Source organism: Mesoplodon bidens, assembly GCF_964165515.1.
Source record: "Mesoplodon bidens genome assembly, chromosome: 1".
Classification (NCBI taxonomy): Eukaryota; Metazoa; Chordata; class Mammalia; order Artiodactyla; family Ziphiidae; genus Mesoplodon; species Mesoplodon bidens.
In genome coordinates this window covers 135,642,544-135,714,632 of record NC_138176.1, presented here as the reverse complement: position 1 = coordinate 135,714,632, position 72,089 = coordinate 135,642,544, and the positions used below count along the sequence as shown (strand labels likewise).

Below are 72,089 nucleotides of genomic sequence, written 5' to 3'. Positions count from 1 at the left end.
TGTCCCTGTCCAGTTTTCCCAGCACCACTTATTGAAGAGGCTGTCCTTTCTCCACTGTACATTCCTGCCTCCTTTATCAAAGATAAGTTGGCCATATGTGCGTGGGTTTATCTCTGGGCTTTCTATCCTGATCCACTGATCTATCTTTCTGTTTTTATGCCAGTACCAGACTGTCTTAATTACTGTAGCTTTGTAGTATAGTCTGAAGTCAGGGAGCCTGATTCCTCCAGCTCCGTTTTTCGTTCTCAAGATTGCTTTAGCTATTCGGGGCCTTTTGTTTTTCCAAACAAATTTTGAAATTTTTTGTTCTAGTTCTGTGAAAAATGCCATTGGTAGTTTGATAGGGATTGCATTGAATCTGTAGATTGCTTTCGGTAGTAGAGTCATTTTCACAATATTGATTCTTCCAATCCAGGAGCATGGTATATCTCTCCATCTATTTGTATCATCTTTAATTTCTTTCATCAGTGTCTTATAGTTTTCTGCATACAGGTCTTTTGTCTCCTTAGGTAGGTTTATTCCTAGATATTTTATTCTTTTTGTTGCAATGGTAAATGGGAGTGTTTTCTTGATTTCATTTTCAGATTTTTCATCATTAGTGTATAGGAATGCCAGAGATTTCTGTACATTAATTTTATATCCTGCTACTTTACCAAATTCATTGATTAGCTCTAGTAGTTTTTCGGTAGCATCTTTAGGATTCTCTATGTATAGTATCATGTCATCTGCAAACAGTGACAGCTTTACTTCTTCTTTTCCAATTTGGATTCCTTTTATTTCCTTTTCTTCTCTGATTGCTGTGGCTAAAACTTCCAAAACTATGTTGAATAAGAGTGGTGAGAGTGGGCAGCCTTGTCTTGTTCCTGATCTTAGTGGAAATGGTTTCAGTTTTTCACCATTGAGGACAATGTTGGCTGTGGGTTTGTCATATATGGCCTTTATTATGTTGAGGAAAGATCCCTCTATACCTACTTTCTGCAGGGTTTTTATCATAAATGGGTGTTGAATTTTGTCGAAAGCTTTCTCTGCATCTATTGAGATGATCATATGGTTTTTCTCCTTCAACTTGTTAATATGGTGTATTACATTGATTGATTTGCGTATATTGAAGAATCCTTGCATTCCTGGGATAAACCCCACTTGATCATGGTGTATGATCCTTTTAATGTGCTGTTGGATTCTGTTTGCTAGTATTTTGTTGAGGATTTTTGCATCTATGTTCATCAGTGATATTGGCCTGTAGTTTTCTTTCTTTGTGACATCCTTGCCTGGTTTTGGTATCAAGGTGATGTCGGCCTCGTAGAATGAGTTTGGGAGTGTTCCTCCCTCTGCTATATTTTGGAAGAGTTTGAGAAGGATAGGTGTTAGCTCTTCTCTAAATGTTTGATAGAATTCACCTGTGAAGCCATCTGGTCCTGGGCTTTTGTTTGATGGAAGATTTTTAATCACAGTTTCAATTTCAGTGCTTGTGATTGGTCTATTCATATTTTCTATTTCTTCCTGAGTCAGTCTTGGCAGGTTGTGCATTTCTAAGAATGTGTCCATTTCTTCCAGGTTGTCCATTTTATTGGAATAGAGTTGCTTATAGTAATCTCTCATAATCTTTTGTATTTCTGCAGTGTCAGTTGTTACTTCTCCTTTTTCATTTCTAATTCTATTGATTTGAGTCTTCTCCCTTTTTTTCTTGATGAGTCTGGCTAATGGTTTGTCAATTTTGTTTATCTTCTCAAAGAACCAGCTTTTAGTTTGGTTGATCTTTGCTATCGTTTCCTTCATTTCTTTTTCATTTATTTCTGATCTGATCTTTATGATTTCTTTCCTTCTGCTAGCTTTGGGGTATTTTTGTTCTTCTTTCTCTAATTGCTTTAGGTGCAGGGTCAGGTTGTTTACTCGAAATGCTTCCTGTTTCTTAAGGTGGGATTGTATTGCTATAAACTTCCCCCTTAGAACTGCTTTTGCTGCGTCCCATAGGTTTTGGGTCGTCGTGTCTCCATTGTCATTTGTTTCTAGGTATTTTTTAATTTCCTCTTTGATTTCTTCAGTGATCACTTCGTTATTGAGTAGTGTATTGTTTAGCCTCCATGTGTTTGTATTTTTTACACATCTTTTCCTGTAATTGATGTCTAGTCTCATAGCATTGTGGTCGGAGAAGATACTTGATACAATTTCAATTTTCTTAAAATTACCGAGGCTTGATTTGTGACCCAAGATATGATCTATCCTGGAGAATGTTCCATGAGCACTTGAGAAAAATGTGTATTCTGTTGTTTTTGGATGGAATGTCCTATAAATATCAACTAAGTCCATCTCGTTTAATGTATCATTTAAAGCTTGTGTTTCCTTATTTATTTTCATTTTGGATGATCTGTCCATTGGTGAAAGTGGAGTGTTAAAGTCCCCTACTATGAGTGTGTTACTGTCGATTTCCCCTTTTATGGCTGTTAGTATTTGCCTTATGTATTGAGGTGCTCCTATGTTGGGTGCATAAATATTTACAATTGTTATATCTTCTTCTTGGATCGATCCCTTTATCGTTATGTAGTGTCCTTCCTTGTCTCTTCTAATAGTCTTTATTTTAAAGTCTATTTTGTCTGATATAAGAATTGCTACTCCAGCTTTCTTTTGATTTCCATTTGCATGGAATATCTTTTTCCATCCCTTTACTTTCAATCTGTATGTGTCTCTAGGTCTGAAGTGGGTCTCTTGTAGACAGCATATATATGGGTCTTGTTTTTGTATCCATTCAGCCACTCTGTGTCTTTTGGTGGGAGCATTTAGTCCATTTACATTTAAGGTAATTATTGATATGTATGTTCCTATTCCCATTTCCTTAATTGCTTTGGGTTCGTTATTGTAGGTATATTCCTTCTGTTGTGTTTCTTGCCTAGAGAAGTTCCTTTAGCATTTGTTGTAAAGCTGGTTTGGTGGTGCTGAACTCTCTCAGCTTTTGCTTGTCTGTAAAGGTTTTAATTTCTCCATCAAATCTGAATGAGATCCTTGCTGGGTAGAGTAATCTAGGTTGCAGGTTTCTCTCCTTCATCACTTTAATTATGTCCTGCCACTCCCTTCTGGCTTGTAGGGTTTCTGCTGAGAGATCAGCTGTTAACCTTATGGGGATTCCCTTGTGTGTTATTTGTTGTTTTTGCCTTGCTGCTTTTAATATGATTTCTTTGTGTTTAATTTTTGACAGTTTGATTAATATGTGTCTTGGTGTATTTCTCCTTGGATTTATTCTGTATGGGACTCTCTGTGCCTCCTGGACTTGATTAACTATTTCCTTTCCCAAATTAGGGAAGTTTTCAACTATAATCTCTTCAAATATTTTCTCAGTCCCTTTCTTTTTCTCTTCTTCTTCTGGAACCCCTATAATTCGAATGTTGGTGCGTTTAATGTTGTCCCAGAGATCTCTGAGACTCTCCTCTGTTCTTTTCATTCTTTTTTCTTTATTTTGCTCTGCATCAGTTATTTCCACTATTTTATCTTCCACCTCACTTATCCGTTCTTCTGCCTCAGTTATTCTGCTATTGATCCCATCTAGAGTATTTTTCATTTCATTTATTGTGTTTTTAATCGATGCTTGATTCATCTTTAGTTCTTCTAGGTCCTTGTTAACTGTTTCTTGCATGTTGTCTATTCTATTTCCAAGATTATGGATCATGGAAATAGAATCTTGGATCAGCTTTACTATCATTATTCTGAATTCTTTTTCAGGTAGACTGCCTATTACCTCTTCATTTGTTAGGTCTGGTAGGTGTTTATCTTGCTCCTTCACCTGCTGTGTGTTTTTCTGCCTTCTCATTTTGCTTATGTTACTGTGTTTGGGGTCTCCTTTTTGCCGGCTGCAGATTCGTAGTTCCCGTTGTTTTTGGTGTCTGACCCCAGTGGCTAAGGTTGTTTCAGTAGGTTGGGTAGGCTTCCTGGTGGGGGGGACTAATTCCTGTGCTCTGGTGGTTGAGGCTCGATCTTGTCTTTCTGGTGGACAGGTCCACGTCTGGTGGTGTGTTTTGGGGTGCCTATGGCCTTATTATGTTTTTAGGTACCCTCTCTGCTAATGGGTGGGGTTGTGTTCCTGCCTTGCTAGTTGCTTGGCATAGGGTGACCTGCACTGTAGCTTGCTGGTCGTTGACTGAAGCTGGGTGCTGGTGTTGGGATGGAGATCTCTGGGAGATTTTCGCTGCTTGATATTATGTGGAGCTGGGAGGTCTGTTGTGGACCCGTGTCCTGAAGTTGGCTCTCCCACTTCAGAGGCACAGCACTGGCTCCTGGCTGCAGCACCAAGAGCCTTTCATCCACCCGGCTCAGAGTAACAGGGAGAAAAAGTAGAAAGAAAGAATTAGTAGAAGAAAGAAAGAGAGAGGGAAAGAAAGGAAGAAGGGAAGAAAGGAAGGAAGGAAGGAAGGAAGAAAGAAAGGAGGGAGGGAGGGAGGGAGGAAGGATGGAAAGAAAGGAGGGAGGGAGGGAGAAAGGAAAGGAAGAAAGACAGGAGGGAGGGAGGAAGGAAAGAAAAAGAAAGTGGAAAGAAGAAGGGTGGGAGGGAGGAAAGAAAAAGAAAGAAGGAAAGGAGGAGCGGAGGGAGGGAGGGAGGAAGGGAGAGTAGGAAAAAAAGAAAGAGCAGGTAAAGTAAAATAGAATAAAGTATGAAATATAGTAGCGTTATTAAAATTAGAAAGTAATTATTGAAAAAAAAAAAAAAAAACCGGACCGATAGAACCCTGAGACATATGGTGGAAGCAAAGCTATACAGAGAGAATCTTACACAGAAGATTACACATACACATTCACAAAAAGAGAGCAGGGGGAAAAATCAAAAATCTTGCTCTCCAAGTCCACCTCCTCAATTTGGGATAATTCGTTGTAAAAAGAGGAAAAGGGCGAGAAGTCTGAAATCTTGCTCTCTAAGTCCACCTCCTTAATTTGGAATAATTCGTTGTAAAAAGAGGAAAAGGGGGGAAAGTCTTAAATCTTGTCCTCAAAGTCCACTTCCTCAATTTGGGATGATTCGCTGTCCATTCATGCACTCCACAGACGCAGGGCACATCAAATGGACCGTGGAGCTTTAATCCGCTGCCTCCGAGGCTGCACAGAGAGATTTCCCTGCCTCTGCTCTCACAGCTCCCGGGTCTCAGCCTTGGACCTGGCCCCGCCTCTGCGCGTAGGTCGCCGGAGGGCGTCCGTTCTTCGCTCAGACAGGACGGGTTTAAAGGAGCCGCTGATTCGGGGGCTCTGGCTCACTCAGGCAGAGGGGAGGGAGGGGCGCGCAGTGTGGGGCGGGCCTGCGGCGGCAGAGGCCGGCGTGACGTTGCAGCAGCCCGTGGCGCTCCGTGCGCTTTCCCGGGAAAGCCGTCCCCGGGTCTCGGGGACCCCAGCAGTGGCGGGGTGCACAGGCCCCCCGGAAGGCGGGGCGGACAGTGACCCGCGCTCGCACACAGGCCCCGCGGCGGCGGCGGCGGCGGCGGCGGCGGCGGGCCGCGGCGGGCGCGGCGGCGGCGGCGGCGGCGGCCCACGCCCGTCTCCGAGGTCCGTGCCTTACCCGCGGCTCGTGCCTGTCACCGGCGCTTCCCCAAGCAGCCCTCTTAATGCCCTCTCCTCGCGCACCAGGAAACAAAAGGGAAAAAAGTCTCTTGCCTCTTCAGCAGCTCCAGACCCTTTCCCCGGACTCCCTCCGGGCTAGCCGTGGTGCACTAACTCCTTCAGGCTCTCTTCCTGCCGCCAGCCCCAGTCCTCTCCCTGCGCTCCGACTGAAAGCCGATACCCGAGCCTCAGCTCCCAGCCCCGCCCGCCACGGCGGCCGAGCAGACAAGCCTCTCGGGCTGGTGTGTGCCTGAGGGCACCGGTCCTCTGTGCCAGAATCTCTCCGCTTTGCCCTCCGCACCCCTGTTGCTGTGCTCTCCTCCGCTACTCCGAAGCTTTCCCCCTCCGCCACCTGCAGTCTCCGCCCGCGAAGGGGCTTGTAGTGTGTAGAAACCTTCCCCCCTTCACGGCTCCCTCCCACTGGTGCAGGTCCCGTCCCTATCCTATTGTCTCTGTTTATTCTTTTTTTCTTTTGCCCTACCCAGGTATGTGGGGAGCTTCTTGCCTTTTGGGGGGTCTGAGGTCTTCTGTCAGCGTTCAGTAGGTGTTCTGTAGGAGTTGTTCCACGTGTAGATGAATTTCTGATGTATCTGTGGGGAGGAAGGTGATCTCCGCGTCTTACTCTTCCGCCATCTTCCTCCGGGGTCCTGAAGCATGTCCTTGCCTCCTATCACACTGGAATCCCATCAAGCCTTCAGGCTTCCTACCAGCTTACAGGATGGAATCTGCTGGCGTCTCCCCGCTTTTCCCCTCCATTAATGGCAGGGTCCCAATGTGTACTTGCGACCCATGCTTTTCTCAAACCAGTGCTTCTCCCGTTTAGCGCGCGCCAACCCCCCCTAGATGCAGTTTTGATGTATTTGTGGGGAGGAAGGTGATCTCCACGTCTTATTCCTCCACCATCTTGAAGGCACCTCTAATTTCTTTTAATGTGGAACAGTCCTTAGCTTTTCTTTGTCTTTCATAACTTTGAAAGTTTTTAAAGAATACAAGTCACTTATTAGAAAATGTTCTTCAGTTTGGGTTGCCTCATGATTAGATTCTGGTTTTACATTCCCACAAGTGATTTGTGTCCTTTTCATGGTGTCACAATATGTCTGTCTGCCTCTCATTGGTGATTTTAATTTTGATCACCCAGTCAAGGTGTTGTTTAGTTTCACCACTTGATATTATACTTTTACTCCTTGGCAACAGATAAACAATCCATGCAAAGTCACTTTGAGGCCATGTAAACATCTAGAAATTTTATATTTATGTTCTGTACATTTTTCAGTTTGGTCTTGGATTTCTCTTTGAATCAAAGTTGTTGTAAAGATAGCTTTAAAATGTCCAGGTGTTAGGGTAAATGTATAACTCCACAATTCTTATTATTTCCTTAAAGGAAAATATAACTCATATTATTAAGGAAACTATTGGTTATGACTATTTTGTTATGTGTTAAAATTCTCAATAGTTTCAATTTTCAAAAATCCTTTAAAATTGTTGATATAGGGACTTCCCTGGTGGTGCAGTGGTTAAGAATCCGCCTGCCAATGCAGGGGACACGGGTTCAAGCCCTGGTCTGAGAAGATCCCACATGCCACGGAGCAACTAAGCCCATGCACCACAACTACTGAGCCTGTGCTCTAGAGCCTGAAAGTCACAACTACAGAAGCCCACACACCTAGGGCCTGTGCTCTGCAGCAAGAGAAGCCACCGCAATGAGAAGCCCGCGCACCGCAACAAAGAGTAGCCCCAACTCACCGCAACTAGAGAAAGCCTGCGTGCAGCAACCAAGACCCAACGCAGCCAAAAATAAATAAATAAATTTAAAATTGTTAACATAGTTGAAAACTCAAAAGATAAAAAGAGCAGACACTGAGAAGTCTCCTCACCAGCTACTCAGTTCTCTGAAGTAACCAACATTGTAATTTTCTCTGTGTCCTTCTAGAGATAGTTTCTGCATATAAAGCAAAATCTTATATATCCCCACCACCACCACCCCATACAAGTTGACTTTTGTCTATACTTTCCACACTGTTCTGCATTTGGCTTTTTTCATTTAACTATATATCCTGGAGATCATTAATATCAGTACATTATATATTAGCTTCCTTATTCATTCCAATGGCTGCTTACGATTCCATTGTACACATATACTGTGATTTATTAAGTTAGTCCTCTATAGACACAGGTTGTTTCCATTCTTTTGCCTTTATATAAACTATGGTGCAGAATAACCATGTATATATATCAGTACATGTGCAAGTATGTCTATAATATAAATTCCTGAATGTGAAATTTGAGTCAAAAAGTTTGTAGTTTTGTATTATAACTTTGATAAATGTTTCCAGTGTATATACTTCATCAAGATTTCAAAGAGACTGTACCAATTTACAGGGAATACATTTTAGCACAGTTGTTTCTTTCTTTCTTTTTTTTTTTTTTAATATTTATGTATTTGACTGCACCAGGTCTTAGTGTCCTAGTTGAGAGAACTCAACTAAGTGTCTTAGTGTCTTAGTTGCGGCACGTGGGATCTTCGTTGAGGCATGCGGACTCTTAGTTGCGGCATGCTGGATCTAGTTTCCTGACCAGGGATGGAACCCAGGCCCCCTGCTTTGGGAGTGAGTGCAGAGTCTTAACCACTGGACCACCAGGGAAGTCCCTAGCACAGTTGTTTCTTTATCTTCTTTTTACTCTATATCATGGCTATAAGAAAGATAATTTGAAAGTAGTGTTAACCCAAGTAGATTCAAAAGGTGTGGCTTTTCCAAAAATGATACCTTCAGTATTGCAAAATATATTTCTTAGGGTTCAAAAAACTTACCTTATAGTTGAGGTTGGAATTTTAGTTTATTTCTTATACTTGTAAAGTACAAGTATTTCCTTGTTTCTCTCACTCTGAAGTCTTGCTAATGGCTTAATTTTTAACTTTATGATGTGCATATTTCCAGGTCTGCTATAAACAGCTGAGCAAAAGCTCAGGAAGGTAACAAATAGTTCATCTGTTTTACAGACATGAACCCTGGCAGAGGGAAAGAGGAAAAAGGGCTCTCAGCTGGATTCTCCTGCAGGCTTTTACTGTCCTTGAGGCATTTTCCCTGCCCAAATATGAAGGAAAATTGTTTTCCAGTCTTAAGTTGAATGCCAAAATTATTCTTGGAATTGCTCCCTTAATCTGTCAGTTTCATTTTTTCCCATGGAGGTGTGATCAGGGTGGCCAAAACTTCCCAGTCAGAATCTGAGTTAGAACTTGATTGTTCCCACAGACAACTGGTTTGGAAAAACTCCCTGCAAGGTGATTTCAATAAGTGACCAGAAATATCAGAGAGCTGGTACTAGGATCTGAAGTTCTAACCTTGCATGTGACTTCAGTCTTTCTACAGAGCTAGTGGCTAACAGAGATACAAAGGAATTAATCACCTCCAGGGGTTTCTTAGGAAAGAAAAGACTGAGGAATCAAATTCCAAAGCTCCTTAGTGTTGGTCTCTAGCTCATTTCCCAAGTTCTTCATTTTCATTCTTTTTCCCAGTCTGCTCTAGTCAAGAGTGTGGGCTTTGGTGGCAGATATACCTCAGCTCACATCCAAGCTTTGTCCTTTGCTGGCTTGAGACCACAGGTAAGCTAGTTAGCCTCCCAGAGACAAAGGGTCCTCACCGATAAAACTGGGATCATGCTACCTTCCTTGCAGTGTTGATGTGAGGATTAAAGGAAGTCAAGTGTATGGGCACAGTGCCTAGCTCAGTCCTGACAAATTAGCCTCAGTAAATATTAGTTTTTTTCCTAGTATCACCTTTCTACCCCTCTCACCAATGGATTAAAACTCATTCTTCTGCAGCTTATAGTCTTAACCAGTATTCAATTATTAGAAAAGAAACATTATTGGGAACTCCACTTCACTGTACAGTAGAAACTAACACAACATTGTAAAACAACTATATCCTAATAATAAAAAAAAAAAGAAAGAAAAGAAAAACGTTATGGTAAGACAATCTGAGTGAAAACTCCAGGCTTTACCTGGGCCTAACTTAGAATTTAGAAATTTTTTAGATATCCATTCTTTTCTAGGTGGTAAGTTTCAAACCCTCAGAAATGCATTTTGCATTATTGACGGCCACACTGTTAGAAAATCCACACCTTTGGGGACAACTCTGGCAGGTTTTGTAATCAAATCAAGCTATAGTTTATATGTAAACATTTCACAATCTTGTAAAGCAATTTAGATACAAATGGAATTTTTACAAAAATCAAATTCAAGTTTCTCTTTTCTTTCCTCTCCCCAGAGAATATAAAAGGCAGATCTTGAGAATAGGGAATGGTTTTATCATAGATGGAGACTTTGGAAATTCTTTGAAATAAATGGTTTCCAGATTTTATAAACACAAATATACAGTAGTGAATGATTTTACTCTGAACTCTTTATTTATAGATATCTAACAGAGACCAACTTATTTAACCACAGTGGCAAAGATCAGCTAGCTGTTTACTAAACCCGCTTCCTTCTCCACCTAGATACACACCTGAACTATATTTCCAAACCTCCCTTGCCCTTAGGTATGCCAAGTGGCATGTGGTCAAAAGTGATATGTAGCACCTCCAGGCCTGGCCCATTAAAACTTCCATGTGTTGCCTTTGAACCCTCCCAGGTGATGGGAAGGGAGAAGACTCCCAGGGCAACTTTGGGAGCCACATTTTGGAATGTGGAAGGAGCCACATATGGAAGGAGACTGAGTCCCTGAATCGATACTTGGAGGAAACCTGCCCAACCAGGAACATCTGCATTAGACTATTTTGTGAGTGAGAAACAAGTTCTTTGTGTCAAACTACTGAAATTTTGGGAGGTTTATCTCTTATAGCAGCTAGTATTACCAATACAGTCTGAAACACAAAATACCATCTCAAAGTCCTCAAATGTCTTTATACCAGTCCCTTTTTTACGTAGTGTTGAGCTAGAGACCAACATTAAGGAGCTTTGGAATTTGATTCCTTCCCTCTCTCCTTTCCTGCCTCCCTCCCTCCTTTCCTGCCTCCCTCCTTCCTTTCCTGCCTCCCTCCCTCCTTCCCATCCATCCCTCCCTTCCTTCCTCCCTTCCTTCCTTCCCTAGTACTAATTGAGCAACTAGTACATTCCTTCCAGGCACTATTCTAGGCACTGGGGATTTGGGTGAACAAAGCAGATAAACCTTTGCCCTTGAGAAGCTCACATTATAATGGATGAAACAGGCAATAAATAAGTAAGTAATATGGTTTCAAGTGTTGAAAATTGCTTAGAAGAAAACTAAGAAAGAATTAAAAAAAAAAAGTGAGAGTGACAAGGAGGATCGTTTAGACAAGGTGGTTAGGAAAGGGCTTTCTGAGGAGGTAGCATTTGACCAGAGACCTAAATAATACAAAGAAACCAGTCATACAAAGATCTAAAAGGACAAAGAACTCAATCATTTCTGTAAAAGCAGTGATCTGTAGGAGAAAAACAAACATAATAATACAAAAGGAAAAACTGAAATGACATAACTTAGTCAAAGATGAGTCAAAGAGAGGTGAAACTCAAACCCCAGATTTATGTATTCCTAACCTAACTTTGCCTTCGGCCAAGAAACTTAGCAGTGTCAGTAAACTCTTTCATTCTTGGCTGACTAGTTTCATATCTCCCAGGCTTCAATATGATGTTTTCCCATGTATTCAGGCAACTCAAAAAATACAGTAATATGTCAGGCTCCATCCTTAGATATTTATAAACACTGGGAACTCCAGCACGTTATTTAACTTCTCCAGTTCTTAATTCCCTCCTCTTTAAAAATGGAAATAGTCCTAGTAACTAAGTTACTTCATAGGTTTGTTCTGATGATAGATGAGGCTGTACACATAAAACGCTAGCACAACGTAAGTTCTAAAGAAATGTTTTTATTAATTTTAACTTAACCTGATGCATGTCTATCAAATACTTGAGTCCATATTCTTAAAACACCAAGATATTTCTGCTTTCTTTAGGGTCACACTCCAATTCAATCCTGATTTGAAGGGAAAGGATAGTCTTCCCCAGAGCCTTTGTCAGTGGAGGCAGCCAACAGTTGGCTCTGCAGGAGCCAAATTAAAAAAAAAAAAAAAGACAAATAGCCAGAATTTTTAAAAAAAAGTGTCGAACTCAATAAGTTTTTACAGAATGGACACACCCGTGTAGCCAAGTTGACGTGAAAAAACAGAACATGGCTAGCATTTTAGAAACCCTCTTCACATGTCCTGCCAGTCACTGCCTCCCTCCAAAGCTAACCACTAGCCTGATTTCTAGCACTAAACATATGTTTTGTCTTCTTGGAATTTCATATAAATAAAACCTTATGGTATATATTCTCTTTATTTGGCTACTTTTACTCAGCACTGTATTTGTGAAACTCATCCATGTTGTTGTGTGTATCAGTGGTTCTCATTGCCATAGAGTATTCCATTATAAGAACATACCGCAACTATCTGTTCTACTATTAATGAACATTTGCATTGTTTTCAGTTTGGGACCGTTACAGATAGTGGTGTAAAAGAAGGACCATCTTATCATGTTTGCAGATTCTATGAATCAGGAATTTGGAAAGGGCACTCTGAGGATGGCTTATCTCTGCTCCAGTGAGGTCTGGGGTCTCGGCTGTAAAGGCTCAATGGTTGGGGGTGAGTTGACAGTGGCGCCAGCACACATCTGGCACCGGGGCTAAGAGGACTCTAAGACTGAGTACAGTCAATTGGGTCACCTATGTGTGGACTCTCCTCGTAGTTTGGCTTCCACACAGCATGGTGGCCTCAGAGCAGCTGGACTTCTTACACAATGGCTCAGAATTCCAAGCATGACCGTCCCCAGGAACAAGGAGGAAGCTGCGTGGCTTTTTCTAATGTAGGGGAGGAAAAACTGTTTTGCCTCTACCCATCTTAGGTTCATTGGCTGGAACCCTGTAAATTAGGCTGACAAAAAACAGATTAACAGAGAAAAACAAAAGTTTATTATCATGTGCAGCGCACATACACATGAGAACACTCCGTGAAGAGCAACTTAAAGGGCAGTTGGAACTTGGGTTATATAGCATCTCAACAAAAGAACAATAAATTTTTAGAGAACTGACAAGAGAAATGAAAATGACTTCAGGTTTTTAGGACAGCACATTGTGGGAACGTAAATATATGGGGGAACGAACGGGAGATAAGGGCTGGACTGATAGGTCTGCCATTGTCTCTGGTGATTATTAACTTCTGTTCCTCCTGGTAGAGAGGAGAGAGAGGACATCATTACAAATTTATGTCCTGGGCTTCCCTGGTGACACAGTGGTTAAGAATCACCCTGCCAATGCAGGGGACACGGGTTCGAGCCCTGGTTCAGGAAGATTCTACATGCCACAGAACAACTAAGCCTGTGCACCACAACTACTGAGCCTGTGCTCTAGAGCCCGCGAGCCACAGCTACTGAAGCCCGCACACCTAGAGCCCACGCTCTGCAGCAAGAGAAGGCACCGCAATGAGAAGCCCGCGTACCACAACTAGAGAAAGCCCGCACTCAGCAACAAAGACTCAATTCAGCCAAAAATTAATAAATTTATAAAAAAACCAAAAACAAATTAGTGTCCTATGAAAGTAAAAGGCACAGAGCTTTTTTTATATTTTCTTTTTTCTCAATTACTTTCAGCTCAAAGAATCCTAATGTCCAGTGACACATTGTTAGGTGGCATATTCTTCTACCCTCCATTCACTTAACTTTAGAAGTCACATGGTATCACCTACACGCCACTCTATTGTTCCAGATGAGTCACAAACCTGCCTAGGTTCAGAGGGAGGAGGCAGAGACCCTACCTCTCCTAGGGAAGGGTCTCCAGGTCACATATAGGAAAGCATATGCAACAGGAGAGATTTTTACAGCCGTCTTTGGAAAATAAGATCTGCCTCAGCTGCTATGAGCATTCTGGGATTTTTTTGTAACCATATGTACATTTCTGTTGGGTATGTACCTTGGAGCTCAATTGCTGAGTCAAAGTGTATATGTATACTAAGCTTTAGTAGATAATGCTAGTTGTTTTTGGCTTGTGCCAATTTATACTCCCATAATGTATGAAAATTCCAGTTGCTCCATATCTTTGCTAACAATTGGCATTGTTTTTGTTTTTTTAAAAACAAATTTATTTACTTATTTTTATTTTTGGCTGTGTTGAGTATCTGTTACTGTGCACGGGCTTTCTCTAGTTGCAGAGAGCAGAGGCTACTCTTTGTTGTGGGACACGGGCTTCAGCAGTTGTGGCACGTGGGCTCAGTAGTTGTGTCTTGCGGGCTCTGGAGCACAGGCTCAGTAGTTGGGGCGCACGGGCTTAGTTGCTCCGCAGCATGTGGGATCTTCCCGGACCAGGGCTTGAACCTGTGTCCCCTGCATTGGCAGACGGATTCTCAACCACTGCACCATGAGGGAAGCCCAGTTAGCATTGTTTTTCTCAGTTTAGCCATTTGGCTGGGTATTCAGTAGAATTTGCATTGTGGTTTAAATTTGCATTTCTCTGATGACTAATGAAGTTGAGGCCCTTTTCATATGTTTATTGGCTATTTGAATATCTTCTTTTGTGAAATGCCTGTTTAGAGGGCCAGTATATATTTTAATGGAATAGAATAGAAAATATCAGAATATATCACACATAGCAAGAGTAGATATATTTTCCTGAAACATAGTTTTAGTTTCATATATTGTAGTAGATGCTGTAGTGTACTCCCCAGATTTTTCCATCTGTGATTACGCACACACTCCCCAGTTACCAGGAATGTTGCCTGCTGCTGACTAACTGCTTAGAATTGAGTCCTTCCCCAGAAATTTCCCTTGTTCTGAGGAAGCTGAGTCACCCAGGGTTAAAGTCCCTCCCCAAGGAAAGCCCACATCCAGTGACTCATCAATTTGGGAGGTAGGTACAGAGGTCCAGCCTTCCTAGATGTATTCTGGCTTGCCTGGGGATTTTGAAACTGAAAATCCTATGTCCTGGGAGACCTCTCAATACTGGACAAACTAGAATGGTTGGCCACCCTACTTTTGCCACAATTTGGGACACCACTGACAAGCCAACTTCAGAACTCTGTGTAATCAACTGAAGCTTCACTTAGGTTGCAGGAGCATCACAGTTCAATTTCTCCCTCTGCCCAGTCCTGTGTCCCTTGTTCTTTCACAGGTACTGCTTCTAGAGCACTCCCCAATAAACAAGCTGCATGCAATTCTCGATCCAAAATCTGCTTCCCAGGGAACCCAAAGTACTATATACATGTAGTGTTTCCTAATGATCAAATGCCTTTTCTTGCTGGCTCAAAAAGATAATGGAAGCCACTGATAGAGTAGATATTACTGTTTTGCCCACACAGTACTCCTCTTTTCCTTTTTTGACAGCATCCTGCTTCTTTGGGGGAAGTAGTACACCTCTCACTCAAGTCGGGGGTTCTTGTAGGCACATCCAATTTAAGTACCTCCATCCTCTGCCAACTCTCAACTACCATCACAGGAGTGGGTCTGTGACTTAATCCAGGCCAATCAGAATCCCTTCCCAGAATTTTTCTATTCAGCATTAGAGAAGTCTTTTCCTGGGTCAGCCTCTGCACTACAATACTGAACCAGAGGCTGTATAGACCACATAAAGAGAGAAGAGCAGGAAAAACATGGAGAAAGGGATTCCTGTGACATTACAGTTTGGTTCCAAGGCAGCCCTGAGACACATTTGCACCTCTACCCTTCCCTGATTCTCCTCCACTTTGGCTTGTGCCATTTGCAACCAAAAGCATCCTGATTAGTGCACAGGCTTTTAAGAAGGGCAGATTATGATAATTCATCAGGCAAATAATCAATAGCTGTACTGCTGCTTCTATCTAATGTTTTCTTCTGTCTTCTCTTTATCTGTCTTCCTTATTTTGTCTTCTTTTCTCTACTTAAATCAAACCCCTCCTTCAAGATTTGTTTGAATGCCCCCTGCCCAATGAAGTCAAACTTTCCTGACACTCCCAATTTACAGGAATGCAGCTCACAAACATTATTGAGCTCTTGCTACTCTTATACCTTAAGCACCGTTGTGCTAGCACTGAGGCCCAAAGACAGAACAGGGCATAGCTCAGGCCTCCAGGTGCTTTAGTATCATAGTGGGGGAAGCTGACTCATAAACAGATAGTTACCATATGAGGTGGCAATTGCAATGACAGTTATTAGAGAGACCCTAGGAGGGGAAGAACGTGGCAGCTAGCCTCCAGGATGGTCCCCAATGATCCCTGCCTCCTCTTATTCATACTCTGTATAGTCCTCTCCCACACTGTATCAGGGTTTATCTCTATAACCAATAGAATACCGTGGAAGTAATTGTGCATGACTTCCAAGGCTAGGTCAAAAGTTGAAAAACGTTTTTATAAAAGGTAGTAAATGTAGTAAATATTTTAAGCTTTACAAGCTATAGCGTTTCTATTGTAACTACTCACCTCTGTCACTGTAGCATGAAAGCAACCAATAAGTAAATGATGACTGCAGCTGTGATCCAATAAAACTTTATTTCCAAAAATGTAGCAGGGTGGCTTTATCCATCACTTGTAGTTTGCCAACTCCTGGTCTAGGTCATAAAACACATTGCAGCTTTTGACTTGCTCTCTTGGATCACTTGCTCTGGGGGAAGTCAATTGCCATGTCATAAGGACATTTGAGTAGGTGAGGAACCAGTGCATCTGCCAACAGCCAGTACCAAGTGGGCCACTCATATGAGTGGGCCATCTTCTAAGTGGATCCTCCAGCTCCATCAAGCCTTCAGATGAGGTTGCAGCCCCAGCTGACATTTGACCACAACTTCGTGAGAGACCCCAAGCCAGAAGCAACCAGGTAGAGCTCTCCCAAATTCCTGACATTGTCTGAACTAGTTCGTATTTATTGTTGTTTTAAGGCACTAAGTTTTGACTTCGTGCAGAAATAGAGAACTATTACCAAAGGTTTGTCCTCCTACTGACTCCTGAGATAACCATTAAGAAACATCAGGCTGGGCTTCCCTGGTGGCGCAGTGGTTAAGCATCTGCCTGCCAATGCAGGGGACATGGGTTCGAGTCCTGGTCCAGGAAGGTCCCACATGCTGCAGAGCAAATAAACCCGTGTGCCACAATTACTGAGCCTGAGCTCTAGAGCCCGCGAGCCACAACTACTGAGCCTGTGTGCCTAGAGCCCACGCTCCGCAACAACGAGAAGCCACTGCAATGAGAAGCCTGCGCACCACACAAAGAGTAGCCCCCGCTCGCCACAACTAGAGAAAGCCCGCGCTCAGCAACGAAGACCCAATGCAGCCAAAAAATAAGAATAAATTTATTAAAAAGAAAAAGAAAAAAAGAAACTAGGCTGTTGGCACAACATTGTAAATCAACTATACTTCATTGAAAAGAAAAGGAACAGGCTGGCTGTAGCCTTTAGTTAAGTCATTTATTTGAATTACAAATACATAAATACACACTCATGGTAAAAGATTCAAACATTACAGAAGTACAGAGACCAAACAAGTAAAGCCTTCTGTATCAACTCCCAACTGTGAATGAAGAATTTCACTTGTCATATCAGTAAACAAAGGATGTTGGGGCCATCAAGCCATCAGCCACTTCAGCCATCCTCCCACTGTGGACCCTGGAGAAAAGCAGGATCCAGGCCCTAGATAGTTCAGGTGCATATCAAAGGAATGATTTCAATGAGCCCAGACTCTTGCATCCTCCCATACATAGAAAAGCACCATATTCATTAACTTGAGTTGTCAGGTTTTCTCTAATTAACAGTAATCTTTTGATGTTCCAACTACCTGGGTTTTTTTGTTTGGTTGGTCAGTTGGTTTTTATTTTTTTGCAGAAACTCCTGTATATCCTGGCTCCTCCCTTACCTCTTCGGAACAGTCCCTCTGAGCTATCTGACGGGCTGTCTCCTGGGCTTAAGTCCTCAGCAAGTTTACCGAATAAAACATAATTCTCAACTTTTTGGTTGCGCATTTTTTTCATTTGACACTACCCTCCTCAGCCCCACATCCACTGCCCTTAGAGGAGGTATTGGCATTTTTGTGTATAATCTTTCAGCCTGTTTTCGGTAGCATGGGTGCCTAATGGCTTATCCCCTTCTTATTTCCTCAGCACCTTGTGCATTTCTCATTCTATTTTGTCTTAATGATTTGTTGTTTTCTTCAGGGACAGCTTCATGATTGTGTGACCAGTGCAATCACATGGGGCCCCGCAATTAGAAGGGCCTGAGCTTGATTTTATGCTCTGTTGTCACTAACTTGAAATTCTTAAAAATATTGTAACAAGGGGCCGCACATTTTCCTTTCGTATGTGCCTGGTTTTCAGATTTATCTTCCCCAAGATTACAAAGACAGGGGCCCAGGGCAGCAATATTGTTATGGACATCTTTGAATTCCTTACAGCACCTTGAGAATACCCACAGTAAATGTTTGTTAATATGAAGGGAAATTTTCTTATCTCTGAAGGGCTTTTTTTGCTTTTTGCTTTTTGTTTTGTTTTGTGCAGCCATACACAGATATCTTTAATGATGATCAACAAGCACAGAATAATCCAGAGTTCTTATTATTGTGGTGGAGTCCCATTTTCTCTCTGATTTTTGCATGCTACTCTGAACTTCATTTGTTCCAGGCAAAGAACAAAGAAGAATGCTGTTCTCTGTTTCTCATTTACAGAGATCTATAAACACATTCTCAAGAAGAAAGAACTTCAGCCCCTTGCAGCCTATAAGTTCCATGTTTCCACAATATCTGTACTCAAAGAAGGACTGTGAGTCAGGCATAATGAAGTTCATATTTGCAGGCAAGCAGACAACAGGAACGAGTGAATATGTAATGGAGCTTAGAACTATGATATTCAAATTTTTTCATCTGTCCATGCGTCAGTCAGTGATTCTTCTGGTCATTTCAGGTGTTGGATGTTCCTTGAATTTCAGTCATTGGGAAGATTTACCATAATTTCCTGAAAAAAAAAAGTTAGATTTCAGGTTATTCTGGTTAACTTTTTAGAACAGCTTATATAAAATCAAATTCTCTACTTTTCTGAATTTATATTTGGAGATTATTCAGGTCTTTCTCTAATCCGTGTCCCCTACATGTGAAAATAATTTTTTCTCCAATTTTTTTTTTCTTTTTGTGGTACGTGGGCCTCTCACTGTTGTGGCCTCTCCCGTTCCAGAGCACAGGCTCTGGACGCGCAGGCTCAGTGGCCATGGCTCACGGGCCCAGCTGCTCCACGGCATGTGGGATCTTCCTGGACCGGGGCACGAACCCATGTCCCCTGCATCAGCAGGTGGACTCTCAACCACTGCACCACCAGGGAAGCCCTCTAATTTTTATTACTTAAATATTTTATGCTTTTGAGAGTGTGGGTTTTTTTTTTTTTTGGCTGCATTGGGTCTTCATTGCTTCACGTGGGCTTTCTCTAGCTGTGGCGAGCAGGGGCTACTCTTCATTGCGGTGCACGGGCTTTACATTGTGGCGGCTTCTCTTGTTGAGGAGCACAGGTTCTAGGTGTGCGGGCTTCAGTAGTTGCAGCATGCAGGCCCTAGAGCACGTAGACTTCATTAGTTGTGGCGGGTGGGCTCAGTAGTTGTGGCACACGGGCTTAGTTGCTCCGAGGCATGTGGGATCTTCCTGGACCAGGGATCGGACCTGTGTCCTCTGCATTGACAGGCAGATTCTTAACCACCACGCCATCAGGGAAGTCCCAAGAGTATATCTTCTATATTATTTTATTTATTTTTTTGGCCACACAGTGTGGCCTGCAGGATCTTAGTTCCCTGACCAGGGATTGAACCCATGCCCCTGCAGTGGAAACACAGAGTCCTAACCACTGGATGGCAGGGAATTCCCCTATTTTATTTAATTTATTATTTTATTTTTAATAGATCTTTATTGTAGTATAATTACTTCACAATACCATGTTAGTTTCTGTTGCACAACAAAGTAAATCAGCCATATGCATACACATGTCTCCATATCCCCTCCCTATCCCACCCCTCTAGGTCATCACAGAGCACCAAGCCAATCTCCCTTTGCTATGCTGTTTCCCACCAGCCAACTATTTTACATTCAGTAGTGTATATATGTCGATGCTATTCTCATGTCGTCCTCCCACCCCATGTCATCAAGTCCATTCTCTATGCCTACCTCTTTATTCCTGTCCTGCAACTAGGTTCATCAGTACCTTTTTTTTTTTTAGCTTCCATATATATGTGGTAGCATACAGTATTTGTTCTTCTCTTTCTGACTTACTTCACTCTGTATGACAGACTCTAGGTCCATCCACCTCACTACAAATAACTCAATTTTGTTTCTTTTTATGGCTGAGTAATATTCCATTCTATATATGTGCCACATCTTCTTTATCCATTCAACTGTCGATGGACACTTAGGTTGCTTCTGTGTCCTGGCTATTGTAAATAGTGCCGCAATGAACATTGTGGTGCATGTCTCTTTTTGAATTATGGTTTTCTCAGGGTATATGCCCAGTAGTGGGATTGCTGGGTCATATAGTAGTACTATTTTTAGTTTTTTAAGGAACCTCCATACTGTTTTCCATAGTGGTTGTATCAATTTACATTCCCACCCACAATGTAGGAGGGTTCCCTTTTCACCACACCCTCTCTAGCATTTATTGTTTCTAGCTTTTTTGATAATGACAATTCTGACCAGTGTGAGGTGATATCTCATTGTAGTTTTGATTTGAATTTCTCTAATAATTAGTGATGTTGAGCATCTTTTCATGTGCCTCTTGGCCATGTGTATGTCTTCCTTGGTGAAATGACTATTTAGGTCTTCTGCGCATTTTTTAACTGGATTGTATGTTTTTTTGATATTGAGCTCCATTAGCTGTTTGTGTATTTTGAAGATTAATCCTTTGTCATTTCATTTGCAAATATTTTCTCCCATTCTGAGGGTTGTCTTTTTGTCTTGTTTATGGTTTCCTTTGCTGTGCAAAAGTTTTAAGTTTAATTAAGTCCCATTTGTTTATTTTTGTTTTTATTTCCAGTTACTCAAGATCAAAAAAGATCTTGCTGTGGTTTATGTCAAAGAGTATTTTTCCTATAAAAGTTTTATAGTGTTTGGTCTTACATTTAAGTCTTTAATCCATTTGGAGTTTATTTTTGTGTAAGGTGTTAGGGAGTGTTCTAATTTTCTTCTTTTACATGTAGCTGTCCAGTTTTCCCAGCACCACTTATGGAAGAGGGTGTCTTTTCTCCATTGTATGTTCCTGCCTCCTTTGTCATAAATTAGGTACCCATATATGTGTGGTTTATATCTGGGCATTCTAACCTGTACCATTGATCTACATTTCTGTTTTTGTGCCAGTACCATACTGTCTTGATTACTGTAGCTTTGTGGTATAGTTTGAAGTCAGGGAGCCTGATTCCTCCAGCTCCATTTTTCTTTCTCAAGATTGCTTTGGCTATTCGGAGTCTTTTGTGTTTCCATACGAATTGTAAGATTTTTTCTTCTAATTCTGTGAAGAATGTCATTGGTAGTTTGATAGGGCTTGCATTGAATCTGTAGATTGCTTTGGGTAGTATAGTCATTTTCACAATATTGATTCCTCCAGCCCAAGAACATGGTATATTTCTCCATCTGTTTATGTCATCTTTGATTTCTTTCATCAGTGTTTTATAGTTTTCTGAGTAAAAGTCTTTCACCTCCTTAGGCAGGTTTATTCTTAGGTATTTTATTCTTTTTGTTGCAGTGGTAAATGGGAGTGTTTCCTTAATTTCTGTTTCTGAATATTCGTTGTTAGTGTATAGGAATGCCAGAGATTTCCGTGCATTAATTTTGTATCCTGCAACCTTACCAAATTCATTGATTAGTTCTAGTAGTTTTCTGGTGGCATCTTTAGGATTTTCTACGTACAGTATCATGTCATCGGTAAATAGTGACAGTTTTACCTCTTCTTTCCCAATTTCTATTCCTTTTATTTCTTTTTCTTCTCTGACTGCTGTGGCTAGGACTTCCAAAACCATGCTGAATAAGAGTGGCAAGAGTGGACATCCTTGTCTTGTTCTTGATCCTAGTGTAAATGCTTTCAGTTTTTCACTACTGAGTATGATGCTTGCTGTGGGTTTGTCATATATGGCCTTTATTATGTTGAGGTAGTTTCCCTCTGTGCCCATTTTCTGGAGAGTTTTTATCATAAATGGGTGTTGAATTTTGTCAAAAGCTTTTTCTGCATCTATTGAGATGATCACATGGTTTTTATTCCTTAATTTGTTAATGTGGAGTATCACATTGACTGATTTACATATATTGAAGAATCCTTGCATCCCTGAGATAAATCCCACTTGATCATGGTGTATGATCCTTTTAATGTGCTGTTGGATTTTGTTTGCTAGTATTTTGTTGAGGATTTTTCCATCTATGTTCATCAGTGATATTGGTCTATAATTTTCTTTTTTTGTGATATCATTTTCTGGTTTTGGTATCAGGGTGATGGTGGCCTTGTAGAATGAATTTGAGAGTGTTTCTCCCTCAGCAATTTTTTGGAAGAGTTTGAGAAGGATTGGTGTTAGCTCTTCTCTAAATGTTTGATAGAACTCGCCTGTGAAGCCATCTGGTCCTGGACTTTTGTTTGTTGGAAAATTTTTAATTACAGTTTCAATTTCAGTGCTTGTGGTTGGTCTGTTTATATTTTCTAATTCTTCCTGGTTCAGTCTTGGAAAATTGTACCTTTCCAAGAATTTGTCTATTTCTTTGTGGTTGTCCATTTTATTGGCATATAGTTGTTTGTAGTAGTCTCTTATAATCCTTTGTATTTCTGCAGTGTCAGTTGTGATATCTCCTTTTTAATTTCTAATTTTATTGATTTGAACCCTCTCCCTTTTTTTCTTGATGCATCTGGCTAAGGGTATATTAATTTTGTTTATCTTCTCAAATAACCAGCTTTTAGTTTTACTGATCTCTGCTGTTGTTTTCTGCATTTCTATTTCATTTATTTCTGCTCTGATCTTTATGATTTCTTTCCTTCTACTGACTTTGGGTTTTCTTTGTTCTTCTTTCTCTACTTGTTTTAAGTGTAGCGTTAGATTGTTTATTTGAGATTTTTCTTTTTTTTTTTTTTTGCGGTACGCGGGCCTCTCACTGTTGTGGCCTCTCCCGTTGTGGAGCATGGGCTCCAGATGTGCAGGCTCAGTGGCCATGGCTCATGGGCCCAGCCGCTCCGCAGCATGTGGGATCTTCCCGGACCGGGGCACAAACCCGTGTCCCCTGCATCGGCAGGTGGACTCTCAACCACTGTGCCACCAGGGAAGCCCCTGAGATTTTTCTTGTTTCTTGAAGTGAGATTGAATTCCTATAAACTTCCCTCTTAGAACTGCTTTTGCCTCATCCCATGGGTTTTGGATCATCTCTGTTTTCATTGTCATTTGTTTCTATGTATTTTTTTATTTCTTCTTTGATTTCTTCAGTCATCTCTTGGTTATTTAGTAGTGCACTCTTTAGCCTCCATATATTTGTGTTTTTTACAGTTTTTTTCTGTAATTGATTTCCAATCTCATAGCTTTGTGGTTAGAAAAGATTCTTCATATGATATCAATTTTCTTAAATTTTCCAAGGCTTGATTTGTGACCCAAGATGTGATCTATCCTAAAGAATGTTCCATGTGCACTTGAGAAGAAAGTGTATTCTGCCACTTTTGGGTGGGATGTTCTATAATTATCAATCAGATCTATCTGCTCTATTGTGTCATTTAAAGCTTGTGTTTCTTTATTTGTTTTCTGTTTGGATGATCTGTCCATTGGTGTAAGTGGGGTGTTAAAGTCCCCTGCTATTATTGTGTTACTGTCGATTTCTCCTTTCATGGTTGTTAACATTTGCCTTATGTATTGAGGTGCTCCTGTGTTGGGTGCATAAACATTTATAATTGTTATATCTTCTTCTTGGATTGATCCTTTGATCATTATGTAGTGTCCCTCCTTATCTCTTGTAACAGTCTTTATTTTAAAGTTTATTTTATCTGATATGAGTATTGCTACTCCAGCTTTCTTTTGATTTCCCTTTGCATGGAATATCTTTTTCTATCCCTTCACTTTCAGTCTGTATGTGTCCCTAGGTCTGAAGTGGGTCTCTTGTAGACAGCATATATATGGGTCTTGTTTTTGTATCCATTCAGCCAGTGTGTGTCTTTTGGTTGGGGTATTTAATCCATTTACATTCAAGGTTATTATCGATATGTATGTTCCTATTACCATTTTCTTTTTTCTGTTTTTAAAAATAAATTAATTTATTTTTGGTGGCATTTGGTCTTCGTTGTTGGGTCTTCATTGCTGCACACAGGCTTTCTCTAGTTGTGGTGAGTGGGGGCTTCTCTTCGTTGTGGTGCACGGGCTTCTCATTGTTGTAGCTTCTCTTGTTTCAGAGCTCAGGCTCTAGGTATGTGGGCTTCAGTAGTTGCGGCACATGGGCTCAGTAGCTGTGGCTCACAGGCTTAGTTGCTCTGTGCCATGTGGGATCTTCCCAGACCAGGGCTTGAACCTGTGTCCCATGCATTGGCAGGTGGATTTTTAACCACCATGCCACCGGGGATGTCCCCATTTTCTTAATTGTTTTGGGTTTGTTTTTGTGTGTCTTTTTCTTCTCTTGTGTTTCCCACTTAGAGAATTTTCTTTAGCATTTGTTGTAAAGCTTGTTTGGTGGTGCTGAATTCTCTTAGGTTTTGTTTGTCTGAAAAGCTTTTGACTTCTCCACTGAATCTGAATGAAATCCTTGCTGGTTAGAGTAATCTTGGTTGCAGGTTTTTCTCTTTCATCACTTTAAGTATATCCTGCCACTCCCTTCTGGCCTGCAGAGTTTCCACTGACAAATCAGCTGGTAACCTTATGGAGATTCCTTTGTATGTTATTTTTTGTTTTTCCCTCGTAGCTTTTAATATTTTTTCTTTGAATGTAATTTTTGTTAGTTTGATTAATATGTGTCTTGGTGTGTTTTTCCTAGGGTTTATCCTATTTGGGACTCTCTGTGCTTCCTGGACCTGGGTGACTACTTCCATTCCCATGTTAGGGAAGTTTTCCCCTATAATCTCCTTGAATATTTTCTCAGACCCTTTCTTTTTCTGTTCTTCTTCTGGGACCCCTATAATTCGAGTGTTGGTGCATTTATTGTTGTCCCAGAGGTCTCTGAGATCGTCTTCAATTATTTTCAATTATTTCTTTTTTCTTTATTCCGCTCCTCGGCAGTTATTTCCACCATTTTGTCCTCCAGCTCACTTATTGGTTCTTCTGCCTCAGTTATTCTGTTATTGATTCCTTCTAGTGTATTTTTCATTTTGGTTACTGTGTTGTTCATCTCTGTTTGTTTGTACTTTAGTTCTTCTAGATCTTTGTTAAACATTTCTTGTATTTTCTCAATCCATGCTTCTATTCTATTTCCGAGATTCTGGATCATCCTTACTCTGAATTCTTTTTCAGGTAGATTGCCTATTTCCTCTTCATTTATTTGGTTTTGTAGGGTTTTACCTTGCTCCTTCTTCTGTGACCTATTTTTTTTGCTTTCTCATTTTTTTTTTTTTTTTATGAGTGGGATTGTGTTCCTTTCTTACTGGTTGTTTGGCCTGAGGCTTCCAACACTGGAGTTTTAAGCTGTTGGGTAGAGCTGGGTCTTGGCGCTGAGATTAGGAGCTTTGTGAGACCTCACTCCAATGAATATTTTCTGGGATCTGAGGTTCTCTGTTAGTCCAGTGGTTTGGACTCAGAGCTCCCATCGCAGGAGTTTCCACCCAAGCCCGGGCTCACAAATCAAGATCCTGCAGGCCGTATGGGGTGGCAAAAAAACCAAAAAAAAACCCCAATAACAAAGTAAAAAATAAAATTATACTAGGAAACTAAAGATATGTTAGAAACAATGTAAAAATAAAAATATAGATGAATCAACAACTGGAAGGTACATCAGTACCAGAATAGTAAAAAAGAGTTGGAGGGAAAGGAAAAAAAGGTGGGGGGACTTGGCTGTGGAGAGCAGGGCCTAAGCAAGGGTGAGGTTTGGACGGTGGGCAGGGTCAGTGCTCAGGACCCACAGGGCTGGAAAAGGCCCTGGGGTGCTGGGGGGTGGCACTTAGGCTCAAGGAACAGATGGGGCCCAGGCATGCCCCCACCCCAGGTCTCAGAGGGCAGGGAACCTCACCTGGGAGCCCAGCAGGTTTCCTGGGCTCGAGTGGGCAGGACAAACTCCCTCCTCTCCTCTCCTGCTCCTCTGGCCAGGGGTCTGGGAAGGTCCCTCCCACCTGCCTCTCCAGATCTCCCCAGCCTCCCTCCTATGCCTCCAGGACCAATGTGGGGGAGGGAAGGGGAAGGAGGAGCCTTGGAGGGCAGTGTACTGGCCTGGGAGCTCAGCAGGCTCCCCACGCCCAAGTGGGCGGGGCAATCGCCCTCCACTCCTCTCCTGCTCCTCCCCAAGGGCCCCTCCCACCTGCCTCTCCTGATCCCCCCGGCCTCCCTCCTATGCCCCCAAGGACCCATGCAGTCTGGAGGGGGCTTGGAGGGCAGGGGATCGGCTTGGGAGCTCTGTAGGCTCCCTGGGCCCCTAGTGGGTGGGGCAATTGCCCTCCGCTCCTCTCAGAGGGTCCCTCCAGCCTGCCTCTCCTGATCTCCCCAGCCTCCCTCCTATGCCCCCAGGGCCCACGCAGCCTGGATGGGGCTTTGGATGGGGGCTACCGGCTTGGGAGCTCAGCAGACTCCCCAGCCCGAGTGAGCCAGGTGATCGCCTGCCGCTCCTTTCCTGCTCTTCCCAGAGAGCCCCTCCCACCTGCCTCTCCTGATCTCCCCCGCCTCAGGGGTGCCAATCCTGTCTGGCCTCCACTTCTCCTACCCCCTTGGTCCCCCTACATCTTACCGGTTCACTCTGGGGTTCCTCCCATCTTCTTAGGGGTCAGAGTTTCCCACCAGCGGCCGGCAGGCGCCCTAGTTGTGGGGAGAGCTAACTCTGCATCTCTGCACACTGCTATCTTGACTCCTCCTTTATTTTTCTAAATTTATGATGTTTTTATGGCTGTGTTGGGTTTTTGTTGCTGCGCACGGGTTTTCTCTAGTTGCGGCGGAGTGGGGGTTACACTTACTTGTGGTGCACGGGCTTCTCGTTGCAGTGGCTGCTCTTGTTGAGGAGGACAGGCTCTAGGTGTGGGCTTCAATAGTTGTGGCTCATGGGCTCTAGCGCATAGGCTCAGTAGTTTTGGTTCAGGGTCTTAGATGCTCCATGGCATGTGGTATCTTCGCGGACCAGGGATCGAACCTCTGTCCCCTGCATTGGCAGGTGGATTCTTAACCACTGTGCCACGAGGGAAGCCCCTCCCCTATGTTATTTTAAAATGGAGTAAACCAGGGCTTCCTTGATGGTGCAGTGGTTGAGAATCTGCCTGCCAATTCAGGGGACACGGGTTCGAGCCCTGGTCTGGGAAGATCCCACATGCCGTGAAGCAACTAGGCCCGTGAGCCACAACTACTGAGCCTGCGTGTCTGGAGCCTGTACTCCACAACAAGAGAGGCCGCGACAGTGAGAGGCCTGCGCACTGTGATGAAGAGTGGCCCCTGCTCGCTGCAACTAGAGAAAGCCCTCGCACCGAAATGAAGACCAAACACAGCCAAAAATAAATAAATAAATAAATAAATAAAAAAAAATTTTTTTAAAAATGGAGTAAACCACAAGTTCAGAAAAATAAAAAAATTTAAATAAAGTGGTTATATCTTAACTTTTTTAAAATTAATTTTTATTGGAGTATAGTTGCTTTACAGTGTTGTGTATACCTTAACATTTAAAGTGAATTTTTTGTTATTTATTCAATCATTACTTTAACAAATATCTATGAAGTTCCTACTATTTGCCAGGCAGTATTTCAGACCTGGGGAGCAGCTGACAAGTTCTCTGCTTGCATTATGGTGAGAGAACATGACAGTCAAGAGAAATAGGGAGAGGATGGATAAGCAACATAATAGAATGTTTCATTTTAGCTAGTGATATGTAATATGAAGAAAAAATACAAATTTGGATATTTATTGATTTGAAAAGATCTTTAGAGTATAGTTGACCCTTGAACAACACAGGTTTAAACAACGTGTCCACTTATGTGTGGGTTTTTCAGTGAACGTGTACTACAGTACTACACAATTTGTGGTTGGTTGAATCTATGGATGTGGAACCATAGATACAGAGAGCTGCCTTTAAGTTATGCACGGATTTTGACTGCACAGAGGGTCGGTACCACTAACCTGAGCATTGTTCAAGGGTCAACTGTATATTGTTAAATGAAAAATGGGGGTTGCAAAATAATGAGGTATAGGGATATCAGTTTTAGGCACATGTAGGTGTCTTACCAGAAAAAGTTGAGAAGTATATACACTAATATATAAGTATATAAGATACTGAAAAAAAAAGAGAGAGACTGTTTGAATTAGGGATCTATTTCCCAATATTAGGAACAAAGAAAATAGAGGGAGCTGAGTTCTCTGGGACCTTCAAAACATCTATCAGATTTTATGGCCACCTAGGGAGAAATTTTTCCTGATGGTCTAGAGCCATACTGACAAAAATAATTGATAGGGTGATAATTAATTTAAGATCTGATGATAATTAATTTAAGATCTCTTGTTTGCATTAATTTGTTCCCCTGCCCACCTCTATGGTCATTTTTTTTTTTTTTAAGCAGTGCTGTGCAGCTTGTGGGATCTTAGTTCCCCCACCAGGGATTGAACCTGTGCCCCTGCAGTGGAAGCACAGAGCCCTAGCCACTGGACCACCAGGGAATTCCCTATGGTCAAATTTTCATATTACCTGAAGAAATGTTTTGCACATAGTAGGTGCTTCATAGCTATTTGCTGCAAGTTGGCAGGAAGGAATGTATGAACTTACTATGGAATGAAAAACAGATGTCACTATTTTGGAAATGTAATCAAACAGCTTTTGAGGTACCAGGAAGGAGTATATTTGCAAATCAGGAAATACTCAGCCCCAGGAAGCATGTGCTAGTATGCCTTTGGTCAAAACATCTTCATAGAAAGCCCTGGGTCAAGTTTTTACTTTGGTGACTATTAAAATTTTTAATCTGTCCTGGGAATTCATTTCCAAAATGACATTCTGAGTGACTGCTTCCATTCACAGCAAGCTGGGTTTTGCGACAATTGCCTTTGATGTCTGTTCTGTGGCCTTCCTCCTTCTCCTAAACCGTGTAGCTGTCAATTACCGTGGGATGCTGCTCATAACAATGGAGACTATTGCCTCAGTAAAGGCGGTATCCATGGTGCCAGAGGCTGCAGGCACTGCTGAAGGCTATACTGAGAGCAAAGGGAACTTCCAAGGGTTTGCTTACACTGAAATATATGATTTTCCTTTCTAAAACCTATGCCCATCGTCTCATGGTTTTGGGTAGCGGTTTCATCTCAACTGTTCACAAGCTGTGGGCAAAGTGATTCTTAATATTGCAAGGCTGCATCTGGAGAATTCAGAGGGCAGGTAGAGAAAAAAGATCATCCTTAGGGTGTTAACAGTGCCCCAGGGGCTGTTTTTCATAAACCATTTCCGCCTTCCACACCCAGCATCTTTCTTTTATTATTATTATTTTTTATTGCGGTACACGGGCCTCTCACTGTTCTGGCCTCTCCTGTTGCGGAGCACAGGCTCCGGACGCGCAGGCTCAGCAGCCATGGCTCACAGGCCCAGCCGCTCCACGGCATGTGGGATCTTCCTGGACCGGGGCACGAACCCGTGTCCCCTGCATTGGCAGGCGGACTCTCAACCACTGCGCCACCAGGGAAGCCCCTAGCATCTTTCTTGAAGGATTAAGATATTTTACCACTACCAGAGAAAGGAACTAACATTTACTGAGTTATGATTATGGGCTGTTGGCTGTATGGATTAGTCTTAATTCTACCTTATTTAAGAGGTATTATCAATCCACTTTACAAATGAGAAAAACGAGGCTCCTTTAGGGTGTATACTCAGATTTCTTGACTCTAAAAATCATGTTCATTCTACTTACAAGGAGCTTTGAGAGAGTAGGGAATGGGGAGTCAAGATTATTGGCTTGTTTGGGGCAGTATGATCAGTAAATGACACCAGGACAGTGCTTCACAAGGATGAGCATAATGTAGTCTAATCCAACATATTAGTTTAATTATATTGGAATAAAACACTCACCTTGAATGCATCCTGATTTGGGGGAAATAACTTAAATTTTAAGACAATTGATAGTGCCTATTTATGAATTTTTAAACAGTTTAATAGGTGTCCTGATCCCCAGCCCATCACACCTCTACAATTAGTCAAGGATCAAGGACTCCTTTTTCAGATCCTAACGCTCCAGGTTTCCACTCTTGGCCATATCTCAGTAAGATAAAGGAAGATGCCAGCCATACTGGGATAAAGTTGTACTTTGGGCTCCTGCTGACTTCCATTAATTCATCACTTTTCAAATATGCCCATGTTAGTGTAAGCTACGCTCATCATCATGAACTTCTCAATGTCTTTCTGAGCCTACCATTAACATTATTTAAAATTGACAAATTGTTTCCTAGACATGAAATTAAAATGTGCTTGTGGGCTTCCCTGGTGGCACAGTGGTTAAGAATCCGCCTGCCAATGCAGGGGACACGGGTTCGAGCCCTGGTCTGGGAAGATCCCACATGCTGTGGAGCAGCTAAGCCTGTGCACCACAACTACAGAGTTTGTACTCTAGAGTTGTGATCCACAACTACTGAGCCCCTGCGCCACAATTACTGAAGCCTGTGTGCCTAGAGCCTGTGCTCTGCAACAAGAGAAGCCACAGCAATGAGAAGCCCTCGCACCACAACGAAGGGTAGCCCCTGCTCACTGCAACTAGAGAAAGCCCGCGCCCAGCAACGGAAGACCCAATGCAGCCAATAAATAAATAAACAAACAAATAAATAAATAAAATCTATAAAAAAAGAAAAAAAATGTGCTTGCAAACCTGACGAATAGAGTTGCAGGTAGAAGTGGATACAAAGAATTCCTTGAAACCAAGAAGTTCATAGAAAGGAAATTTAAAAGTTATCAAACTCTTGAGACTTCCCTGGCGGTCCAGTGGTTAAGACTCCCGCACTTCCACTGCAGGGGGCACGGGTTCAATCCCTGGTCGGGGAACTAAGATCCCCATACTGCACGGCCAAAAAACCAAAACCAAACAAACAAAATTATCAAACTCTTGATTGTGTGGAATAGTACAAGAACAAATTATCATAGAGAATTCTAGGTTGTCTACAAGCAGTGAAAGATGAGTTCTTTAGAAATAGAAAACGGTTTTAAAAGTAGCTACCATTGATTCTGGCAAGAAAAAAAGAAGATATGGCAAGAGAAGCCATTTCAACTCTTCTACTTGAATCGTGTTCTTGGAGATGACTTTTTCCCAGGGCTGAGTCTAAAATAAAGAATGTGTCCTTTCCATTGTCATTATTTAAGTCCTACTTATCAATATGAAAGTCTAGCTCTCTGAAAAAAGTTGAATACTTTAAAAGGAGCTTCAGCTCTTTAGCAAGTCACTGGTATGAGTATACCACATGTCACAACTTCTGTTTTGAACTTAAAATCTGATTTTGAAAAAATCTGATTTTGGAAAACCTTTCTATGGTAGATTTAGTTTTAATTTGCCCTGCTTTAAGATATTTTGCACAGAAAAATTCTCCTGAAGTTTTCCTAAGTTCCTTTTACCTCTTTTATAACAGTGCCTCTTAAATTTTAATGTGCATGGACAGCTTGTCAAAATGCAACTTCTGATTCAGTAGGTCTGGGTTGGGTTTCAGATTTCGCATTTTTAACAAGCTCTCAGGTGATAACAGTGCTGCTGGCCCATGAAATACATTCTGTGTGAGACTTTAGATCACAGAATTCTTAAAACTCGGTGGGACCAGTTCTCAAAAGCAGGGTCTTAATGGAAGACTTTTCATAAGCGGACATTTAAGAATGAAAAGAATATGAATAGAAACTATCTTAAACCAGGACTTAGTAAGGGCTTTACTGTGGAGAAACAATGATAGGCTTTAAACAAGGAGGAACTTGGTTAGATTGGTTTACTATCACTCCTTTACTGCTAAGTAGGAGTCTATGTTAACAACACACAAGCCACCACTGGGGAAAGTAGCCAGAAAACTGCAACAAGGCCCTAGCAAATTCTTTCTGTCTCCCTCCCTCATGGCAGTAATATGCAAGTTGAGAAATTTCATCAAGCATAGGATAATAAACTTTGCTCAAGATACATATGATCTCAAAGTTACAAACTCCCAGGGCTTTACAGTTTTGTAAAATACAAGAAAAATTATTTAAGGAAGCTTTCTGGATTCCATAACAAACTGCAACATCTTTTCTCTGATTCTTTTTAAGCCTTGATATCTTTGCAGTATATTCTCATAGGGTCATCATGAGAAAAAACCCATATAGTCCTTAGGAATTCCCTGGTGGTCCAGTGGTTAGGACTCTGTGCTTCCACTTCAGGGGGCACAGGTTTGACCCCAGTTCAGAAAACTAAGATCCTGCAAGCCCAATGCCTGCTTTGATCATGACACTTAATACCTTGTATTTATAAATCTCTTTAACTATTTCCTTACTTAAACTGTCTCCTTGGAAAAGATAATAATAAAGGTAACCTTTATTCATCATTTACTATTTGAAGGCATATTCTAAATACTTTTTATCATTACAACAGGCTAATGAAGTAGATGCTGTTATCCACGCCCACTTATAGATGAAGAAACTGAGACTCAGAGTTGTAGTAATTGCCAAAGTCATTGAGCTAGTTAGTGAAGGGGCTAGGATTTGAGCCCAGATAGTCAGGGTCTAGAACCCACATTCTACTTGAGTAGAAACTTCCTCAAGTATTGCTCTCAAGAATTCTATAACATAGCACAGTGTGGTGTGTACCAGGCATTTAATCTTGTTGGATTTCACTTTGGTGAGATCATCAAGAACCTGCTAGGAAAGTAATTAATGTTTGTAGAGTCTAAATCTCTTCCAGAAGTCTCAGGTACGTCTGTAGTATAAGTTTTCTACTTGTACTGTCTCCACACCTTCAGCTTCCATTTACCCTTCAACCCATTCACATCCAGCCGGGCATCTGTCGTCATCACTCCACACTAAGCGACATTTTTAAAGTCCTGGCTGTCTTCCATGTTGCCATATCTAATACATGCATTCTACTCCTTATCTGACACAGCCTCTCAACAGCATTTGACCCAGCCCTCTGTTTTCTCTGACAGTAGACTGTTTTGTTCTCTGATGTCTCTGTTCCCTCTCCAGTCTCCTTTGCTACCTCTTCATCCTCTGTGGGTCTCTAAATTATTGTAGTTCCAATTTGGTATTGTATCATGTCAACAACTCTGTGTCAGTCTTTATTCCTTCTCTCATTCTTTTCCCCACTCCTTCATCCCTCTCTGTTTATCCTCATGACTGTAAATACCTTCTTTTAAAAATTATTTATTTATTTTATTTATTTATTTTTGGCTGCGTTGGGTCTTTGTTGCTGTGCGCAGGCTTTCTCTAGTTGCAGTGAGCGGGGGCTACTCTTCGTTGAGGTGCGCGGGCTTCCGTTGCAGTGGCTTCTCTTGTCGCAGAGCACAGGCTCTAGGCGCCCGGGCTTCAGGAGTTGTGGCTCCTGGGCTCTGGAACACAGGCTCAGTAGTTGTGGCGCTTGGGCTTAGTCGTTCCACAGCATGTGGGATCTTCCTGGAGCAGGGCTCGAACCCATGTTCCCTGCATTGGCAGGCGGATTCTTAACCACTGCGCTACCAGGGAAACCCTGTAAATACCTTCTTGATGATGCAAATGACTCTCAAACTTACATTGTCAGCCCAGGCCTCTTCCCTGAACTCTAAGCTTAGAACTTCCTTAACATCTCCACTGGCGTGTTTCATGGGCATCTTAAACCTCGCATGTTCAAAACTAAACCTGATTGTATCGTATAAGCAGAAAAAATAAGCTCCGTAAGCTGTGGAGAGTGGGCAAATCTTCAGCCAAAGAAAAGGTCTTTTCTCACATGACATTGACTACAAAGAGGAAACCAAGGGGTAAGGAAAATGATGTTTATTAGCTACTTGCCCAAATTTAAAATATGACTCCCAGAGATGTGTGTGTGTGTGTGAGAGAGAGAGAGAGAGAGAGAGAGAGATTTGTTTAACTTATCAGCAAGGGAACTGGCAGACAATAAAGCTGTTTCAAAGACCATTTGAAGAATAGAGATTTGTAAAGTCAGCCAGGAAAGACATGCTAAATAAATTTGCTAGATGAGAGACACAACTAGTTAATGTCCTACAGGGCACTAAAATTGTAGCCATTTGGAGGTATCGTTTCAGCTGGAGAGGAATTATTTGCCCCTCTATCAGGCAAAAGTCTTCACATTAACATGTAATTTCCCAGAACTTGGGCCTAATCAAAATGAAATAGCATGACAAAAATTGGTCATTTCCCTAGAGAATTAAATCATCCTTGGGTGGGCCTGTTAAGATAGACCTGAAGTGTGACATTGGAATGATACACAACCTTCTTTTTGCCTTACTTCCATGTTTTGGATAATTTTTCTTAACAAGTATCAGAATTTTTACACACTTTTTCTTGAGCACACAGTTTATAATAAATGTACAGAGCTGGGATTTTTATTCCAAAGCTCATATTCCTTCTACCATATACCATTGACACATACCTTTTATTTAGGTTGCTTTTTTTCTTTTTCTTTTTTTTTTGCGGTACGCGGGCCTCTCACTGTTGTGGCCTCTCCCGTTGCAGAGCACAGGCTCCGGACGCACAGGCTCAGTGGCCATGGCTCATGGGCCCAGCCGCTCTGCGGCATGTGGGATCTTCCCGGACCGGGGCACGAACCTGTGTCCCCTGCATTAGCAGGTGGACTCTCAACCACTGCGCCACCAGGGAAGCCCTAGGTTGCTTTATTTATCTTATGACAGGAGGTCCTGGTAAGGAATGAGGAACTAACCAGCTACCATCAACCAGGAGAATTTGGGAAAGGTCAAAAGGAGACAGGAGACGCCAGTCCATATGTCCTACCAACCTCCCAGAACCCTTCTGGCTGGAATCCATCTTGGCTGAGCGATATGCGCACCACCAAGAAGGACCCTGAGTGGGAGTGATTGGCCAGAGATAACCCGGAAACTAACCCCATCACCATAAAACCCGAGACTGCGAGCCACGTGGCAGAGCAGTTCTCCTGCTTCCCTTACCCTGCTGCTCTCCGCCCGGGCTCCCCTTCCCAATAAAGTCTCTTGCTTTGCCAGCACATGTGTCTCCTCGGACAATTCAGTTCTGAATATTAAACAGTAACCCACTCCTGGGCCCTAGAAGGGGTCCCCCTTCCTGCAACAAAATGACAAAAATAATACAATTTAGTAATGAGTTCGATGAACGGTGTTCAAGGGAAAACCATCCCTGGATTGGGGAGTACACTGCCTCACAGACAGTGGAGCACTCTTCCCAAGGAATTTCGGGCTACAGTGAGTTTTACAGAGCTTAGAAGAGGCAACAGGAAACAGAACAAGATTGCCTAGGAGGTCAGCGATTTCTTTATAAGCCTAGAGGGTCCTATTTTCCAGGGTAAGGTGAGCTAGCTAAAGCTCAGCTAGAGGACTGTGATCTGTGTGTGTTAAGTTTCCTTGAGAGTGCGGCATTTCCTGGAAGTGCAGGCTGACTTAGGTTTAGATTTGTGACCTGGGCCGGGCTGCTGGGGCGGCCTCCATTTTCTGGGTCCCCATACATGAATTATCTTTATCCATACTTTTTATACAGGGGATTTTGTGAGAACAAAGTGAGTCTGTGTTGGTCCCACATTCCCTAATCACTGAACGTCATTTTTTCTTAACTGTTCCTTGACATTGAGTAATCAATGTCACCACAGCTGTCTGCATAAACCACCATGAGTGACCACATAGTTGTCTATTTTTGAATTATATTACATGTTAAACTTGAAGAAGTTCCGGGTTTGTTTTATTTAAGCTGGGGACTGTTACTCATTTAATAGCTTCCGAATATACAAAGCAAAGATAACAGTTTATATTCACTAAAACAATTATATGGAAGGTGAGTGAGTGGTGAGGTAATTCTATTGACTTTCAGTCTGAAATCTCTGGATCTTGGAAGATGGTGGTTGACAGTTAAAGGAATTAGCTTTAGCTTTCAGTTTCTTTTCTGAAGAAGCTGGTGTGGCAGGCTTTCCTTAGGATTGTGATCAAGGAACTCTTCAAATAGCACCCTCTATTTTATCTTCTACCCTGTCTTTCTGCACCCTGTAGATTCCTTGGTACCCACAAAACATTCAGTTAGTCATCTCCTTACTTTCTCTCCTTTTACAAATTATTTTTTCATCCCAATCTTAGATTGGTGAGGGAAGATTCAAAAGAGTAAAACCTGACACTGTAAGTACCGAATAATTGTTAAGTGAATGAAGCAATTTATAAGCAAATTTGAACCCTATAATTTGAATATAACATTATAAGCTGCATAATATAGAAATGCATATTGTTGAAAGTACCCTCCCGTAAGCCCATTTCACAAAATAATCCTGGTTAATATTTTGACCACTAGTTTTTGTTTTTTTAAATTATTTATTTTTGGCTGCGTTGGGTCTTTGTTGCTGCAGGCGGGTTTTCTCTAGTTGTGGAGAGCAGGGGCTACTCTTCATTGCGGTAGCTTCTCTTGTGGAGCACGGGCTCCAGAGCGCAGGCTCAGTAGTTGTGGTACACGGGCTTCGTTGCTCTGAGGCATGTGGGACCTTCCCGGACCAGGGCTCGAACCTGTGTCCCCTGCACTGGCAGGCGGATTCTTAACTGCTGCGCCACCAGGGAAGCCCTTGACCCTAGTTTTACTAAAGACACTGAACTGAACATTCTTATTAATCTCTTTGCACTGTAGGAGGTTATGTTGGGTGAAAAGATTTCTCTGTGTGTGTGTGTGTGTTTATTTTGGTAGTGCCAAATTATTCCCCCAAAAGTTGTAACAATTTTGACTTCCCTAAACAAAGTGTTGTAAAATGTTCCATGATGAATTTATTTTACTTGAAATATTCTTATTTTCTAAATTATAAAAGTACACATATCCTTTGGGAAGAGTTGAATAATTTGGGAGCATAGAAAGTAGAAAATTAAAGTATTTCTCACCCTCTATCCAATTTTTGAAATTATTTTACAGTGAGATGAAAATATGGTCAATGTAGTAACCTCCCAAAGTCAATTATAGGTTTTTTTTTCTTCTTTTTCCTCCAGCACATGTAAACAACTTATGTCACTCCTAAGGAATTCTGGGAAAGAACAGCCTAGACCTCTGAGGCCTCAGGCACACTTGCATTTTGAAAAGCAAAACCCTATCTTACATCCTACCAATCAACTTCAAATGCACCTACATCAAATATATATAATACAAAAGAGTAATAATTTAACATTTTTTCTCTGAAAATTACTTGACTATAAGTAACTTATTTATCAGCTATGATTTTTCAATAATTATTCATCATACTCAGGGTTTCTTGGAAAGTAAGAAAATCTAGCCTATAAATTTTTTAAAAGATATAGTGACGTTTAATAAATGCTAAATTTATGCATTAAGTTGACATAATGTATTTATAGTCTTTTCATTCAACCATTGTCAATTTGTCTTAGAATTCATTTTTCAAAGCTTGGAGCATAAACCTTTGTAGGGTTGGCTGATCTGGCTTAGAATTGAAGAGAAATTTATTCTCTCACAGTTTTTGAGGCTGGAAGTCCAAAATCAAGGTGTCAGCAGAGCCATGCTGCCTCTGAATGGCCTCTAGGGGAGGATCCATTCCAAGCCTCTACTAAATTCTGATGGTTGCCAGATTCCTTGGCTTGTGGCCACATCACTCCAATCTCTGCTTCAGTCTTCATGTTGCCTTCTCTGTTTTCCCCTGTGTGTGCTTTATAAAGACACCTGTCATTGGATTTAGGACACAACCAGATAATCCAGAATGATCTCCTCATTTCAAGATCCTTCATTTAAGTACATCTGCAAAGGCCTTAGTACAGCACTATGCAAGGCATGTGTGGCTGGAGCCCAGTGAGTGAGAGTGAGAAAAGGAAGAGATATAGTAAGAGGCGTTAGGGGGAGAGTAGGAGGAGGAAATGCAAAAATGAGAATACTAGTTGTTAAATGACATAATTGTCGCTTGAAATCAAAGTATGGACAGTATATGTTATTAGCTATTAAGTGACTTTGTGAGTATGGACTTAATGTCAGGAGAGATAATCTTCACATCTATTCGGAGCCAAAAAAACCAAGTGAACTATGCTTGTCCTAAACCTGGATGATGCACCTCTATCTGCCAGATTCAGTATCTCAATGCTCTGTGGACAGTGTTAGGTAAACAGTGCCAGTTTTCCCCCCTTTGTTTTCCTCTTTTCTAGGTTATATGCAGACTGGCTTCTTATGGAAACAGTCTATCTTATGATAGAATCTATCTATCTTCAACAGCACAGGAATTTAGATTTCATTTTTGTCCAAATCAGTATACTGAATTCGGATAAGGTTTCATGGTTGACAACCACAGCTGTGATTGGATTGCAGTGGTCTGGTTTTGTTTTCCAAACAGACTTCATCACTGCTTATTTAAGACTTCCTTGGAGCAAGCCAAGCCCATGCTTAAAATGGTATCTGTTCTAGACTGATGCCATGCACTTTATTTTCAGTCCTGATTTGCTCCAACTCCAGCTGCTTTGCCATTCTGGTTTACTTGAGTTTCCTGCATCCCTTCTCCTGCCTCTTCATCTTTCATTAGAGGACCAGTCTCCCTTCCTCTCGGATGACACATTAAGAATGACCTTAAGGGGACTTCCCTGGTGGCACAGTGGTTAAGAATCCGCCTGCCAGTGCAGGGGACATGGGTTTGAGCCCTGGTCTGGGAAGATCCTGCATGCCTCAGAGCAACGAAGCCCGTGCACCACAACTACTGAGCCTGCGCTCTAAAGCCCGTGAGCCACAACTACTGAAGCCTGCGTGCCTAGAGCCCGTGCGCTGCAACAAGAGAAGCCACCGCAATGAGAAGCCCGTGCACTGCAGCGAAGAGTAGCCCCCACTCGCCGCAACTAGAGAAAGCCCGCGCACAGCAACAAAGAACCAATGCAGCCAAAAATAAAATTTAAAAATATAAATAAATAAATTTATTTAAAAAAAAAGACCTTAAGGTAACGGATCTCTAGACTTTGGAGTTTTTGCTTATAAACTGCCCATGAGTTGCTTACTTTCCTGAAATAAATACTCCTCTGAAGCTTTGCCTAGCTAGAAGCCATTTCTCCTCCAAACTCTAAAAACTCTTACTGTTTGTGCTTTTACTAAAGCAGGGTATGTTTTATTTCCCAAACTAGATCATAAGTTTGGTGAATGTCAAAACCTATTTTATACTTTACTTGCCCTCCACCCCCATACCACTTTTTACCTTAAACAGAGAAGATGCTTGATAAATACCTGTTGAATAAAGCAGCTTTAAGGATAAGAAGTGACTTTATAGTATAAATTAGTAGAGACTCTATCAGGAGGAAAATCAACATCCTTGGATAAAATATTTTGTGAAAAGATTTGGAACACTTACCAAAATAATGCAAATAACCAAAACACCCCAATAAATCAAGAGTTTCTATTGTTTATAGTTACATTTTTCAAGTTAGGTTTATTGAGGTATAATTTGCATTTAGCAAAATTTACCCTTTTAAGTTGTTCATATCTATGAATTTTGAGTAATTTTTACAGTTAGGTATCCATTACTACAGCCAAGATATAGATCATTTACATCACCCACCCAAATTGCCTTGTGCCCTTTTATAGTCAATCCATTTGCCTCACCACCAGCTCCTGGCAATTACTAATCTCATTTGTATCTCTAGAGCCTTTCCCAGAATGCCGTATAAATGAAATCATAAGATAAGTAGCCTTTTGTATCTGGCTTCTTTCACTTAGCATAATGCTTTTGAGATTCATCTGTGTAGTTTGCCTCTATTAGTAGCTAGCTCCCTTTTATTGATATTTAAAGGATCAGTAATACCCACTCACTGTGGCATATAAAAATTACTTTTAGCAGAAGGCATTTGAGTTCCTGAAATTACTTATCTTCCTAAAAACAGAACTAACATGAACTCAAATCCCCTCCACTAGAGGCCATCCCTGGGATCCACCAGGGATGACTGACTCTTATCAAGAGCCATGAGAAGTCTCCACACCACATGTAAACAAACATTGTCACAAAACTATCCTATCTCCCATCTGTTCTCCTGAGGCCCATTTATCTTTCCAGAAAGTCATTTGTTTTCCCATGAATGCCCTTTCTCCCTCCCTTTCCCTTATTGAGAACTCATTTGTTTCCCCATAAGTGTCTTTCTCTCCCTCCCCTTCCCCTATTAAGATGGTATATAAGCCCCAAATTCTAACTGCCCCTTGAGTCACCCTTTTCTCTGCACCCTCTACATACCTTAACAAAAATACGGTGATTGAATGTTATTTTTTGCTAATCTGTCTTTTATCAGTTGAATTTGAAAGATCCCAATCACTAAAGAGAGTACAGGAAAAGAAAAGTTTTAATTCCCTGAGACTTTATTCCATTGTGTGAGTGTATTAAAGTTGTTTTATCCATTCACCAGTTGGACTTTTGGGCTGTTCCCAGTTTTTGGACACTTCCCTACCAGGTCTTTGCATAGCATGAAATTTCAGTTCTGTTCTGAAATGGGATATCTAGATTATATGCTATATGTCTCTATAGGAAACTTCAAGACTGTTTTCCAAAATGGTTGTATTGCAGGAAAAGAGAGTGAGGCAAGAGAGGATGGTCATGTTCCAGGTTGCAGGCGAGTCCCTGGGATGGCCACCAAGTGTGGGTTCTTGGCTTTGTGCAGGAAAGAAATCAAGAGTGAGCCATAGTAAAGAGAAAGAAGGTTATTCAGGGAGATACACACTCCATAGACAGAGTGTGGGCCATCTCAGAAGGGGAGAGTGGCTCCAGGGTATGAGGTTGTCAGTTTTTATAGGAGTGGGTAATCTCATAGGCTAATAAGTGGGAGGAGTTTCCAGCTATTTGGGGAAAGGGGTGGGGATTTCCAGGATTTGGGCCAGCACCCACTTTATGACCTTTTCTAGTCAGCCTTGGAACTGTCATAGTGCCTGTGGGTGTGTCCGTTAGCATGCTGATGTGTTACAGTGAGCATATACTGAGGCTCAAGGTCTAGTGGAAGTCGACTTGTCTGCCATCTTGGACCTAGCTGGTTTTAACCAGTTTCTGTCGTGTCCTCAGGGTGTCATTCTTTTTTTTTTTTTTTTTTTTTTTTGCTGTACGCGGGCCTCTCACTGCTGTGGCCTCTCCCGTTGCGGAGCACAGGCTCCGGACACACAGGCTCCGCGGCCATGGCTCGCGGGCCCAGCCGCTGCGCGGCATGTGGGATCTTCCGGGATAGGGGCACGAACCCGTGTCCCCTGCATCGGCGGGCGGACTCTCAACCACTGCGCCACCAGGGAAGCCCTAGGGTGTCATTCTTTTAAAGGTTGTGCCCTGTCCCCTTCCTGTCTCATTTGTAACAGTTTGCATTGTCATCATTAATATATGAAGTTCCAGTTGCTTAGCATCCTCATCAGCACTTTATATCGCCCGCTGTTTTACTTTCAGCCATTCTGGAAGGTTAAGTGATAATTTGAAGACAAATAAGGAAAACATACAGGTTCACTCATCAAAGAAACATTTATTGATAAAACCAGTTAACTTTGGCTGGGTTGCTACACTTTGTCAGATGTTTGATTTTCTTGACTGTCAGGAATAAGATCATGTGGAGAACGTATAACACAGTTCTTTGTCTCAAGGTCCTCATGGTCATGTTAGAAAGACATGGGAAAGAAAGTATGTGCACAAGTACATTTCCCATGGCACTTTGGGAGCACAGACTAGAAGCATTTTGCCTGTTTCTCAATGGAAGAGAAAGGCTGAGAGAAGTTGTATTTTGAGTCAAGTCCCCTTTCCCCTAAACTGATGATGAGCTTTGTACATTAAAATGTCAATCCTGGGTTTTCAGTATTTTATTTTATTTTATTTTTTATTTTTTATTTTTGCGGTACGCAGGCCTCTCACTGTTGTGGCCTCTCCCGCTGTGGAGCACAGGCTCCGGATGCGCAGGCTCAGCGGCCATGGCTCACGGGCCCAGCCGCTCCGCGGCACGTGGGATCCTCCCGGACTGGGGCACGAACCCGTGTCCCCTGCATCGGCAGGCGGACTCTCAACCACTGCGACACCAGGGAAGCCCTAAATTTTTTTTAATGATGAATTAAATATATGGGAAAAATCCATATTCTCAAAATAAGAAAACCAGAACTCATTGAGATTTTAAAGTCTTTATTGTGCAGAAGACCTTAAATTTTGCTTGAAGCAAAGTAAAATACAACCTCTTGAAAAACAATTAAGAATTCAAGTTTATAACACTAGTTTCCCCCAAGGAGAGTTCCTATTGATTTGTAACTTGGCCTTGAATTTGACCTGTGACCTTCATGTCAGGATAATTTGGGTCACTCTGAATATGCCATCTCTTGAACAAGGACCTCTACTAATTTTAAATGAATGCAGCTGTTGATTTGACATTCATTTATTTGCATCACAATATGTGGGAATAAATTTGCAATTAATAAAACATTTCCAGTAACAGTCAGACTGAGGAAATGAAGAACATTTACCTAGTAAGTTTAAAAAGATGTTTCAAAGAAAAGAAAAAGATGTTTCATTTTTGCCTTTTTGGACATGAAAAAAGGAAAGAAAGTATATATCTTTGAGGTATTGATTGAGGCCAGAATTGTTCCCTGGGCTACAGCATCTAAAAAAGCCATGCAACCTCAAATTAGATTTTAGTTAAAAAAAAAATACATTTTTTAAAAAAGAATAAATGTTGAAGATTTTGTACCAGTTCTACAAAAGTTTTTTCTCCCTCTTTTCCCTCCTTCTTTCCTTCCTTCCTCTCTTTCATTTTTCTTTCTTTTTTCCTTCCTTTCTGCATTTCTTTTTCTCTTTGGTTCAATGAAAATGAATAGTTCTCAAGTTTGGTTTATGGAGAGGGCTTGCATTTGATATTAAGAATCAAAACCTTTGGAAAACACATTGGGGCCTTCATTCCATCTTGCATCTGACACTGCAAAATTAATAATATATTTTCTAGATTTAGGGAAACAGTTCTACTGAGGAGTAGACCAGGGGAGTAGGGAGTCTGGAAGCTCTCGCATAAGCTAGACAAGACAAATGAAGGAACTTGAAAAGAGAAGGAACTGGGGGAGCTCCAGAAAGAGTTAGGGAAGCCTCAGTGGATGGGTTTTGAGGCTTGCTGTTTTCACCGTGTGAAATGTTCCTTTCTCTGTTTTCCACCTGTTGAAATTCTAATTCTCCAGGACCAGACTGGATAATCACCTACTGTGACAAGTTTCTAGATCCTCTTGGTTAGAAACTATCTTCCGACTCTGAAGCCTCCTAGCACTTGCTGCTACCTTTATTATAATACTAGTGATAGTCCAACTTAATTAGATCTGGTTAGCCAGGGCCTTGAATGCTACACTAAGAGGTTTAAAGGGAGCCACTAATTTTCTGAGGAGAGCTGTGATTTAAGGTATCAGAGGCAAACTAATAAAGCATTTCTGGTGAAAACAGAAAAGAAGGGGTGCATGAAACTACTTTCTCTCTCCCTCTCTCTCTAGCATACGACTATGTATCAGGTAACATGCATGGTTACCCCACTTTATAAACGTGGAAGCAGGTTACTATGGGACACTTGCTTACGAAGCAGCTGCCATGTGTTTAACACCCTTTTTACCCTCTGTAATCTGACAGTAATTGCTACACTGAAATAGTGCTTCGAAGGTTCAGCAGTGACCTGCTACTTTGTGTCTAGGGACTTGTCCCCTCCGTCCTCATTCGTGAATTTTGGGTCCACGATCTTCCCGAAACATTTTCTTCTTACAACTCACTGATTGAGGTTTTTTTCCTTACATATATACATATATATGCCTTCCAAATTTTAAACAGTAAGAAAAAAAACCTCAATCAGTTCATATATATATATAGTTTTTTTGTTTTTTTCTAAAGAAGCTTAAAACGAAGCTTAATTGGTTAAGGGTGGCTATGGATGGAGACTTGAAGAGATTCTGAAAGGTATTTTTGAGCGCTTTAGACTTGAAAGGGCGGGTGACAGTCCTTCTAAAGAGAATGGTCAAAGTCTGTAGATTTTTCTTTTAACAGCGCCTTTCTCGTGCATGCACTCCAGGGCTGGGGGATAACTTTTCTGTTGTTAGTTTATGAAGGAAACCAAGAATGGGAGCGGAGCGCTCTTCTCTTTAGACCTAAGGGTCAGAGTTGGGGGTCTGGGGAGATTACGGACCGGCACCTCTTGGCGCGCCCCCAGCACAGCCGGGGCCCAGAGCAGCCTCCTTCGTCCAGGGGCGGGGCGCACCAGGCGGCCACGCGCGGGGGCGGTGGAGGGGGCGTGTCCCGCGGGCGCGCGCGGGAGGCGGAGGGGGCGTGTCCCGGGAGTGGCGGCGGCGGCGGCGGCGGCGCGGGCTGGGTTCGCGGCGCAGCCTTCTGTGCTGGAATGTGCGGCTCCCGAGAGCTCACGGCGCAGGAGCAGAGCAAGCGCCGCCGAGGCCCGGGGCCCCAGGCGGCGGCGGCGGCGGCGGCGGCCGGGACGGCAGGGCGAGAGCCGGAGGCCTGAACACTCTCTGCAGCCCCTCTCCTGGGTCTTCGCGGGCCTCGACTGCCCCAGCGTCCAACTTTTCCGCCCTCTCCCTCCCCTCCCCCGAAACTCCAGCAACAAAGAAAAGTAGTCCGAGAAGGAGCGGCGACGCGGGTCGTCGCCCCTCCTCGCCAGGAAGGCCGGTAAGCGTGGCGCGGTCTGGGAGACGGTCGGGTGGGGGCGGCGGGCCGGCCGGGCGGTCGTGGCGGCGGTGGCCGCGGGAGGGGGAGGGCGCGGAAGGACGCGGAGCGAGGCGCTGTCCAGGGCTGATTTGCAGATACTGTGGCTCCGGCGGTGGCGGCCGCGTCGGGCGGGGACTGGCGGCTGAGCGGGATCGGGTTACACCGTCGCGGTCCGGGGGCTGGGCCGGGGGCGTTGGTGGGGAGCGGCGCGGCGCCGGGACCCCCTCCCCAGTTGAGGCCGGGCCGCCGCCTCCGCGCGGGCCTGGGCGTCCCTGGGAGTCTTGTCCTGAGGCCAGGAGCGGAGCTGCTTGGGGCCCTAGTTCTGAAACTTCCTCTCGTGCTCCTGCTCCAGGTCCCGCCGCAGCTCCTTGCCTGCCGGCGGCCCTCCCGCCCCCCTCCCTCTGCGGCCTCTCCCTTTCGCCGGAAGGCGCCGTTGAGTGCGGCCGGGAGGGTTGAGTCAGCCTGGGGCTCGGGCGGTTCTGCCAATGGGGCTGGACAGCGATTTCTGCGCTCGGGCCGCCCCGCCGCCGGCGCCCTCTGCGCGGGGCCACCTAGCCTCCGCCGTCGGCGGGGCCGGGGCGTGCGTCCCGCGGGGCGCCGTGGGGGAGTGAACCCGCAAGCTTCCGGGGCGCGGGGGCCCCCTCCGGCGCTCGGGGCCCGGCGCCTCGGGAGGGCGCTCGCGGCGGCTCCTCGGCCCCCTGCGGAGGGCGAGCCTGGGGCCGGCGAGCAGCCGGGACGGCGGCGACGCGGTAACTTTCCTCCCTCTTCCCGGACTTGGGCGCGCGGGCCAGGAGCGGGCAGCCTGGACTGGGGAAGACTTGGCCTGGCCCAGCGGCACCCCGAGTTTGCCCGTCTTGCAGTTTTGAGTGTTGGGGAGCCCAGGGAAAGGTTCAGGACGAGTGTGGCGGCAACTGGTGTGTCAGTGGTGCAGTGAGCGGGCCGAGACGAGAGGAAGCGAGAGCTCCCGAGTTTGCAAAGAGCTGCTTTGTGTTTGGTACGTATTTTGAGAAAATGGCCGAATGCCTATTTCAGTTAGGAATGCCGCCGCCGAGGCAGGCGCTGGTGGCAGCAGCACGTAGGAATTCGCGCAGCACGTTGGGCTTTCGGACTGTGCTTGGACAGTCTTCCCGACCAACGTTAAAATCCCTTTGGGGATGGTAGTTAGGGTTTGGGAAGAATTAGAAATGACCGAGTAGTCTGGGCTGTTATGTTAAACCCTTGGACAGCGTTTGCTTTGTGTGATGGCATTTGATTCCAACTTTTGTTGGTACCTATGACTCAACCGGTTTGTGTTTATGCACTTGGGTGAGACAGGATTACTTTTTGTATTTTGGGTTTAACATTTTTTTTTTAGCCTTTGCCACCTATTTTGCTTTTTCTAATTTGCAGGAGAACACTTAATTTGTGAATAACACCTTTTAGATTGGAAAGTAAAGTGTGAAGACGGTTTATAAAAAGCCCAACATGTTTTCAAGGTGATCTTGTAATGGCCCCGGTAGGCAAGTGAGCCAAGTCAAGCGCAATGCAAGAAAGTTGCTGATTGCGGAGATGACTTGATCGGCTATTTTATATGGGGATTTGAAAGTTCTTTACTTTGATTTGTGATCTCTTAAATACACCAAACTTCTCTTTTCACAGGAGAAAAAGTCCGTCATTTTTTTTTACTTTTTAACAGGTCGTCATCACACACACACACACACACACACACAAAAAAAAAGAGAGAAAGGGAAAAAAACTAAGTGGTACTTTTAATAATATAGTTGATCCTTGAACAATACATGATTGAATTCTGCGGGTCCACTTATACGTGGCTTCTTTTCAAGAAATATATTGTAAATTTTTTGGAGATTTGCAATATTTTGAAAAAATTAACAGATGAACCATGTAGCCTATTAATATAAAAAATTAGGGGCTTCCCTGGTGGCGCAGTGGTTGAGAGTCCGCCTGCCGATGCAGGGGACACGGGTTCGTGCCCCGGTTTGGGAGGATCCCGCGTGCCGCGGAGCGGCTGGGCCCGTGAGCCATGGCTGCTGAGCCTGCGCATCCGGAGCCTGTGCTCTGCAAGGGGAGAGGCCACAACAGTGAGAGGCCCGCCTACCGCAAAAAAAAAAAAAAAAAAAAAAAAAATTAGGAAACATGTTATTAATATGTAAAATATATGTAGATACTAGTCTCTTATCATTTGCTGCCATAAAATAACAAAAATCTAATAAAAGGTTAAAATTTATCAAGACAACGCACACAAATTCATAACCAACCACACATGAGTGCCATTCACAGAAGTGCAAACATAAAGATTCATTATTAAATTATAATTGCTTAAAATTAACTGTAGTACATACTGTACTAATGTAATAATTTTGTGGCCACCTCTTGTTAATTTTGGTGAGCTCAAGTGTTGCAAGTATCTGCTTAAAATGCCAGGTGAGGTAATCATCTCCATGTGAGCAGTCTCTCCGGTAAATTGTGTGGCAAGAAAAAGTCACCACTCACGGTTCTCGCATATTTTTCATCCTGTTCAGTGCAATACCAGAAACCTTGAATAACATCATGGACCCCATAGTGTCACTTGTGTTGCTGGAAGTGCTCCCCAGAAGCAGAGTAAAGTTGAATTGTTTGATGTGTACTGGGGTAGATTGATATCCGCACTTGAGGTTGCCCACCATTTCAAGATAAATGAATTGACCCTAAGGACCACTGGTTAAAAAAAAAAAAGGAAATTTGTGGGGTCATCACTGCACCTACACCAGCAGGCCTGAAAACCTTGCATGTTTGGGGAAATACCTTTTTTTTTTTTTTTTTTTTGCGTTACGCGGGCCTCTCACTGTTGTGGGCTCTCCCGTTGTGGAGCACAGGCTCTGGATGTGCAGGCTCAGCGGCCATGGCTCACGGGCCTAGCCACTCTGCGGCATGTGGCATCTTCCCGGACCGGGGCACGAACCCGTGTCCCCTGCATTGGCAGGCGGACTCTCAACCTCTGCGCCACCAGGGAAGCCCTGGGAAATACCTTTTTATCTCGAATTAAAAATTCAGTTTTTACGTTGGTGCAGGATTGCTATAAGTAAGGCATACCTATGGACTCTAAATATGATTTGAGAAAAAGCAAAGTCATTATATGATGACTTAAAGCAAAAGGAAGGTAAAAGATCTAAAGCTGGAGAATTTTATGCCAGCAAAGGTTGTTTTGATAATTTTAGGAAGAGATTTAGCTTAAAATATGTCAAGATAACAGAAGTAGTGTCTGCCAATCAAGACGCAGCAGACAAATTCCCAATCCACTGGTGGCACAGTGGATAAGATCATTGCAGGGGGCCCAGGTTCGATCCCTGGTCAGGGAACTAGATCCCACATGCATGCCGCAACTAAGAGTTTGTATGCCACAGCTAAGGAGCTGGAGAGCTGAAACTAAGACCTGGCGCAACCAATAAATAAATAAATATTAAAAGAAAGTCGTTGATCACAACATTGTAAATCTACTATACTTCAGTTAAAAAAAAAAAAACCTGTTCAGGCTGCTATTCTTTTTCCTCAATGACTTTTTTTTTAATTGAAGTATAGTTGATTTACAATGTTGTATTAATTTCTGCTGTACAGCAAAGTGATTGTTATACATATATATAAATGCTTTTTTAAAATATTCTTTTTATGGTTTATCGTAGGATATTGAATGTAGTTCTTTGTGCTATACAGTAGGACTTTGTTTATCCATTCTATATATAATAGCTTACATCTGCTAACCCCAACTTCCTACTCTATCCCTCTCCCAACCCTCCCTCCCCCTTGGCAACCACAAGTCTCTCAAGGTTTTTAATGCAGACAAAAGTGCCCTATTATGGAAAAAAATGAGAGGACGTTTATTAGGAAGAGGAATGAGCACCAGGATTTAAGGCAGGAAGGGATAGGCTAACTCTTCTGTGCAAATGCAGTGGGGTTTAGGATCAGAACTGCCCTTATATATTAAAGCTGCTAACCCCCGAGCCTTGAGGGGAAAGGATAAACAGCAGCCACCAGTCTTTTTTTTTTTAAATTAATTTATTATATATATATTTTGACTACATTGGGTCTTCGTTGCTGCGTGTGAGCTTTCTCTAGTTACAGTGAGTGGGGGCTACTCTTCGTTGCGGTGCACGGGCTCTAGATCGCAGGCTCAGTAGTTGTGGCGCACGGGCTTAGTTGCTCGGTGGCATGTGGGATCTTCCCAGACCAGGGATCGAACCCGTGTCCCCTGTATTGGCAGGTGGATTCTTAACCACTGTGCCACCAGGTAAGTCCCCAGCTGCCAGTCTTTTGGTTGTACAACAAGAAGGCTTGGACAATGAGTACCCTTCTTCTGCATTGATTCCATTGATACTTTGTCTCTGAAGTCAGGAAATACATTGCCAGTAAGGGACTGCCTTTTAAAGTAGTTTTGATTTGGCAATACCTCTGGCCACCCAGAACCCTGTGAGTTCAACATTAATGATGTTGAAGTGGTCTGCTTTCCCCCAGACAGAACTGTCTCTAATTCAGCCTCTAGATTAGGGAGTCTTTAAAGCTCATTACATGTGGTAGTCTATGGAAAGATTGGAAAGATTGTCAGTGCTGTGGAAGGGGAGCCCTGACAGAACATCATGAAAGTCTGGAAGGATTACACGATTGAAGTTGGCTGTTGTTATAGGAAAAGTGTGAAGACTGTCAAGCCCCAAACAGTAAATTCCTGCTGGAGAAAACTGTGTCCAGATGTTGTGCATGACTTACAGGATTTACAACAGAGCCAACCAAGGAAATCATGAGATTCTGGATATGGCAAAAAGAAAAAGAAAAAAGGTGGAGGGTGAAGGGTTTCAAGATAGGGATCTTGGAGAAATTCAAGAGCTAATAAACACATCAGAGGAATTAAGATGACTTGATGGAGATGAGTGCTTTCGAACCAGCGCCAGATGATGAGGAATAAGATGCAGAAGAAGCAGTGCCAGAAACAAATTGACAATCTGGCAGAAGGGTTCTGGTTATTCAAGACTGCTTTTGACTCCTTTCACAGCATGGACCTTCTGTGATACAGGCACTAAAACTAAAGCAAAGCGTGGAAGGATTGGTACCACATAGAAACATTTTGGGAGAAATAAAAAAAGCAAAAAAGTCAGACAGAAAAATTAGGATGTATTCCCATCAAGTTATATGAGTATGCCTGGCTCTCCTGCCTTACCCTTCATCTCCTTCACTTCTTCCACCCCTTAGACAGCAAGGCCAACCCCTCCTCTTCCTCCCCTCAGCCTACTCAGTGTGAATGACGACTAGTAGGATGAAGACCTTTGTGATGATCCACTTCCACTTAATGAATAGTAAATAATCATCATACTGTACAGTTAATGAACTAATCTGTTGTGTGTGAGTGTCTTGTGAAAATCTAGTAACTTTATGGCAAGAACCCTGAGACGTTATTGTGTCATCATCTTTATCGCCTACAGGTTCATTGTGTAGAACATGGTGTGCAAAACCTGTATTGAAGTGGATAGCCTATCCTTACATTGGTATAAGGTGACTGATATTTAATATAAAATTAATTATGTGTTAGTTTTCCTACTGTCTTGTAACTTTGCTTTCAAAAATTATAGTACCATACAGTATGCCTTTCTCTCTCCTACTTGGTCAAACTATGTATCAGCCTGTCATCTCAGGTAAGTGGCTTTTTAAAAAAAATGTGACATTTCCAATGCTGTATGATGAATATAACTGTAATACTATATGCCATAAAATTTTTATAAAGATTCATTTGCATGTACACTACCGGGATGCAATCGTGTTGATTATATTAGGTTACCGTAAAGCAATCATATTGCTGCTTCTTTGTTGTCAGTGCATAAATGTTATACCTGTAAATAAGTATGAACTTCTTTTTCATATTTTCATTTTTGATGTCTAGTGTTAGTAATATGTTTACCATCAACAGTATTTTGTATCATATAAGACAAGATGGATGTCTTATACACATGTTGTACACAAACTTATGGTATCAGTAAATACAGTACTTTAAATATATTTTCACTTATGATTTTCTTTTTATAAGTGCTAAACATTTTTAATATTTCTGTCATTTCACAAAACATCTTTTTTTTTTCCAATTTATATTTTGGCCACGCTGCACAGCATGTGGGATCTCAGTTCCTCGAGCAGGGATTGAACCCACGCGCCTCCGCACCCCGCCATTGGAAGCGCGGAGTCCTAACCACTGGACCGACAGGGAAGTCCCCATTTCACAGAACATCTTTTGTTGACGTTCTACAAATGATACCATCCAATAATGTCCCAATACTTTCTTCCTGTGAAGATAGTTTATATATCTTTTTGACTTCTGTAATATGTGTTATTTCTGGGAGATTTTTCAGAGAAACTTTTGACCTTCTATCGGAGATGTTAGGTCTTCTTGATTTATTTGTTTTTCTCCCTCTTCAATATAAGCAGTTAGAATTGATGTGTCATTTGCCGAGGTACCAAATTTTTTCAAGGCCTCTGAAGTATTGTTATTTGGGGAAAGATTGAAAATAATTTCAATAGATAGAGTTCTTGTCTTCATTTTTCCCAGTTTGTAGAGGTGAACTGCTTTGTTTGCTGCCACAAGTATCTGAAATGGATCGACAGTCCTGTAGGGTTTATTAACGATCCATCAATGTCACCTTCCATGGCCTTTATTCTCAAGCATTTTTTACATCATTAAATAACAGAAGGGTCACCCTGTGTTTGGGAAATAGGTCTAGCTGATGTGTTAACTTGCATTTCATAGATAAGCAGGATTCAGCGGGCCCAGAACCCCAGGACTAGCTCCCTATTCTGCAAGCTACTTTGTCACAACTTTGGTGAGTCAACAGGCTTATCAGGATGATGTATCGCTGCTATGCTGTCAGCCCTCAAAGGGAGAGACTGAGCTGATTATTGCCAGGCTGCATCCCAGGACCAGGCCTCGGAAGGTGTTGGATAAATGAAGGCGTCAAGAATCACAGGCATCACCTGGAAAATCACGGTCCTGGGTGCTGGGGTTGAGTCTCCCGTTCCCGCTCAGCCCAGCCCAGCCTGGCCCCTCTTATGATTTTCTTAATAACATTTTCTTTTCTCAGCTCACTTAATTATAAGAATACAGTATGTAAGAATACAGTATATATAATACATGTGACATGCAAAGTATGTGTTAGTCTACTCTTTATGTTATCGGTAAACTTCTGGTCAACAGTAGGCTGTTGGTAGTTAAGTTTTTGTGGAGTCAAAAGTTATACTCAGATTTTAAGACTACACCAGGGAGTTAGTGCCCCTAGCCCCTTGTTCAAGGGTCAACTGTAGTTTATTCTTTTGGAGGTAGTTGAGTTCATATGAGATTTAATTCATTGGCCAATTATTACAGGCTTCTACTTTCCAGACTATACTTAATAAGTGCACGGTTGGCTTTTGAATTTTTCCCCTTTCTGATTCAGACCAGTAAGCTGTTGAGGCAGGAGATGGGAGGACAGCATGTTTGGAATTTATGTATGGAATTCATGTATGGAATATAAAATATAATTTTAATTAACACTAAAAATGAAGGTTACTTATATTTTTCTACCAGAGAAATTAAAAGTGCTTGAGAGAAGGCACACTAGTGGTAGACCTAGTTGATGGATGAGTTGTGTCAAACGCTTGATAGAATTTTTTGTAGGGGGTCATAGAAATTTTTTTGATGACTGCAGTAAAGAGAATTTGGAATTACAAACATATTTTAAAGGCTTATTTTCAGTAGTTGATGAAACTGATTGAGTTTAAAGATTATATGGGAAAATGTATTTTTTTAAGTTACGAAGAATTACAGTGATGTTGTGGCTTTAGACCAGTAAAAGTTGTGTTTACACTGGTGCTTTCGTGTTATTTGTTTTGTTTTGAATGCAGAACACCGTTATGGCCACCCAGGTAATGGGGCAGTCTTCCGGAGGAGGAGGTCTGTTCACCGGCAGTGGCACCATGGGCATGGCCTTGCCTAACGACATGTATGACTTGCCTGATCTCTCCAGAGCTGAACTGGCTGCGCCTCAGCTCATCATGTTGGCAAATGTGGCCTTAACCGGGGAAGTAAACGGCGGCTGCTGTGATTACCTGGTTGGCGAAGAAAGACAGATGGCAGAATTGATGCCTGTTGGGGATAACAACTTTTCAGATAGTGATGGAGAAGGACTTGAGGAGTCTCCTGAGGTAAAAGGCGAGCCCAGTGGGCTGGAAAACGTGGAACTGGAGAGTTTGGAACTCAGTGTTGTCCAACCACGGCCTGTGTTTGAGGTGTCAGCTGCCTCAGAACCGTACAGCGCAAATAAAGATCTTCCTCGGGAAACACCTGTAGCAGAGGACAAATGCAAGAACTTGAAGACCAAGCCCTTTCGCTGTAAACCATGCCAGTATGAAGCAGAATCTGAAGAACAGTTTGTGCATCACATCCGAGTTCATAGTGCCAAGAAGTTTTTTGTGGAGGAAAGTGCAGAGAAGCAAGCCAAAGCCAGGGAATGTGGCTCTTCCACTGGGGAAGAGGGAGATTTCTCCAAGGGCCCCATTCGCTGTGACCGCTGTGGCTACAATACCAATCGCTATGATCACTATACTGCTCACCTGAAACACCACACCCGAGCCGGGGACAATGAGCGAGTCTACAAGTGCATCATTTGCACGTACACCACAGTAAGCGAATATCACTGGAGGAAACATTTGAGAAACCATTTTCCAAGGAAAGTATACACATGTGGAAAATGCAACTATTTTTCAGACAGAAAAAACAATTATGTTCAGCATGTTCGAACTCATACAGGTAAGAGGACCTTTCTCGTTTATAAGTGTACGCTACCCCCCAAATGAAACACTTTAAGAATGAAAAATTTCAAACATCTCAGAAGTAAAGAGAATGCCCCGCTGCACCCATGGGTCCCCATCACCTATACTCAAGAGTTATTAATATTTTGTCATATTTGGCAATTCGGTTTTTTAAATAACAGCTTTATTGAGATGTACTCCACTCCCACACAGTTCATCCATTGAAAGTTAGAATGCATTGGTTTTCGTGTGTTCACAGACTTGTGCAGCCAACACCACAGTCAATTTTAGGACATCTTCACCCCGAAAGGAACCCCACTCAGTGGTTGCTCCCCATTTCTCCCCAACACCCCTTAATTATTCACTTTTAAATTGACTTTCAAATCTTTGTAATTAAGGGGTTTCATTTTTTAAAAACAGTCTTTGTAACTACTGATAGTTATGTTAACATTTTCCTTATACGAATTGGTACCTTTGAGGACTGATTACTGGTCTGAACAAAATGGATAGGGTAACCTAGTACTCTGCATCAGAAGTGAAAAGGGGCTGTGGAATGCTGTTTGCATCAGATCCCTTTTGCAGTAGTTGTCACTCTGCAGGGCTGAACCCCATGCTGAAGTGCGTCAGTGAGACTGAGGAGAGGAATTGATGTTGCTTTGCTTAAGTGGTAGACATAAACAAGAAAACTTGCAGATGAAATTCCATTATAAGAAAGACCATGTGTAGCAAGATTCCTAAGCCCTAGTAGATGGCTTCTGTGTAATTTAAAACTTTAAAATCTAGTTATGTAAAAGAATTTGCAATCTCTTTGGAATTTGTTGTAACCTGTGATTGATTGTCTCCAGGCTTCAAAACCATTTTATTTCAAAAGTAAAAAAGTACAAACACTTCACAATTACATGGCATAGGAAATGAGAGTTACCTGTGAATCCTACACCATTAATCACTTAACAGTTTTAATTAAACAAACTGTTAGACTAAACTAACCTGACCTGCAGTATCATAAAACAAATCCCAGATACCATATATTCTTTAGCCATAAGTACTTTATGTCCTTTCACAGTTTTGTGAAAACCTTGGGGCCTAATTTAGAATTGGCCATAATCTGTAGATCTTTCAGGTAGTAACTGTGACATATGGTAAAAGTGCATGACTTTTATGTGTACACCTTTATGAATTTTTAAAAATTGAGGTATTATTGACAATGATGAAGTTTTACAAATATATATACTCATAGCCACCATGCAAGTCAACATAAAGAATATTACCATTGTTGGGACTTCCCTGGTGGTCCAGTGGTTAAGACTCTGCTCCCAATGCAGGGTGCCTGGGTTCGATCCTTCGTCAGGGAACTGGGTCCCGCATGCTGCAACTAAGACTCAGTGCAGCCAACTGAATAAATAAATAAATATATATTTTTAAAGTATTAAAAAAAAGAATATGACCAGTGTCTTTATCTTATTAAATTTTGATTTTTTTGGTGTCAGTTATATTTTGATACTTTCAAAATTGTTGAGTCACTGAACAATTTAAAACCTATGCCCCAAATCTAAAAATGTTTTCAACAGTGAGTCTAAGTTAGTTGATTTAAGACATTTTTAGAATTAAAAAAAAAAGGAAAATGTAGAGAACTGGAAAAATTTCAGTTTTGTTGTATATTTCTGATTTTTTATGTATACTTTTTTTTAAAGTAGTATCTCTACTTTTTGCCATTTAATTTTTTTTCTTATAGTGGTTTATTTTCACTTAATTACAGTCCAGGTGACTAATTTTAATAGCTGTATTTTATATACTTCATCATTCATTACTTTTTCTCCACATTAAAGTTGATATTTCCACAATAAGGTTATGACGTACATAGCTAACATTGGTTGTGCATATCTCATTTCACATTTTAGTGGTAAACTTATTTAGACTTAATACATTTTTTTAAAAAGTTATTTATTATCTTATTTTTGGCTGCGTTGGGTCTCAGTTGCAGCACGTGGTATCTTTCGTTGCCGTGCATGGGCTTCTGTCTAGTTGTGGTGCAGGGGTCCAGAGCATGTGGGCTCTGCATTTGTGGTACACGGGCTCATTAGTTGGTGGAGCTCAGCCTCAGTTGCCCAGCGGTATGTGGGATCTTAGTTCCCGGACCAGGGATCGAACCCATGTCCCTTGCATTGGAAGGTGGAGTCTTAACCACTGGACCACCAGGGAAGTCCCTGTCTTAATACTTTTAAAAAGCTTTTCCCCCCGGTATTACCTAATTTGTGGTTTATTTAAAAGAAAAAAATTTCAAAACAGTTTGTTGGTGTATAACAGAAGGATAGTATTTTGATTATGTAAATTCTGAGAGTATCAGTGGTATTAAATGCATGGTTCTGAAGTTGTATTTATGGAAAAATTCAGCTAGTGCTGAAGAGCAGAGATAAGAAATGATCATCAACAGGAATCGCTTGTTTCTTATTTCTCACTTAGGTAGCCTGCTTTTCAAGTTCACTTAGTGGGTCTCTTATGTTCCTGTATTGAGGGCTCAGTGTTAGGTGCTTTCTTCTACTCTCTGCTAATCTTCAGAACAATTTACTGAGGAAAACAGGGTAAGTGTTTACTGAAAGCCTAAAGTGATGTGCTCATTGTCACATACAACTAAGATTCAAAGTTCCGAATCTCATTTCTATAGATAGTTATCATGGTAGGGAGCTGAGGATTTTCATTTGAGTCTTCAGTCAAAAGATTTTTCATTTTATAGACTCGATATTTAACCAGTTCACAAATTCTACTTTTTTTAAAATTAATTTTTATTGGAGTACACAAATTCTACTTTAAAAGATGACATTAAAAAAATGACATTTTTGCCTATATGTATGACTGAAAAATTACTAGTGTTTCTAGAGTATTTATGCCTTTTTTTGGTGAGTTGCACAGATAGAAGAAATCTATTTTGTTATGAAGAATTTTAAAGTAAATTATCCTTAGTGGATTCTTCATGTTAATCTGTAAGGGTATTAAACTTTTCTTCCATTAACTTATTTATTTATTTATTGGCTGCATTGGGTCTTTGTTGCTGCACGTGGGCTTTCTCTAGTTGCAGCGAGCAGGGGCTACTCTGTTGCATTGTGCAGGCTTCTCATTGCGGTGGCTTCTCTTGTGGAGCATTGTCTCTAGGCACCTGGGCTTCAGTAGTTGCAGCATGTGGGCTCAGTAGTTGTGCCCCACAGGCTGTAGGGTGCAAAGGCTTCAGTAGTTGTGAAACGCGGGCTGTAGAGCGCAGGCTCAGTAATTGTGGTACAGGGGCTTAGTTAGCTGCTCTGCGGCACATGAGATCTTCCCGGACCAGGGATTGAACCCGTGTTCCCTGCATTGGCAGATGGATTCTTAACCACTGTGCCACCAGGGAAGTCCGTATGTATCTTCTTTACAGAAATACATTCAACATTTTTTAAGCTGTTTTAAAATTCTTCTAGGTCAAAGTAGGCATTTTGTTGCTATAATGTATTTACAGCTAATCTATAGCTACTGGCTAATAACAGCTGAATAGTTACTAGGAACACATTTCACAGTCATCAATGCATTCTGTTTGTTTATTTATTTATTTATTTATGGTTGTGTTGCTTCTTTGTTGCTGCTCGCTATCTTTCTCTAGTTGCAATGAATGGGGGCTACTCTTCATTGCGGTGCGCGGGCTTCTCATTGCAGTGGCTTCTCTTATTGCGGAGCATGGGCTCTAGGCGCGCGGACTTCAGTAGCTGTGGCTCGCAGGCTCTAGAGCACAGGCTCAGTAGTTGTGGCGCACGGGCTTCGTTGCTCCGCGGCATGTGGGATCTTCTCGGACCAGGGCCTGAACCCGTGTCCCCTGCGTTGGCAGGCGGATTCTTAACCACTGTGCCACCAGGGAAGTCCCATCATTGCATTCTCTCTTTTTTCTTTCTTTTTTTTTTGTACTCGTCTTTTCCTTATCCCATTTTTTTAGACACATCTATTACTGTAACTTATAGTGTAGACAAAATAATAACTGATGGTTATTGAGGGCTTTTATGTGCCAGGCACCGCGTTAAATGCTCTGGATATATTATCTTGATTTAAATTCTCACAATTCTAGGAAGTGAAGGTGCTATTACTTTTACAGATGAGGGAGCTTGCCTGAGGTCATAATTATTACCTTGTGGCTAAAGAATATATGAAAACAAATTAGCAAGCTGGTTTTTTGATATGTTTTGTGGTTGACAACTTGTTTCTAAAAAATACATGTTTCCTGCCTTTGAGTCTTAAATTCTTTAGTAAATCACTGGCCTCTCATCTTCAGTTGCTCTCAGTCCCTGTGGCCTTATGATTATAACTTGTTTTAACACTGAGCTGACTATTTTATAAAAGTTCTATCTACCACTTGAAATTTTTAGCTTAAAACAACAGCTTCCCCACTCAAAAATGTTATTGCTTTAAGCTAACAATTTCAAATGGTAGATTTATCATTTATAAGGATCAAAATAGTTACCTGGGCTTCCCTGGTGGCGCAGTGGTTGAGAGTCCGCCTGCCGATGCAGGGGACACGGGTTCGTGCCCCGGTCCAGGAAGATCCCACATGCCGGGAGCGGCTGGGCCCGTGAGCCATGGCCACCAAGCCTGCGCGTCCGGAGCCTGTGCTCTGCAACGGGAGAGGCCACAACAGCGAGAGGCCTGCATACCGCGCAAAAAAAAAAAAAAAGTTACCTAAGTCATAGCATCAGAAAATTTGGGTAGATTTTTTTTTAAATTTTATTGAAGTATTGTTGATTTACAATGTTATGGATTTTTTTTAAAAGGATAATTCTAATTTTATACCTGATCTAAGATACTTTTTCAGTTCTTAATATTTAATGTAATAACATGTAGCATTACTGTGAAAATTAAAAGGGCTGTGAGAATTCAGAAAGCCAATGGTATTTTTTTGTCAGCAAAGCTAAAATAATGTAGTTAGGTGTATTCTGAATAATCTTTCTAATACATGATAAAAATTGATCATTTTGCCAGCGACAGGAAGAAAGAAATCCTTGTTAAAAAATGCTCAGTACTGAATGATGTGTATATTGTTAGTGAGAATTGTAATTGCATTATTTTATCATATTTGAACACTAATCATTATATTTCTGTAGGAGAACGTCCGTATAAATGTGAACTTTGTCCTTACTCAAGTTCTCAGAAGACTCATTTAACCAGACATATGCGTACTCATTCAGGTTGGTAAGAAATGGGAACGTTTCTGTCATCTTTGGTTAACTACCATTATAAGAAAGTTCTTCTAGACTTGGAATTGGGTCCTTATTTATAGTTCATTTATAATATAGTTTTGAAATTAGAGTTAAAAATTCGTGGTCTACTAGTGTGGAGCTGTATTTAAATGGAGATTCCTAACCAGGGAGTCTATAGGTGGAATGTCCAAAACTAAATATAAATGTATGTGTGTACTTTTTCTGGGAGGAGTGTCCTTAATTTTCATCAGACCTTCATCAAGTTCCATGATGTAATAAAAGTTGAACTGCTATCATAGACCAAGGCTGGTTTATCCTTTTTGAGCAACCTCTGCCTTCTTACACTCCTTCCCGACTCTCCCTCCGCATCCCCAACAGAGTGTAACACCAAGTTTCATAGTGTGTGGTTGCCAGGTTCCAAGGGTTCCTTCTTAGCTACCTGCTCAGGTCCTTAAATTTGGCTTCATTCTCTTGACAGTTGATAGGGCATCTGAGGACTGATTTATAAAAGCCAAACTTTAAAGAATGATAAATAATCCAGGATTCCCTTTTATTAACCTATAATAGATAAAATGCAGGGCTATAACAAGTGGGAGATTTATATCCCCTCTAGTGACTGAAATTATCATGATCACCACCAGAATTGATCCCCATTATCAAAATATGTAGGTAAATGGCAAAGTTAAAAAGTCAAAATATGTAGGTAGATGGCAAAGTTAAAAAGCATAGTGGTCTTGAATGGATAATTATTTCATTTTGGCCACACTGACCCTGGGTGAACAGTCACATCTGATCAGAGTACTCTCTTCCTAAATTTAGAATATATACCCCTGTGGGGGAGGTATGCTAAAATCTTGCTGTTTACCAAAGTGTATGTAGACCCAACTCCCTTAAGTTAACAATTACCAATTACCTTAGGTTAACAGTTTGTGCTGTCTAATTGGATAGCCACTAGCCACATGTGAAATGTGGCTGGTTTGAATTGAGATGTATAAATAACACACCTGAATTTAACAGTATGAAGAAAATTATGTAAAATATCTATTTTTTAATATTACACGTTGGCATGATACTGAATATATTGGGATAAATAAGTAGTAAAGTTAACGTTACCTCTTTTTTACTTTTGTAATGTGACTGCTAGACAATTTAAAGTTACCTATGTTGCTTGCATTTTATTTCTATTGGGTATTGCTGTTTTAAGTCAGTGATTGAGTAAGACTTGATTATAGTATGAATTCTAATTTGAGCAGCTATGAGGGCTCACAGCATGCTTACTGGCTCAACTTGACCTTACATGCTTGTCAAGTTTTATACTTTGAATGTTTCTTCTCAGTCTCCTAAACTATTGAGTCACTTAACCAGAAACCTGTTTTTAGTATTACTTTTGGGTGCTTCCTGGTTTCATTTTCTGTGGGTAATATGGTTGCTTTATTGAGGGTAGGCCATCATATCCTACTGATACTTGTGCTCTAGCCCTTAAATAAAATATTTAAGAGCTCTTCATGAGTTGGATCATTTCCGTTTTCATAACTGTCTCATGATGAGTAAGTTCTGTTATTGTCCCCATTTTACAAATGGGGAAACTAAGGCCTTGGAGAAATATGGCCATTTTTCCTCTGGAATGTCCCCTCTTCTAGATTTGTGTTAACTTGCTTTCTCATGGTATCATTTAGTTTTTCCTCTGTCCCTGTGTGTTGTATAACTTGTACACTGGAAATTAAATCTAAATGCTTGAATTGTAGATAATAATGTGTCTCACTTGAAGTCATATCTGGTTGACCTAATATTAGTGTCACTGGATCAGAATGACAACACACTTGTATTTTTTTCATTGAATCTATAATACTTTTGTCACTGTATAAATTTTTATCTATGGTGTTTTACACCAGACAATAATGATTGCCTGAATGATTTTGCATTGGTTACTGTTATCTTTTGTCTGCTATATTTTAAAGGTGATTTTTAGTAGTTGCTGTTACAGTACAGCAAGTATTTAAAAAGTGTTATAATAATGAGTAGCAGTTACTGTTTATTGTATGCATGCTGGGTACCTAAAAGTTGGAATTTGTTATCTATAATCTTGGTGCCTCTAGAATACTTAAATCCCAGTTTATAGATTAGGACACTGGCTTAGAGAAGATAAGTTTTTTTATCTAAGGTTAATTGTCATTCTTCCAATTTAGAAGAGCTCGGGTTTGGCCGCGACTCCCCTACCCTCATTTTCAGTCATCAGCAGTGTTTAAAGAATATTATGGCACAGAAAATGGCTCAAGAAACTACAGCATAGCACAGAGTATGGAGAGAGCAGAACCATTGTCTTTTATTGTATGCCAATAATTTGTGAGTCACAAACAGGAAACAAACATGGTTAGTTTGTTTTGTGTATGAGTGTGCTGAATTATTTCCAGACGATCCTATGTTTTAGTACTTCTCTTAGAAGTTGCTGATAATAACACTTGCAAATTAAGTGAGGCTAAGTGTGGTCAAATTGGGTAGGTAGTCTTTCTGACTAGGTTGCATGGAGTGAATATCTTGGATGCTTTCTCTGTGGTCTTGAGTCTGATCTTTATAGGTCACCTTGGGCATTCATTTCCTTGTTCATGTGAATGTATTTTAGGGAAGAGAAGTGTATGCTCAGTCCCTTATTTCTGGAAGAGACTAGGCTCTGCTGAGTTGGTACATTTTAGCTAAAATGACAAATTGGTTTGTAAAGCAAAACCACATTGGTTATTTCCTTGGAGCACTTTCATTAGGGTAGGTCTTCTGAGGCCAAAGTAAGAAGGGATCAGAGTATTGGTTTGGTGAAATATACAGACACACTAACCTAATCTGGTGTTATTCTGCGTTTTATTGGTGTTTGTAACTAATGGTTTTGAAGTATCCTCACTTGGGTAGTCTAGAGATCCTGACATAATCCACAGCTCTCCATTTCCTATTCTGAGTGGATATGCTACCATTTCATCCTGGAGGAAATACATCCAGTTTATGATGTTTTTGTAGGTATGACACTGGATAGTTCTCCCGTCCTGCCAGCATAGGAGTTCATTTTGAATATTTTCCCATTATGAGTATAATTGATGTTTGTTAAAGGAAACTAACAACTTGCCAAGTTCCACCTCCATCGACTACTCTTTAAGATGGAAAAATATTTTTTTCAGCACAAATTATTTTCCTTTCGCCAAGTATTTGAAACATATTATGGTTTGAGAGTCTTTTTGTGAATTTTAGAATAATTTTAAAAATAGTATTTTATTAAGGTTTAATTAATACACATGAAAATGCACACATCTTAGGTATACAGGTCAGTGACCTTATGTATGTTTTCTCTTGTTTGACTACCATCTAGGTGAAGACATGAAATGTTTTACCACCTTCAGAAAAGTTCCCTCCTTACCCTTTCTAGTCAGTACTCCCATAGTCCCCCCCTCAACTGATACTCTGACTTAAATGTAACATCCTTCTGTAAAATATTTTTGAGATTCATTCCATGTTGTATTATCAGAACTTTGTGTTTATTGCTGAGTAATATCCCCCTATTACTCTTTAATTAAAAGTTCCCTTGTTACTCTTTCTGGGCTCTTCTTGATAAGAATGTGTAAAGCTTGTAAAACTCCCTTTTTGAATTTCCTTTATCTCTATAAATTAATTTAGGAAGAATAAAATAGATATCTGACATATTTATGAAGATCAAAAACAGGTAAATATTACTCTTGGTTCAGGGCAAAAGAATTTTCATTCAGCTAGATATTAATAAACTAAACTTGATGAATAGATCTTTCAATACAGGAAAGAGGTTAACGGCAACAAAGCAAAAATGTGGTAGGGTGAATGAAGCAACTAAATGATGCCATCACTGTTTAAACAGAGTCCTACGAACTCCCATTCCCTGACCATTTCACACATGGAGGTTTGCACCTTGCTTGATGCTGACTGTGTAAATACCCTCATTCTTTAGGACTTAAAAATGACCATTTTCATTTTAATTATTTTATGAGCACAAATACTTTCCTAAAGAGGTCAGCTCCATTCATCAGCTCTTTGTTTACTGAGAGGTAGGGTTTATATGGTAAGGCAGGATAAACAGATGAAATCTTCCCTTTTGTTTACCCATTCTAAAACTTACCAGCCATTCCAAAAGTGATGCATTACAGGTAATGTGTATTGACTGCTTGGCTATCTGCTTTGCTAAGAGCTCTATGTGGATTAGATTATTTATAGCTCACAACACTTAAGAATACTTTACAGATGAGGAAATTGAGGCTTAGAGAGTTTTCAGTACCTTGCTCAAGACTTCACAGTAATTTGCAGAGCTCATATTTGATCCCCCCAGGTATTCTTACTGTAGAACAAATTCTTAACTGTTATGTCACATATCTTTTCCCCATTCTGTGTCTATATATGTTAAGTAAATGTTTGTCTCCTTTGAAGTCATTCAATGGAGAGGACAAGATAGGGCCAGGTGTAGACTAATGCAGCATGTTGTTAGAAACCTCCATTTATGAATCTGTTAGTGGACTAATGTGGAGAAGAGTTGTCCAGTTAGCTACATTTACAATCTGACATACGCAGATAAGTTTTTGTTTTTGTGATTGAGTATTCTATCATCAGACATTTTTTAATCATGTAAAGCTTACCACCTATATGGTTTTACTTCATGTCTGAGTAGTTTTGCTTTATGAAAAAAATTAAATAAGATTTGATGTGAATTTGAGAATGTTTGAGAGATGAATTTTCATAAATGTCAATTTCCATTTTTCTGCTATGCATTCCATTGGACCAGTGGGGTATGGATACCATTTGGTAATATTTGCTAGAGTGTGATCTAGATGGGTATGTATTCAGGTAGAATGAGTTAATCTTAATGCCTTTAATTTGGGGGTTGGGGGTGGGCTTCTGGTCTTGTATGTACCTGTGATTATAACTTTTTGTGCTTATTTTATATACCATATATATTTGTATGCCCCTTTTCATTTACCTAGTTTCTTTGCCCATTCTTTAGAAGAAGGTGAGAGAAAATCAAGGAAAGATTTCTGACTTGTTTTATTTTTGCTGTGGAATAGCAACTCTGGCATTGGAAAAGTTTGCTGAGTGAAACTTGACTCAGCTCTTGCCACGATGGGCAAAAGGGTTAAATTTAAAAAAAAAGCCTTTTGCTCCCTGAGGCCAAGAATTGTTTTAAAACTTTCACATGGAAGGTCTGGGAGTGTAGCCTGTAGTGTATAATATTTCTTTTGAAGTCTCAAGGTTTATCTGAAATGTATGGGAGTTTTATGTTCTACTCCATTATACATTTTAACTAAACAAAAGCCTTTAAAATTACCTTCTCTCTTTTAGTGCCCTTGTCCCAAAATTAACATCAAGAGCGCAAGTTACTTTGCCAATAATTGTTGTGTACTTCTTTTTTTTTTTTTTTCTGGCCACGCCACTCAGCATGCAGGATCTTCCCCGACCAGGGATCGAACCCGTGCCCCCTGCATTGGGAGCACGGAGTCTTAACCACTGGAATGATAGGGAAGTCCTGTTGTGTGCTTCTTGATGAATCTGTATTTGATGAACTTTTTAGAAGATGTTGATTAACTGAGATAATTATTCCTCCATTTGATATGAGAATCTATGTCAGGAGATGGAGAAAAGATATACAAATAAATATGGTAAATATGAGTTGCATGATAAAGTCTTCAAGAAATAGTTTCTGTGAGTTTTTTTTGTTTTTTGTTTTTCAATATATATCCAATTCCTTATAAGTATGCTTGAGTAAATCTTGAATTCATTTCTTAATGTATGCCTTCTGCAATATCTCTTGTTTACCTTCAGGTGAGAAGCCATTTAAGTGTGACCAGTGCAGTTATGTGGCCTCTAATCAACATGAAGTAACCCGTCACGCAAGACAGGTTCACAATGGGCCTAAACCTCTTAACTGCCCACACTGTGACTACAAAACAGCAGATAGAAGTAACTTCAAAAAACACGTGGAGCTACATGTTAATCCACGGCAGTTCAACTGCCCTGTATGCGACTACGCAGCTTCCAAGAAGTGTAATCTGCAGTATCATTTCAAATCTAAGCATCCTACTTGTCCTAATAAGACCATGGATGTCTCAAAAGTGAAACTGAAGAAAACCAAAAAGCGAGAGGCTGACTTGCCTGATAACAAAATCACCAATGAGAAAACAGAAACAGAGCAGACAAAAATGAAGGGGGATGTGACTGGGAAGAAAAACGAGAGGTCTGTAAAAGTGGAGAAAAAAGATAATGTTTCAAAAGAGAAAAAGCCTTGTAGTAATGCCTCAAGCCAAGTGACTACCAGAACTCGCAAATCGGCACTGGAAGCTAAAGAAATGGACGTGCACCCAGGAAATAATGCCGAAAAAAGCTGTAAAAGCAAGAAAAGCAAAAGGAAGACAGAAGCTGAAGCCCGTTCCTTACAAGAACCTGTTAATGATGAGGAACCTATGACAAAAAAGAAAAAGAAGGCAGAAAGCAAATCCAGAAATAGTCAGGAGGTGCCAAAGGGTGACAGCAAAGTAGAGGAGAATAAAAAGCAAAGTATTTGCATGAAAAACAGTGCAAAGAAGAAAACTCTGAGAAGTAAATCATGTAAAAAAAGCGGCAAGCCTGCTCAGAGGAGGCCCACTCAGATAGAGCCTCCTCCTCCCATGGAGTCTGCTGAGGGGGGTCCTGTTCAGATGGAGCCTCCTCCCGCTGCCCCCCCATCTCCTCCTCCTCCCCTTCCCCCCGAGCGGCATGCTGAGGTCGGGGTTGTTGAGACGGAGCCGCCGCCTCCTCCTCCCCCTCCTCCCCCCCCATCTCCTCCTCCACCTCTTCCCCCTGTGCGGCATGCTGAGGTCGAGGTCGTTCAGAAGGGGCCTGTTCATGCGGAGCCTCCTCCTCCTCCCATGGAGCCGATCCCCAAAAGGTCTCCTCAAAAAGATAATGGCAAGGAACAGTCCAACATGCAGAGTGAAATGGCACAGAAGGAGCAAGTCCTTATTGAAGTTGGCTTAGTGCCTGTTAAAGACAGGCAGCTTCTAAAGGAAAGTGCCGGTGCACAGGATCTCTTACCACCATCACCACCTCTGCCAAAGGAAAACTTAAAAGAGGAAGAGTCAGAAGACCAAAAATTAGTCCCTTCAGACGAAGGACATAAAGAAGCTCCTCTTCAAAAAGTGGAAGCAGAAGAGGCAGATAAGAGTCTAGCTGGTCTTGCTGCTGTTACCAAGGCATCTGCCAATATTTCATCCCCTGAACAAAACTTGAATATGCCAGAGGGTGAAACTTTAGATGGTAAACATCAGGCTGACACTATGCTTTGTGAAATGAAGATGGACACTGATGAGAAGAAAACAGAGAATCCCCCTGGCAGAGACTCGGCGGTTGAAGAACCAACTTCACCACCACTTCTTCCTCTACCACTAGAAAAATGTGAAGCAGCGTCCACAGCTACTGTGGCATCACCTCCTGTCACCGTGGCAGTAAATGAGTCTCAGGAAATGGATGAAGACGAAGGCATCCACAGTCATGATGGAAGTGACCTAAGTGACAACGTGTCAGAGGATAGTGATGACTCTGGATTGAATGGGGCTCGGCCAGTTCCACAAGAGACTAGTAGAAAAAATGGAAAGGAAGCCTTGGCAGTCAGAGTGGCCGAGGGAGATTTTGTTTGTATCTTCTGTGATCGTTCTTTTAGAAAGGAAAAAGATTACAGCAAACACCTCAATCGCCATTTGGTTAATGTATACTTCCTTGAAGAGGCAGCTCAAGGGCAGGAGTAAATAAACGTTGGGCAAGGCTTCAGTTCTTAGTTTGTAAGGTCTGTGACATTTTGTATTCATTTGTAGTAATCGACAACCTTTTGTTTTTAAAAAATTGCTTTAATTAGTATCCAGTCTTGATTTTTAAGTGGCATTCTTTTCCCTAGGACTCCGTGTACCTAATGATGTACAAATTTTAGCAAATCCAAGGGAGTTAATGTAATAAACCAGCTAAATCTGTTAGCTTTTGCTTTTAATTGAACCAAGAGGGCCAAGGTGGTATTAGAGCATTCTATTGATTTGTTCAACTATAACTTTTGAGTTTTTTCCCCATGTCTACTCCTGTTTCACTTTAGTTTATTCTTAGTTCCTTGTTTAGCTCTGTAAAAGTTGGCATACTTAAATAGCAACTTACTTGAAGAATTTGCCTGCTTTATATAAAGTTAGCACTTTAAAATTGTTTTAGAGATGAAAAGAGACATTTAAATTGAAGAGAAGTTCTTACAACAATGGACAGTGTATCAGCCCAGGTATTTACTTCCTGAGTTTTGATCAATACGTATTTCTTATTTGTGTATATGTTAATCGTCATAAAAACATTGATTTTGGTGTGTTTTTTTATTTCGTTGCTTTAATAGCTTAAGATGTTGCACTTTTTTTTTTTAATCTATGCAGTTACATTTTTTCTAGAACTAGCATTTTTGTTGAACAGTAACACTTTATACATATATTTGCATTTTATTTTTTCCTCTTTGGAGGGATGCTTTTAATCTTGTTTGCCAAAGGGCAGTTTTCTTTTTTCCTTTGCTGCAGTTGTCTTTTTTGCAGAATATTAGTGTGTGCAAATTTCTGAGCAAATGAAACATGCAGGTTAAATTCATTGATTTTGATATTCATATCTATGCCAGACTCTGCATTTCATATAAGTTATTTATTTTAAATGTGTATAATGAATTCATAGCTCTCAGTTTGAACTTTACAATAAATAAGCCACTAGGTCTATACTGAATGGATTTTTATCTCAAATACCAACCATAAGTAAACTTTTGACCTGTCTTAGTACATCTACTTCCTAAATGTATGGTGTTAAATCGTATCTTAGAGGAAAACCTCTTTCATAGATGGTTGGTGTTTTTATGTCTACTCCGCTGAATAAAGAACTGTAATTTTTATTTGGAAACTGCAAATCTGGAATTAGGAGGCATAATTACTCCTTCAAGTTATACAGAATATCAGTTTGTGAGATTCCAAAGCCATAGCGATTATACAGAAAACCTATGATGAGAAAGGTAGTATGAGTGCTGGTAGACCAGCTGCTACTTCCTGTGAATACAGTGAAAAAGGCTGGTGAAAGTTAAATTCAGTCCAGATAAAAAAAATCACACTTTCTCAGGGATCTCCACCAACTAGTGGGTGTCCTAGCTGTTCCTGTGACTGCCTTTTTTCTACAGGCGAGGACTCAAATGAGCTGCAGCTATTCTCGTGTTCCTGTGGGGCACTTTGTATGGAAGAGTATGTACTTCCAAACTTTGTTGGTAAGTTCTTTGGCCAGTCACCAAAGAATATGAAAGAATCCAGTAAAGGATTTTTCTTGTTGACAGCAGTTATTCATAGTAGTCCAATAAAGTATGATCCCCATAGGGAACCCTGAACAATTCCAGTTCTCCCATGTTCTATTCTGAAATAACCACTTTATATTTCATTGATTTTCTTTTGTCTGATGATCTCTGAGGCAGGTTTCAGAGTTTGGCAGTGCAACAGGAAAGATTAGAAAAAGTATTGAAGTATGGGTGGAAAACTTGTTAAAATTCTGAGAGTGAAGTCCAAGTTAAAAGACATTTGAACTTGGAATTGACTGGGAGGCCAAAGATTTAAAGAAGCAGAAGATTCTCTCAAGACATGAGGAGTAAGTTGTGTTACTGGTGTGTGTTTTGTGTGCACGTTGGGGATTTGTAAATGATGAATTCTAAGCTCCGACAATCATTGTCAATGGAAGATCAAGCTGCAAATATTTATGTTTTAAAACTTAAATTATAAGGCTAGTTAAATCTTTCTAACAACTATTTTTTAATATTCATGGGTACATTTTATATAAGTTACCTTTTACAGTATACATGAAAAGATTCATGTTAAGTACAAATTACAAATTGGGAATCAGTTTTGGGAAGAGGTTTTGTGGATTCTTTGATACTTCAAAAAAAAAATCTGACTTCTGGGGAATTGGACTAATTTTCTTATCTAGATTTTAAGACTAGAATGCCAAAAACAAAAGTATGAAGGAAATTAAAACTCCTTATTATGAAAGTGATCTGTGAAAACATTGTTACTGGAAATTGAGTGGACTTGAGGCCTTTCTTCCAGAAAACAAGGACTTGATTGTCAGGCCTATATTAGGTTCTGAACCTTAATGCCATGTATTTGTTCTTATTAAAAATTGTTTCAATGAAAAGTGCATTAGTAATAAGAACTTCTGGTCTAGCTGGGAGTTCTTCCATTTGAAAAATGTGATATTTGCATGGAACTGTTTGAATCTTTTTGCTTTCTCAGTATACCCTCCACTGGATAGGATTGAAGCTAGAATTTCCCCTTTTGATAAAGGAATGAAAAGTGAACATGTTATTTGTAGATTGATGTTTAGTACTAGAGCAAAAGTTGAAATATTAGAATATAAGCCTAATCCTTGGTAGTCTTATAAAAATATATCTCTTTTAACTATCTTCTGAACCTATATTCACATTGGTTTTCAAGGTATTTTGAGTTATACTTTCTTCCTCTTTTCAGAGCTGCTTCTATGGGGATGCCTTTTTTTTAAAGTTAAATTGAGGTGTCATTCACAAAGGGGTGCATTTTTTATTAAGGTTTCTTACAACTATGTCTGGGTGTTTTACTCTGGTCTCCCAAGAGGGCCATTTTATCTTTGTCATGACTTGAGATTCCCTCTAGAGTCACTTCTAAAGTCATGTGGTCTTTAACTTTGGGAACTATTTCTCATCTGAGTGCTAATTCAGATTTAAGCTTGAGTGATCGCCTATCACCCCATGAATGTTGACAGTGGAAGGAATACCTTTCCTGTAGTTTCAGTTCTAGACTGAAAACCTTGGGGAAGAAACTTCATTTCCTTTTTTGCACAAATCAGAAAAACAGCTACTGTGCAGTTTCCTTGTTGACCTCAGCAGATGAACTGGACTGGTTTTGTTAATTCAGATTTAAGAAATTATCTGAATCTTAATTTGAGTAAACTTGTGATCTACATGCAATATTAACTAGATTGGATACCTTTTACATTTTCACATGTATACATAGGCTCTCCCCACCCTCATCAACATCCATTAGTTATCGAACTTTGTGAACTGGCATTGAAACATTACAACAATGTTTTGTTGCACCAATTTTATAAACTTTTACAGTGCAATATGTGTTATTTTTCAGAGACAAACCAAAGTTTAATTTCTCAAGGTTCATGCTGTTTGCTTTAGCAGCATTTGATCGTGGATCTTTTATATACATTTGTAATAGATGGAAAAATAAACCAGATTGCAAATGCTTTTTCTTTCTTTTTTAAAGCAAACCATGTACCAAGTTTTTTGGTCCAAATTGTGTAGGTTAAATTAAATTGTGTTCTAATAACCAATATGAGTGTATTTCTGTAAGTATAGTTATGTTGAAATAAACTTTTAAAAAGCATTTTATGCCTTTGTTTATTATTGGTACATCAGGTATCAAGGAACTCAATTTATTTGGCTGGAATTGCAAGTGTATTAATTTTCAAAATCTTTTACCCTGGATAACCCATGGTAGGTAGAAAGGTTGTGGCAGATGTTTTTGTTTGAGTTAACAATCCCAGTGGGTAGTAGTCTAAAGCCTGTCTTTCTATAATTTGCTTTTTGGGAGGCAGAGGTGAAGGTTGGGAAAAAACAACCTGCAGACAATTTATAGGAGATTTTACGTAGTAATTCCTTCCCAAGTACAGGTCCCTTTAACAGTTTTTTTTTTTTTTTTTTTTTTGTGGTACGTGGGCCTCTCACTGTTGTGGCCTCTCTCGCTGCGGAGCACAGGCTCCGGACGCGCAGGCTCAGCGGCCATGGCTCACGGGCCCAGCCGCTCCGCGGCATGTGGGATCCTCCCGGACCGGGGCACGAACCCACGTCCCCTGCATCGGCAGGAGGACTCTCAACCACTGCGCCACCAGGGAAGCCCCCTTTAACAGTTTTAATGTACATGTCCCTTCTCAGTTGCAGGCCTGGTATTAGTAAATTTTGACTCATAATTGGAAAAAGATGCACTGAAGAGAAAATAAAATGAGTTACACTGAATGTTCACTGAAAGCCCGGGCCACTATTTTAATGATTTTACTGTATTCAGTGGAAGTCTGAGAAGAATATGAAACCCATGAAAAAGTGATAAGCCACATTCTAGTAAGATTCTCTTTCCTTTGTTAGTTCACATAAACAGTGGTGCTGTATGTTGAAGGCTTCGGTATTTTTGTGGACTTTAGGGAAAAGGGAAAGTGATGCAAAGCATCAAAACAACCGGATTGCAGCCTGTCCTGATGCAGCAGGTGACCTGGAAGCTGTCAGTAAAGGATATTTCTTGTTGAACCGATGAGTGTGATTCACTCTCTTCCCCCTCTTGCTTCCCCCTCTTGCAAGAGTCCTTATCATGAACAAAGCAAAATGAGTTTCGAAGCATTTGTTTTATTGGCATGGTAGAATCAGTGATGAGGAGCATGAAAGTTTCTGCCTAATGCAAGGATATATGGGGAATTTATCATGAATATATAAATGTTACTGATGTGTGACTTGGTTTGTTATTTTAAGGAATGAAAGAAGGATTATTAGTGTGTTTCTCCAGTCCCTTGCTACTCCTTTCTCAGAGGCTCACCCTGTTATGATTTTTATATGTATCATCTGTTTACACTTAACTGTTGGCCATCCTTTCTTTGTATTCTGCCCATGGTCTCAGTCAGGGCTTGACACTAGTTTGTAGGTAGAGTTAACGGTACAGTAGTATGATCTCTAGGGTACGTTACAGCTCTCATCCTCAGCTCCATAAAAGCAGGTTGGTGAAGCTGCTAAAACAATGTGCTAATGTTTGGTAATCAGGGAAAGTTTGTGTTACGAATAGCCTTTTTAAGGGATTTCGATGTTTGCTGTATGAGGTGCTCTGTGGCCCTTGCAGTTAGAGCTGGGTTCACAATGGACCTCTCTTCCTTACTACTGTAACTGGGCAAATCATTTTTAACTTTATTAAACCTCTTCCTTCATCCAGAAAATGGGGGCATATGGTACTTCTGTCCATAGAGTGGCTTTGCGTGTTAAATCTTTATTGAGCACTTAGCCTAGTGCTTGGCATGTAGTTTTAATATTAAGACATTTTCCACTAGATAACAGAGTAAGTATCCTTAAATATATAGTATGCTTCTTCTATTTGACATTATTAAATTGTATAATCCACCTGCTTGTCTTCATGTCTTGCAAAATAGTGGAGTTTTAATGTTATATGTGGGCTTTTGTGTCCACTACTTTACTCAACTATATTGAAATCTCCGTAAGAGTCAGAATGCTTTTGTGTTCACTGCTTTCCTCAAGCACCTAAAACGGCATCTGGCCCGTGGAAAGGCAAATAGTTCTTAATTGCCCAGGCCAAGAATAATTATGTGTGTGGTGTCTTGGTGTGTGTGTGTTTCCTTGATTTCAACTAATAATACAATGGTAGTGGTAATTTAAAGATTTTGATAATGCAGAAATCTCTGTTCATAGAGTAGGATTTTTTTTTCTGGATGCATTAACAAGTCAAGGAGAGTTCACCCAAGTAACAGGAAATAGTAAGTTTTGAGAAAGAGACTTAGTGAAGAAACTTTATTTTGGGACTTCCCTGGTGGTCCAGTGGTTAA

The 72,089-nt window shown here is 41.2% G+C and overlaps 1 protein-coding gene and 1 pseudogene across 4 annotated transcripts; one reads left to right on the top strand and one right to left on the bottom strand.

Annotated features, from left to right (window-relative positions):
- Window positions 1-44,086: 44,086 nt before the first annotated feature.
- On the top strand, window positions 44,087-69,880 carry LOC308613417 (RE1-silencing transcription factor-like; the record flags this gene model as incomplete). Of its 3 annotated transcripts, XM_081226902.1 has the most annotated exons (5): window positions 44,292-44,400; window positions 45,231-45,433; window positions 52,330-53,233; window positions 58,347-58,430; window positions 64,260-69,880. In XM_081226902.1, 3 exons carry the CDS (start codon window positions 52,339-52,341, stop codon window positions 66,215-66,217), a joined length of 2,937 nt encoding a protein of 978 aa, XP_081083028.1. In that variant the 3' UTR covers window positions 66,218-69,880. The 3 variants fall into 3 exon arrangements, with proteins under 3 accessions (XP_081083029.1, XP_081083028.1, XP_081083027.1); XM_081226903.1 differs by lacking the exon at window positions 45,231-45,433 and having other exon boundaries at window positions 44,087-44,400; XM_081226901.1 differs by lacking the exons at window positions 44,292-44,400; window positions 45,231-45,433 and having other exon boundaries at window positions 52,324-53,233.
- LOC308613446 (EKC/KEOPS complex subunit TPRKB-like) lies at window positions 50,552-52,206 on the bottom strand (annotated as a pseudogene). The gene has a single exon. The product of its transcript is annotated as an EKC/KEOPS complex subunit TPRKB-like (transcript).
- Window positions 69,881-72,089: the final 2,209 nt, after the last annotated feature.